The sequence below is a fragment of the Mercenaria mercenaria genome, chromosome 7 (assembly GCF_021730395.1).
Source record: "Mercenaria mercenaria strain notata chromosome 7, MADL_Memer_1, whole genome shotgun sequence".
In the NCBI taxonomy this organism is placed as follows: domain Eukaryota; kingdom Metazoa; phylum Mollusca; class Bivalvia; order Venerida; family Veneridae; genus Mercenaria; species Mercenaria mercenaria.
Window position 1 is genome coordinate 52,538,730 of NC_069367.1, and position 72,089 is coordinate 52,610,818.

General features: G+C 33.8%; 2 protein-coding genes across 2 annotated transcripts; one reads left to right on the forward strand and one right to left on the reverse strand.

The window, feature by feature from the left end:
• The first annotated feature begins 21,882 nt into the window (after positions 1–21,882).
• On the forward strand, positions 21,883–45,293 carry LOC123554158 (cadherin EGF LAG seven-pass G-type receptor 2-like). Its single transcript, XM_053547179.1, has 19 exons — positions 21,883–22,036; positions 22,353–22,418; positions 23,223–23,428; positions 25,068–25,157; positions 26,000–26,113; positions 28,327–28,428; positions 29,383–29,520; positions 30,200–30,281; positions 30,924–31,021; positions 31,933–32,106; positions 32,984–32,995; positions 35,340–35,401; positions 35,627–35,720; positions 35,891–36,037; positions 37,015–37,137; positions 37,566–37,621; positions 39,967–40,287; positions 40,568–41,042; positions 42,819–45,293. The coding sequence occupies exons 1-19, from the start codon at positions 21,973–21,975 to the stop codon at positions 42,891–42,893; spliced, it is 2,499 nt and encodes an 832-aa protein (XP_053403154.1). The 5' UTR covers positions 21,883–21,972; the 3' UTR covers positions 42,894–45,293.
• Positions 45,294–47,878: 2,585 nt separating this feature from the next.
• LOC123555828 (glutamate receptor U1-like) lies at positions 47,879–59,546 on the reverse strand. Its single transcript, XM_053547180.1, has 11 exons — positions 59,511–59,546; positions 57,105–57,212; positions 56,623–56,817; positions 55,558–55,658; positions 55,169–55,265; positions 54,135–54,357; positions 53,354–53,512; positions 50,521–50,741; positions 49,856–49,991; positions 48,831–48,963; positions 47,879–48,458 (listed from the first exon to the last, which is right to left on the reverse strand). The coding sequence occupies exons 1-11, from the start codon at positions 59,544–59,546 to the stop codon at positions 48,131–48,133; spliced, it is 1,737 nt and encodes a 578-aa protein (XP_053403155.1). The 3' UTR covers positions 47,879–48,130.
• Between the last annotated feature and the right edge of the window lie 12,543 nt (positions 59,547–72,089).

The window sequence follows — 72,089 nt, forward strand, 5'->3', positions numbered from 1 at the left end:
TTTTTACAATTGCCGAAATAGCTGGAGTACGAACATCATACGCGTCATGTTGCCGAAACGTCTTAAAAAGTGTTTGCACTTTTGTAGAACTTATTTTAAGTAAAAAGTAAAATTAAAATGTGCCCCGGACAGCATATAAGTATATAAAAACGATCGTGTTGTCTTCAGAATATTTACAAAAGCTCTTCATAATATGTAGAAAAGTTGTCTGCAAGCAGGAAAAAATGACGTGAAATTTGAAGGGATTTAGCTACACATACAAAACATTGATTTATTTTATACTGACTCAGGCATATCGTGTTTAAAGAAATATGATATTGTGATTTGATTTTGGTATTTGCCTTCATTTTTATTGATGGTTGATGAAGATATTTGCGGTTTTCTTAACTACTTTAGTACCATAGGCTATATATTCCAACAACCCAGTTCACTCATCGGTCGGCGAAAGAGTCACATGTTTAATAAGAGATGTATCGATAGCAAATATTTTCACCCTGTGAAACCTAATAGGTTATCTGTGACGGTCAATGTGTCGGGTTTTGGTAAATACGTTAACAAGCCCGACTTGGGGAAAAAGGCAAAAGTCGCCTAAAATATTTTAAACAACTCTTCACTCTAAAAATATAAGAGGGTAAACTAATCAATTAGCCAGATTTGAGAACAATCAAAACTTACAAATTGCTTTTCTGTTTGGTGTACAGATATCTTACCGATTCATCTCTATATTTTATAGCTAATAACGAAAAATTGGCGCATGTTCGTTTTGTAGTTACTCAGCGGAACGTGATTCACGGGGTTAAACGTTCTCGTCAATGTACCTAATCAACAAATGTTACTTTTGAAAAACCTGTAAATGAAATTTTAAGATGTCATGTTTTGAATCACGGCGAAATGATTGATATGAATTTCGAGGAGAATTAGGTAAAATTAATCGAAAGTTTTTGTTTTACCTTATGAAATCTTCACTTATCAAAAGAACTGTAGATGTACAGTTAATGGACGCATTGGTCGAGAAGGCTAAGGCGCTTTGATACGGATGTGAAAGCCCCTGGTTCAATTCCTGACTACTCCCATTGCGGTGTGTCCTCGGCCAAGGCACTTTTTCGCAATTGCCTCCGTCGGCCTAGCTATAAATGGGTAAATTGCTGATGGCTTTTGAACTGTTATTAAAATAGGGTCGCTCAAAAGCTCTGCTGAGCTTATATTTAATTGTTTCACAAAGCGACAGTAAATAAAATTTATATTTACCTAAACTGAAGTGTTTATCGTAATCTAACGCTTTTAACACTACCCCGATCTTACAGACGGCAGACTTATTTCCCGCATCTTACTTTTAAAAACAGTTCTTATGATAAAAACTAATTCATAAATTGGTCTGGCACCTGTAACTTACAAAATGTCGCATATAGATAGATTCTTATATATGAAATGCACTCTACGTCTAGTGAGTAAGAAATACGGGTGTTGTATTTCATATTCGTTTATATCAATTTCTGCAAGAAAGACAAAAATATTCCGGTACAATTCTCTAAGAAGCTAGATTAGAAATGATTACAGTAACTTCAAGAGCTAATTTTACAGTGAGAACAATATATATATACTAATGAAGAAAACGTATTAGAAATGTGTCTTGACCGATTAGAAATGTTTTACAAAGTGTAGATCAACACAATGGAGACCAATACCTCGCAGTTACTTGCAGTGAAATACTACACTCATTATAACTACTTTATTCAAAAGACAGATCGGTAAAGCCTTGAAACTTCCTTCCTGTGTCGTGTCCTAAACTTTATTTAAAATACGCTTTCCAGTAATGTTATAGAAATTTTGTTAAAAAAGGGAAATTATATAGACAAAATGAACATTTTTATGTGAACATGGGATATTGTATTCCGAAAATGAAGTACTCTATTCCTAAGATAAATTATTTATCTAATCGACAATGATGGGGCGAATGTTGGTACTCTGGTAATATTAGTTTGCCTTTTATGTTGGAGTTGTTTGAAATAATGTATGTATAATGACAATTGATTTAATGGTGAACTCGTTTTACACAGGCCTAGTCTTGAAATTTATTATATACAGTTCATTTGTGACATGGTACAAGAATTGGAGGTCCTGCATTGATATTCCCGCATTTTGGACAGGTTATATATCATCGTGATTGAAGACAAATGAAAGTGCTAAGTAGGTGCAGATATTTCCACACGAGACAGACATGTAGACAAAACTATGTAAGGAAACTGATAGTGATAATATTATGATGAATACAAATCCGTGATTAGTTTATTTATTCTCATCCATCGTATTAAACGTACAGTCTGAGTTCTGTAAGGTAATGGCGAACAACAAAATTATATCACCTAGTCTAAACACTTGTATACGAGCAAAGATTCCTTTGCTGATAAACGATATGATGTGTGATGATGATAAAAACTTAATTTTTTCGAAGTAATCACCATGAACTCCCAATACATGCAATCTTAAGGCCAATTTAGGTTTCAAACCAACAAATAAACAGTTAAATTTAGTGGACCAATATTTAAATGTTTTCATGAAAATAACCGAGAAAAAATAACAGAAAACCAAGTGCACACTTTCTTTTGGAACTGAGTGTATTAAACGAGTACAGTACTGGATGTTCTGTAAGGTAATGGCGACACAACAAAATTATATCACCATGACGTCTAGCACTTGTATACCGAGCAAAGATGTTTCTTTTGCTGAATAAACGATATGATGGTGTGGATGATGATAAGAAACTTAATTTTTTACGAAGGTAATCACCATAGAACAACCTAATACGATGCAAATCTTAAGGCCAATGAGGTCTTCAAACACAACAAATAAACAAAGTAAATTTAGTGGAAGACCAATTGTTTTGAATATGTTACATGCAGAACCTCTTTAAATTCATTTAGGGTTTGATTGAAATTCCTTACTTGCTTTTATATTGTTCCAAATCTCCATACCAGAGTAATCTCAGCTGATCTTAATATCAATATTTTTTGAAAGGGAGATCATTTCATATGTATGTGTTAAATTGTAAATTGCTATGTAAACAATCAACTCCTTGAAATACTTTCGAAGGAGAGCCATTTGAGTGTGAATAATTGAGTAAGAATATGGAAGTCTGTCACTCCATCAAAAAGATGTAAACATCAAGTGCCCATCCCTGCAAAAATACACGAGCAAATAAAAGAAATAGTCTTAAGGTAAAAAGATAACTTATAACTTATTCATTAAATGCGCTGATTAATATATACCTTACCATGTTGTTTGACAAATCGCATACGCCCTTTTAAGCATTTTCATACCAGCATGCGCTGATACTACTGTACATGTATATATGAATGAGGCGAAACAAAGCTCTCTCGCTCCTACGTCTTCGACGTTAGTGGATGGCGCTCCTGATACTAACAATTTCTTTTTGTAGCCAACTTTTGTCAGGAATAGTTCATATTTATTACTTATATCAATATCAGTCTTATTATGTGTAACAGGCTATAAAACAAATGTGAGCCGCGCCATGGGAAAACCAACATAGTGGCTTTGCGACCAGCATGGATCAAGACCAGCCTGCGCATCCGCGCAGTCTGGTCAGGATCCATGCTGTTCGCTTTCAAAGCCTATTGGAATTGGAGAAACTGTTAGCGAACAGCATGGATCCTGACCAGACTGCGCGGATGCGCAGGCTGGTCTGGATCCATGCTGGTCGCAAAGCCACTATGTTGGTTTTCACATGGCCCGGCTCATATGAAGTTATGAACTGTATGATATTTCGAAATTTAAAAAAAACAAAAACTTACACTTGTATGATTACAAATCTGACAAAAAGACGTCTACTTTAACGATAATGGACATTTTACTAACAACTATTTAAAACTATCAATTAAGTACGCTTTGAACTGTAGCGCAAAATTCAATTTTCATTTGTTCGTCAAATTTTGTTTTTGAAGGAACATTTACGGATCTTGTTTTGTTTAGTCAGTATACAGTCCCTATCCCATCTCTTGTTACCTACTTGCATTGTTTAGTATCGTGCTAGCATTTTAATCCTCTATAAGTACATCGATTAAGCCCTTTTAAAACCGCCCGAACCCATTAAGTACAATTAAATTACAATTACTAAAAAAGCTTTTACAAACTTGTCGATGGATGACAGTTTTTGTAACAATACCATGAGTGTAAAATTACCATAAACAAGTAGATAATTTACGGAAACATGGAAGTTGATACAGACCCAGTTATAGATCCGGCTTTTCGATCTCTTGTTCTAAACTTACATTTTGTGTTGTGCACTTAAGCCACCGTTGCCTACTTTGGACATATGTAAGCTATTTCATTTCGAATTTTTGAAGGATAATGCTAGATACAGAAAACTTCCAAAAAACTCCCCCTAGTTTTTTGACGCGCAAAACAAAAGTTTTTATATGAATATTCCAGTCCAGTCTCCGGTGAGGTTTTGACCCAACACGTTCCGCTCCTGAATCCAGTTCACTTTTTATAGAGAGATCTCTAACTGAGAATTACAATGCAAATACCGCTTTCAATACAATAGAAATAGATTATTATGCAACTATCTTAGCGAATGTCAAAACCGTGGTGCTTACGTTTCATTAGACGTCACGCAAAATCGTGTTAATCTCAAAAGCGCCCTGTTACATCGAGAACATCACCCTAAAACTTTTCATTATAATGTTAAATAAGTGTAAGTTAGGTTAATCAAATGTTAAATTCTTCTTCCGCTTGATGATGATAAAAGAAACGGTCGTTTTGAAGACGAATAATAAAGTTTTTTTTCATAAAGATTTTCATTTACAGGGAGACTACAAAAAGTACATTTTCTACACCAAATGCGTGACTTTAATTATAAGTTTCAAATGCAAAACACATACGGATGAAAAGTTTTAATATCTGGGGATTTAAAGTGAACTAGTTTTTATATCATGCCGCGCAGCAAAATTATAGCTGAGTCAAATAATTAAATGTTATTATCATCATCTCAAATTTGCACTACTTTAACGAATCAAATATCGCCATCGTCACTCTTTGGTAACAGTAGATATATCGGAATCCAGATTGTTTTCAAAATATGTTAAATGTTAGGCGTAATATCTAGGGCAACTAAAAACTCGGATATATTTTATTGTGAGAGCTGTTTATGCATAATTTGCTTGATATATTTTTCATATCTTTTGATTAGTGAAATGCTAAAAATTAATACGCCAGGTGACTCGAACTCCAACCAGTACTCAACAGTCTCTAATAGGCCTACAGAAGAAACTGTTCTCTAGTGCCCGTCTAAAAAACATAAGGTCCCGCGATTACTGAGTAACAAGTTCGATACTCAATTCCTCTGCCACAAGACCTCTATAACAATCTCCAGCTTATCTTTGCTCAAACTCAAAACTGATTGTAGCTGAACAGTTTGTCCAGTGATCTGAACACTTCGAAATACTCTAATGGGATTGTTTTAGTCACATTTGCTTCGAATTGACATAGAAAATGCTTCAAACTTTACCAGGATACGCGTGTAAATTCAAAGAAATAACAAGTATAACTATAATGTCTTGGTTGAAATATAGTATATAGAATTGTTTTATTTGATATTTGTAAAATGACTGTTCATTTACCATAGTCATGTAGCTGGGATGGTGAATGATGACATTATTTGCGAAATAGGTTTATCTCTTGAGTATATCAATTCGCTTACATATTATATTAAATGGACCATAACCGCGTTCTTGATTATAGTTATTAAATTTAATGTTGCTTTTTCCTGTATTTTAGATAGATGGCAGATAAAATATTTGTTTGCAATTTAGAAATAAACCAGACGGATTCGTGAGTGCTATTAAGGCGAATGATTGAGCTTGAAATTGTAAAATTTAAACATTAAGTAATAAATAATTAGAGAAGTAAATGAAAGGGCTTATCATTAAATGTTTCATCTGAATAAGAATGAAAATGTTAAGACGCCATAACCATGTTTGCTTGATTTTTTTTTTACTTTTCATCTTAACTTGGATTTTTCATTTTCTTTACCCCTGTAAATCGAAGTTCAGTCAAAATTCTGATTTCTTCATTGGTCATCCTAAATGTGATAGACATAATTATACAGTAAAACTTGTACTCACGACCACCTGTGAGTTAAGACCACATTCCAATTTAAACATGTTTTGATATTTTAGCTTCTGAAAAGACAAAACACCATCTGTTCCTAGTGGCCGCCATTTACTTTCTCTAGCGTGGTCTTTTTGTATAGGTTTGACTGTATTGTTGAAATGAGTCGACTGTTTGTTGTTTACTCGTAACATAACTATAGTTTTACTGAGATAGAAAGATTGTCCTGTAAGATAACAAAATAATACAGACCATTCCATTGTCAGTCATTCTCGTCAGTTGAAAATACTTTCTATTGAAGAACAATAGTCGTCAGGAGGTTTTGGCTTATAAGGCTATTACCCGGTCATAAACGAACATTCCCATCATTGGTCAGTCGTACCCGATTTAGTTTAGAATCATATGTTAGGTAATAAGCTGTAAAATATACAGAGGATAAACTTATTTTGAAAAGAGATTTAAAGTAATAATTTTTGGCTAGAGAGCAAAATGTCTTCATAGATATAGGAACTGACAGATCAGGCAATTTAAATATGATATTAAAAATAACGGAAACTTTGCTGCATAAAACGACCTACACCAGTTTTAATACTTAGTATCCATTATTTCTCATAATGGCACGTTGTTTTTTTTAAACTCTGCTCATTTTTATGGCACCGCATAGTTATTGTATTTTAACTTGTACAATACTATGAATGACGATGAGCTATCCAGATACTACTGTTGTCGACAGCAAAAGAATCATGAGTTGTTACAGAGCATGCACAATTTTCATTTGCACATCTTAAAAAATCTTTTTTGTGTTAAGAATTTTAAGTGGTTTTGAACGCACTTTGCTCATTAAACATTTTCAAATACACGGTATTCTGCATGCAAAACCTCTAAAAGACACGATATCGCATCATTTTTCATCTGCCATGCCCTAAAACCATATTTTGTTTTATTTTCGCGCATGCGTTATCTTTTAGCGCTAATCTAACACCTGGTATGTAGGGAGTTCATTTTGCATTTTATACGAATTAAGATCTTTAACTGATGTATATCAGCTTATTAATATCTATATTATCATAAGAACGTATTAGAAACAGGGTTGCCTTTAAGGCATAAACAACACAAATTGTAATGGTTCCTGTCGCAGTTTAAAAGATTTACTGTTCAAATGCTTGAAAACGTGTCACATTTTTCTTTTGATTTGTTATTGATTTCCCAGATATTTGTAATGCATAAGTGAGTAATGCATCATTAAAATAATTATGTGAACGAGTTCTCCGCGGTTACGGAAGATAGCTAGCTGCACACGTGACCGCCCGTTACGTAGTTTACATACAGCAACCACAATGTAGAAAGGCCTGATGATGGTGATGCTACCATAGAATACTAAATGAAAAAACGATATGACGGTGTGTCTTTTTTATACGGTGTTCTGTTAGGGCCGCTCGACAGTGCGACATGGTGATGGCGATATTGCGACATCACGCAAATGACAAAGCGATGAGAAATAGCGATAATCCGAAAGCACTGAAGTGCAATCTCGTTTCAGGACAGAATAGTGTTTATCCCACTGCCAACCATTTTAAGTCGTACCATCACAGTCCATTTTGTCGCTTTGTCATTATCGTTCTTTTGTTGAAACGTTGTGTCATAATCATGCCGCTGCAATGTGTATATATAATTGTAAATTCAATGTCACATACGCACTGTTTAACAGTAACTAGACGATAGCCTATGGTTTCTGTGAAAGAGTTATCTTTAAATGGTGGGGGGAAAAAGTAAATATCTGTTGAGTAGCAAGTGGTAAGTTTTGCATAAATAGTATTTGGTTCTGAATACACAAATTTCCTCAATTTTTGTTCTTTAACATGTGATTGGAGACCTCTTTGTCCTCACCTGTATAATGTAAACACTGCTACATAATTAGATGAAAATAAATGGCCCATGCAATAAAATAAGATAGACTAGTATACAAACTGCATCGTCATGTTCGGTTTAACTGCAAAGCAAATCTAGGAGCGGGCACATAATTATATTATAGGTTTACTGTGCTGTGTGCAATTAGGAAAAAAAAAACCATTTAGACAAAGATTGAGCTGCTTAATTAACAACACAGTGAATGTGAATATATGTATACAGACGAACTGCGCCTTTGCCTCGTTATGTCTTACCTTAGGCTTCTAGCCATGTTTCGGTTGGTGAGTTCCACAAGCCCTTACACTAACGATAGTCGAAAGGGATATCAACGATTACTGTTGATAGAGTTGCTGTTGCCGTTTTGAAATATACCATCCTTTAGCTTCTTTTATGAAGCTAAAAGTTAGTGCATATGAAAACGTTTGGACCTACAAAAAAGGTTCGTATCTATTGTAAGCAAGTACTAACACCGTGTTTATTGTACTATCCGGAGGTATTATGGTCAGATTTCGTGAAAGTTATTTGATACTCAGATGTTTACCAACCAATTAAAAAGGTCGTTGAAGTCTGTGTTTGAAGTGCAGGCAATGCGCACGTGACATCCCGTGTGTTAGTAAGTAGTGTCAAAATAAACATTTTTTTCAATTTCTTTGATACTTTTCAATGTACGATATAGATTTCACTTCACTTGTTAACCTTATTTTGAAACTTCATTTACGTTTAAAGCTTGCTTTAGGCTTGTATTTGTATTATCCAAAAGCGGGAAGTGTCCGTAGTTTAGTACTTCACAAATTGAATATTTGTATTGTGTTCCAGTTTTAACTAAATCTGATAGTTTTCATGACAATTGTAGAAAATTAGTAGTTATACAATCGCGGATATCATATGTAGATAATTATGTTTGAATCAAAGGATTTCTATGTCAGCTAGACGCTTTTATTCAAACATCATGTAATTTACACTGAACAAATACTGCAGGCAATGGTCCTGTCGAATGAAATTAATTGATGGTTTGTCTACGTTTTACGTGCCAGAATGTAAGCAATTTGAATCTCACCTGAAAATATTAGGCGTGTTTCGCCCCTTTGCCCCATTAAAGGTTTCAGAAAAATGAAAGGCTGGTTCAAAGGCATGAGATAATGAGTTTTAGTTTGGTAATGTACCTTGAATGTGCTGTATATTTATATTTTCACGAAATGTGACACTACACACCAGACAATGTAGATCTTACGTTTGTTTTCATTACAATACAATGCGTGAATTTGCTAGATACATGTGACTAGATAGTCCGTCCTTCCTACTTACCGTTGCTTAGTTACTTCCTTAAAATATACACAAGAGTAGGAGGCAAATCGTCGAATATTTTTAAAAGCTAAGCCAGGTAATACAAACATGTCATTTTGGGGTATAAATAGCCTCAATAGCTTTGCACACTGTAACTTTGACACAATGTTGAGCGTAACATGAAAGATAATGCTGTAACATAGGGGTTACTTTACGAAAAAAAATGAGACTGATGATGCAGATTGCGACAATGTAGCAGATAATATTGTTACAATCAAATAACAACCAACAGTAAAACATGCTGCATTGACGAAATATGTATGATTTTGTTAACAAGACAATATCATCATTTCCGTCAGTAAAGTGAAACCAGTTTTTAAAAGGCTTAACACACACTCAATTATTTATATGCCAGTTACAAGACAATTAAGTATCCGGTCGTTGACACTGGAACAGTAGAACGACATTAATACGTTTTAGATGGGGTCAAATACAACGACCTGATATTTTATTCTGTTTATTAACGTGTACAAAACAATTTAGAAGATTTACTTTCTTACCGGATAATCCGAAGATTAAAAACTAACTGCATGTCATTGACCTTTCCTAATTCTCTCAGTAATCTTTGCCAAAACACCTACACCGTTTTTAGCTCAGCTATCCCGGCGGCGTCAGCGTCCGTGTCCCAGTTGTTTGTATATCAAAGCTGGTTTCTCAACTGTTTACTGTGTCATTTGACATGCAATGCACAAGTTCTATATTCCTAATTTGCTTTTACACTAAGTTATGCATTTCTTTTAAATGGTCAAAATTGTGTATGCGACCTGGTATCTCAGTATTAAACCGCTAATAGGAATAGATCGAAACTTCATATACTTTCTCACTGCGGTGATCTGATATGCAGCGCACAAGTGTTTCTACAAAGTTCTGCGCCCCCACTTTACGGGGAGAGGGAGTGGGGGGGGGGGGGGGCGCATATAGATTTGGCCACGTCCGTCCGTCCTTCCGTCCGTCTGTCCTTCCGAGAATGTTGTGTCGCGCCCAGCTCCAAAAGTATTTGACTTAGAGTCACAAAACTTTACAGGAATGTTGATCAGCATGTGAAGTTGTGCACCTGGGGTTTCGCGTCCGGATTTATTCAGTCCTGCAGGAGTTATGGCCCCTGACTTAGTAAAAAATTGGTCATTTTAATGTTGTGTCGCGCGTAGCTCCAAAAGTATTTGACCTAGAGTCACCAAAGTTTACAGGAATGTTGGTCAGCATGTGCAGTTGTGAACCTGGGGTTTCGCGTCCGGATTCATTCAGTTGTGTAGGAGTTATGGCCCCTGACTTAGTTAAAAAGTGGTCATTTTAATGTTGTGTCGCGCGTAGCTCCAAAAGTATTTGACCTAGAGTCACCAAAACTTACAGGAATGTTGGTCAGCATGTGCAGTTGTGCACCTGGGGTTTCGCGTCCGGATTCATTCAGTATTGTAGGAGTTATGGCCCCTGACGTAGGAAAGAATTGGTCATTTTAATGTTTTGTCGCGCTTATTGTCTTCCCAAAGTTGATCTGTGTCCTTTGTCATGTAGTTGGGGCATCTTTGTCCTATGGACACATTTCTAATTCGACTATTTTTTTTTTAATGTTAGCTGGTATCTTAATTAGCACTAGTCACAAGAGGGAAAGTTCTTTGAACTTACCGACGTTTAATTAAGGTAAAATCGAAGCCTTTTGTACTCGTTACATCATTTATCAACATTGTTTAGAAGCACGGCTCTTGAAAAGCCGAACGTTGCTTATCCCCGACGGCTTTTGCTTTCTATGTTTCTGAAGGATAAAAAAAACAAGAGCATTGCATACCGAAAGATATATTCAAGCTTTTAAAGGAATTGTTTGTTTATTCTAAAATGTAAGGTGAGCATAAATATTCAATCTTGATTTCCTCAATTCACTCAGTTGGTTGGACACATGTTATCTTTATGTTCTACTATACACCGAAAAAGATGAAAGAATCAGTTAAACTCTGTGAATCAAATAATCTAACTACCTCGGCAAGCATCGGTATTTCATTTCTTATTCGAAGCTGAGCTAATTCTAATGCTTATAAGCCATATTGTAACCCTTCTATTTCCACGAATTTTCTTTCTTTTGTATAAATATAAAACGTGGTGTGTCATAAGCGATGCAATGCCATTTAGAACAACTGATTTTATCGAAACATATCTATAAATCTGTTATGTTATATACAAGAACTAAGTTCGAACTGATGCATTATGTATATGTAACGCTGGTACAAGGCGCTTTGCTTGAGACCGGACTAACTTTTATTGTGACATCTGCGTAAAAACTTAGATATTGGTGTTGACAGTAATATGAAACAATCTCTGTCTAAGATTGCCAGTAATTGCATGCTAGTCTAGAGCTAGGACATTTTCTTGCAATAAGATTAATTTAAAATAACTATTTCACGCGTCTTGCCTGTATTACGGGCAGAATGCGTGTGGAACTTGGAGAAAGAATGTCAAGCAGCTGCGAGAAATACTGTTCAAAATAGTGTGCAAATAATAATCCTGTAAAAAGATCCTTTGGACGAAAAGAATGCAACCAAGCAGAATAATAGCAGACTCGGTTTGATTGAGTCTGTTAATTCCATGAATTATACCAGACAAATCAAATCATTTAATTTCTGTCACTTTTTGTTTAAACTTTAATTCGGACTGAGTTGTCGGAACTGACATAGGTTTGCCAAGCATTAAGAGTATGTTGGCCTGCGAGTCGGTTGAGGCCACATGCACTGAGTCTCGAATCTAGTAGTCTGTTCTGAAGGCTTGCACCATCATAGAGACTTTTGTTGCCAATACTCTTGTCGTAAAATGTTTTTTAGTTTTAACATGCATCTTATGAACTGCACGTGACTTTGATTGATATTTAAAATCATTCAGTAAACAAAGCACCTGAAAATTTGCGAAACATGTGAAACACAGAAATATGTCAACAGCAAACGCTGCCGTAATTGTATAGTAATTTTTTAATTTATTGGATATGTCTTTCCGCATAAATTATTGTATAGTCATTGTCACATAATTGTGCGTTTCTCAACACCCGATATATGTAGATAAAACATGTAAATTAACATAAGAAAAACGGTGTCCATTTTTCAAAAGATCCCCGATGATTTATTATCGATTTTTGATTATCGGCTCAAAGACCCACATGTTGCTCTTTTGTAAAATTGTGAAGTAACTGTCTTATAAACCCTACATACCTTGATATTTGTAAAAGGTTATTTCTTCACGGTGTAGGGTCAAACATAAATAAAACATTTTACGAATAGTATACCGCAGGATCAAGCGGTGCGATAGACATAACATACTCGTTCAATGATGTAACGAAAACTTTATTAACTGCCGATAAAGACCTTGATCTGAATGTGAAATGCATGGATATGGAAAATAAATGGTTAAATAGAATATTTATTATTTTGTTCAAAACTTTAAATTGAGTTAATTCAGAAACTATATGAAATGAAATATTTGCTGGATAAAAATATCGTTTAAAGTGGTAAAATATTAATATGAAGGTAAACGAATAGATTTTAAATGAATGTTTAAGGAATCTTCGTCGAGTCTGTATAACCCGCGAACAAAATGGAATAATTGGACATATATGAATATCAAAAGTTTGAACAACTTAGTTTGACGGTAAAATATATTCGATTTTTGTTCTTTATAAACGTTTATTTTGTTGAAACAGGTATATATGTGGTTTAGTTGAATCATCTAACTTTTATACATGGTCTCTTTAAAGTATTTGAATTCATTAAAATTTAGAATATCCGTATCTTTTTGTGTGTCATATCAAAATCATATGACGTTTCTCAAAGAAATTGAAGCATATAAGAACTTTTAAAGTTTTTTTTAATCATTCGTATTTTGTCAGAAATGATTAATGGGTGTGTGTTGTGTGTGTGTGTGTGTGTGTGTGTGTGTGTGTTTCTGCTCATTAATATTCCGATGTTTCAGAAATTTGTTTCAGTCCATATATTTTAAAGATCAGTTTTGAGATTGTTTAGAGATTGTAGTATTTTACTGTTAAGCATTCTCTTATAAGCTGGTTTACTGTGAATTTAGACATTTTTTTCTCAGATTTTTGCAGAGTATAATGCTTAATTGAACTGGCCTATTTTTTGGTTTTTATTATAAGGATGTATAAAAACGTCCAAATAACTTAGATTAATGTGAAAAAGAACACTGTTTGAAATTTCAAAATACTAAAACCAACAAACATATACGTAAACATCCATTTTGGAAAATGTGCAAATATTATATAAAAATACGACCACGCATTGTTATCATATATCTATAGCCTGTAATACGAAAGAAGTAAGAAATATCAGACAGTAGCTCTTTAAATGAAAACCGGAAAAAGATCTAGACAACGCATATATGTCTGGTCAGACAGTATGACTACTTTAAATATGATTTAACATCATCCTGATGTAAATTGCCTATAATTAAATTTGTGTTTTGAATACATAAATATTAATATATAGTGTCCATTTGTATACGCTTATTGCAAGTGTTTTCACTTAACGAAAATCTGTATAATTATTCTAATGATTTTAGCGTTCATAATAATACGTCTTTACATTAAGACAGTGTTGTTTTAATAATGATTTTATTGGCAAACATATTTTAACTGAAGTTGAATAAGCAATAACTCTGCAATATAAATCACTATCAAACATTTCAAAAGATTCCTGTAACAGCATGGAACTCTAAATGTATACTTCACGTATTATACTATCGCAGAGGTGTTACTTCACGTATTATACTATCGCAGAGGTGTTTAAAAAGTATTAACAGAAGAGCTTCATCGTAATATACAAGTAATTAAAATGCATGCGATTATACAGTGCCAGATAAGACAAATGATATAATTTATAAGAATTATGTTGCATATTGAATGAAAATTTAGGTTTACACAACTTTAAACAGTGTGTAACACAAGTCACTTTGTACGCTCTGCAAACATCACGATTTCTTCGTACACAATTCACCAAAGTAGCAAACATATAAACACTTTGCTCTGATTTTAACGATTAGTTGAAAAGTGGCCATCAATGCTTACGTACATTCGTAACGCCATGACCAGTGTCGTTTCACAATAAACTCCCTCGCTTATAGATTGAATTTCACAGTTTTTGTTGACACTTTCCTTTTCATACATTCTCCCCCGTAAGGTTATTAAAAATTAAGTATACTAGTTGAAAAGAGGAAAAACATTTTGACCTGTTTAAGATCAAATGATAAACTTTTCAAAGGTTTTGAACCTTTTATCTTATATCATATTTATCAAGTTCGGTGTGTTTATGTGTATGGCCGGAGATTGTTATCATTAAGGCAAAAGTTAATGCTTTTAGTAAACATAGACTTCCATATTTGCATTGTTAGGATTTATTTTCATTTCAACAATTGTAGTGTACATAATAAGAAATGCTCTTTTTATAAAAGCAAGCTCTGTCAATATTAACTTCAATTCACTGAATAGCAATGATAAATTTGAATTTACCCACCAGGTATGGCTGTCATAAGTCTCTGGATATTTAGTAGTAACGTGCAGTCATAAGTCACCCGCGCAGGCTGGTCTAGATCCATGCTGTTCGCTAACGGTTTCTCTAATTGCAATAGGCTTTAAAAGCGAACAGCATGGCCGCTGGTCTGGATCCATGCTGGTCGCAAATGCACTATGTTGGTTTCCTCATGGTGCGGCTCAATTATGTTTTGAAATTTTACTCTGATTTGTTCTCAGAGTATCCCAAGCTAAGTTAAATAACGAAATCTTGTATTTACTCCACCTGTCAAATTTGTAATAAGAAAGACAGCTCTTCATTTCATTTTTATGTTATGACGAAGAGAATTAAACAATTTTAAGTCAAACTGTCAAACTTTATGGATGGACGAAGTGCTTCCCAAAATCAGTTATTCAAAGAGCATTAATTCAGAGACATCATTCAAGCAAGAAGTGCACGAAAGTGCTTTAAAACATGTATTCTTTCGTTTTGTTTCATTTGTTACAAATGTAAAGTGAAAAACGCACTATTTCTCGCGCCAGGGCTGTAAATATGGTAACATTTGCGAAGCTGACATTGTTTAATTCTGCTAGCGTTTGAAACATTTATGAATACTAACCAAATCTGTGCCCAGTCCAGTCGTAAATTCGCATACTTGTTCACTGTGGTGGTCTGGCTCGCGATGCACGGGTTCCGTGTCTCTGCCTTGCCATCTTGCAGTGTTGTGACCCTTCGACTTGTATTCATTTAATTGACAGGCTGTTAAATGGTTGAGCGTTGCTGTCCTCCGGCAGCTCTTGTTAGTTTTTACTTTGAGTCTTTTACAACAGACATTAAGCTTTTAACTATTTGTCTAGTCAGTTGAAGTAAAAAGTAACAGGGTTTAACAAGGAATGCATTTAATACGTTTTTGGTATGTAAAAAAAACATTCAGCACTTATTTGTATAATATTCAAACTAAAGGCTCTCATAATTCTGTAAAGAATGGTTTCATATATTGTAGATTTGTGATATGAAATCATGAATTAATGTAACATGATATCTATGAAAGTGAGACTATAAATGTTTTATATTGTCGTTAGTTCTTAACAAATCGCATAAAGCTACTTCCGAAGGTGGCGGGAAAATTTCAACATCGGCCGGATGCAACAAGAAATAATTTGTGCAGATTTTTTTCGTTAATAGTTTCATGCTGCATAAGTTACTAACAAAGTTAATAGATGTTATGGTAGAAGAATTATCTCCTTTTTGCTGAATGATAAATCTTTTCACAGAATCTATTTTGTTCCGTTTGAAAATACTTCTCGTTAACCTGATGTTAATTGCTTAAAATGTAACTTAAAAGCATCATGCCAGAAGTTTACTGAAACCAAATAACGCAGCCTAGAAAAACAATGGTACGAAATATGCTTTGTCCACTTTTTTTTCCTTTTCGCATGCAAAATGCATATCCTTGCACGAGTTTTTTGATAGTGCAATTTGCACAACGACGTCACGATTAATTAAGCGTATGGTTATGAATCTTGAACATTTTTTACGCAAAAAAAATATTGAAAAGTACAATCATCATATTGGCGCGCCTACTAAATCATCTGCGTTGTAACATGCAAGATAGTACTTTTATATAGACGTTCAAAATTGTAAAAACGCACTTTATAGTTACTTATGACAAATACAATGAGACGCCTTATTGTGTAATGAATATTAAATACAGATTTAACAAAAACACAATGTTAAAACAAATTGATTTTTTTAGTCTAAATTTAATTTAAGACAGCGCAAAATTTAAAATCGTTTTTGTAATTTCACAGATTGTCATGACATTTACGTTTATATCAAAAGATCGCATTCTTTGCAACATTTCTACTTTTAGTTTTAAAACAAAGGCTGAGATAATCGTTATCTCAAGATATATCAAAACGGCCTTATAGATTGTTTTCAGCTGTTGCATTTGATGCATGCAAAATTGCTATAGTGTATTTATTATATATGATAATAAATTGTAACCAATGTAAAACTAACCGTGTTTACAATTACAGCACAACGAATTATAAAAAGACGTGTTATTACACAAAACGTGTTGGCTTATAACAAGTCATCTTATCTAATCACGGAAACGGTGCTAAAACTAAAAGCGTTTTGTAATTATCAAACATTGTTGTCAAAAACAGTTCCTCTTCTCTCTAACAGTTATGGTACATTGGAATTAGATTTAAAGCGGAAGAACTATTTGTATTCTAGTCAAATACCAACATTTGTTTTGTTCTGTTTTCGTCTGTTCCGTTCTGCCAACAGAAGTAATTGTTTCAATTATGTATAATGTTCGGTTCGCACACGATGTTTCAATTGTATTGTTACATATATTTTATGGCCTTTCTTAAAGCTCTCATAAATTTCTGCAACAAAATATGTCTGCAGTTTCAGATAATTTGAGATATTTATGTTTTCTGTCTTTTATGTTTATTGACGAGCTGTCCAGAGATAACTGGTAGCTGTACCATGTTACTTTAACTGTCAGTTTCTTTTGATTTATAAATTTTGAAAATGTCAAGACCTGATTGTTTAATGTAACGAGAACTTTCAGTAAATTAGTTTTTTACGAATGCAAATGCTGGTACTCTCCTATACAAAATATGCATTAGAGAAAGCGACAGATTAAAACAGATTTGCATCTTATATTCTATCCCAGGATGATCTGGTATATAGTACTTGATGTCTGAACTAACATTCATACTGAGGAATAGCCTCAGGTGTTTCTTAACTGATATGAGCCGCACCATGAGAAAACCAACATAGTGCGTTTGCGACCACCATAGATCCGCGCAGTCTAATCAGGATCCATGCTGTTCGCTTTCAAAGCCTATTGCAATTAGAAAACCCGTTAGCGAACAGCATAGATCCTGACCAGACCGCGCGGATGCACAGGCTGGTCTGGATCCATGCTGGTCGCAAACGCACTATGTTGGTTTTCTCATGGCGCGGCTCAATGTTGAATTTTCTGAAGTTCTCCAGAAAGTTTTATTTTGTATAATCGATCATAAAAAGATATTTCTCTCCTTTGTAAACTTTAAAGAATCTTGCAAGAAATTATATGCGGGAATATTTCAGTACTTCCTGTACCATACGTCATAATTTGGCAATAAATAACAAGATCATTAGCTGTTTTAAGTGGCGATTGAAATAACTGATGCATGGAACATAAATCACACAAATTAGAAACATAATAGATCTGAATAGACCTTTGATGTGCGGAATTTCACCAACTGCAGACTTACTAAAACGCTCATTACATTTATTACCTGCTGTGAAATTAATACCCTACATGTGCTTTTAATTCATATATATCTGAAAGACAGTAAATTTATCGTTATTACCAATAATATTACATCTCAACTACTAGTTTTGATTTGTTTACATTCCTTATATTTTGTGATTCAACCCTTCTTTTATTTTTTTCTACAGCAAGAAAATCAAATGAATTTTTACAAAAAGAAAAAGCTTTTCCGTATTTATGACGCGGTATGTATCAAAGGTTAAACGCATAGTAGTAGAATTTGGTACCCTTATAATATCTCAGACTGTTTTTTATATAATGAGTTGGATTATTGAAATACCTATTGATCTATTGATATATCGGTTTTATTGATAGCATGTAACAATGCTCTGTTATTTTCCAAGAAGATCACGGAACTATTTGGTATTGTTATACACGATAAACACAACTGTTTTCACAGTTTTTGTATATATTTGAACTTATACATAAGGCCACCTGTGAATAGATATCACAATTTCCCATATTACTTTCATGCACAATCATATCTGTTATTGAAGGTAGATTGCACTTTTTAATTGCCCAAAGGGCATGGTTAAGTGTATCTAATACCATTAAGCTTCCAAGATGCAGGATGCACATTTTTGCCGACCATCAATTTACTTAGAAAAAAAATCCGGTTCCCTAGCCTATTCACGGTATATTGGCTAGAGAACCGGTTCCAGACGAATAAGTTCGATGTCTAGGGAACCGATTCCGGTTCTCTAGCCACTGCCGTTTACTTAATAAAATTGAAACTTGTAGCTCCGTTTTTCTCCGTTGTTGGATCTCTCTTTAGATAAATTAGAAACCTCCTTAACATCCCGGTTAAAGAAGAATGATGATTTCTGGGCGATTAGTTATTTCAAATTTTTAGCCGAAAATGTTTGAAGCCATGCCGAAATTTTGTTTAGCGACAGTTGTTGGTTCAGACCATGCCTGGGTCTTGGTTTAACTGAAATCATTGCGAGTTCAAACCATGCCTAAGTCTTGGTTTAGCTGAAATTGAGAGTACAGACGATGCCGAAGTCTTGATTTAGCTTAATCTTGTCTTGTACCGCGTTCTTACATCTTTTCCCCAGAAGTTCAAAGTGATTGTATTAACCACTTTATGTTAGATGATATTAAGTATATTACATATAGATACAAATCCCACTTGCAAATCGAGATTATAAAATTTCAACAAACATGTATGAAGTTGCACATAAAGATTAACAGATTTAGCAACGGCGGGTAAAGAAATTGCATTGCTTTGCTTAGGGATGAGAACATTAGTTAAACACTCAAGAGTTCTTAATTTCTCATATACATATTAACATGTATTTATTCATTTTTCAGTGTTTGATGTACACAGAGAAGAAAGAGTTTAACCAGCAGTAAACAAGTTCTTAAATATTAGAGAAAGTTAAAGGTAAGTGGCATTTTCATTGTTGATATAGCTGTTAAAGAAGTGAAAAGAGTCAGTATTTTGCTAAAAGAATCCGTGTAATTACATTATAGTCCTAACTTTGATAAGCCAAGAGGCTTTTTGTGCTCTTCAGCATGTTGGAGGAAGGGAAGCGAGAGTTTCTGTCTGTCTTTAAGGCACCAGCCTAAATATGTAAGATGTAAAAGACAAGGCACTATCACGTACGTTTAAAGTGTGTGCACATCTCAAACACATGCTCGCCGGATTATGGTTTAATTCAATATGAATAATGATGACATTCTTTAAATATATTCATAGGTTTAAAAGTAGACTAGCAGCTAGACTATGATATATCTTTTTACATTTTTATGACTGAATGTAGTGAACTGAGCCAGTCTATGTCCTATGTCCAATATCATGATAATTTCAACATCATTCCTATATGAAAATCTCTAAAATAGACTGGCTTTTGTCTCTATAAAATTGAATTCGTCAAAAAGGGAAAAATGTAGAAATATATTTGTTATCAGTCTAGTGGCTAGTCTAGTTTAAAAGTAACAAATCCGATTAAAAACATGCTGTTCTTTCTAAAACCAGAAATTAGAGTAAACAATGCTTTTTCTACCATTTGACCTAGTGGCCTAGTTTTTAACCTGAAATAATCAAGTAACAAACTTGATGTATTCCATTTTGGATGTAATAAAGACTATGCATTAGAATATGATTAGAATGTAACGGCACAGAAAAAAGTTCATGTCACATTAAGAGTAAGTGTTGAATATCATGTCATATAATGCATATAACGTCACATTAAGAACTAATTGAGAATTCAGTTTAGATATTGTCGTTAAGCGTGATGCATGTTGTTTAGAAGTTATCACGGAAGTTAGAAGTTTTCTAGAAGGTTATAGGTGCATGAAATTTGTAAAATGTAATTGTTTTGTGGCGGATAATACCATCCATAGCTGGTATCGAAACAAAAAGCTATGTGATGTGTTGTGCACGACCCAAAACAAGCGATGTCCTGTCTCCATACCACTTAGGCTTAGATGAGAATCTGAAGTGAGGTGGTTTATACACGGGAACATCATTATATGTAAATGTATGTTTTAAACAGTGGTCTAAAAGTCGAAAAACATGAAGTGGAGCGGGACATGATTAGCTCCCATATACCTGTATTCAGTAGAAATACTTAGTTGTACTAATACTAAGAACGGATGTTATTCATTTTTACTTTCGCTATAATTTGCATTTTCTTTGTGAAATTGCAAATTCGTTTTAATTTATTACCGTTAATATAAATAAACAACCCAGTTTATCATGTTATTATTAGAACATTTTGTATAAAGGCAATGTAGTGAAAAAATAAGATCCGTATCCTAGTGTTCACATGCTAAATATGTATATATTGTTATATTTTTATGAATTCTAAACTGTGCATTTAGATGTCCGTTTGATAACAAGCGCATTTATTTTGATTTAATATCATACTAAATGTTTTAAAGAGAAATACATCTTTATTAATTTTCCACTATTGAATAAACATTTTGTACAAGAGGGAATTGATGCGAAAAAAAGATCCATGTGAGAAAACTTGGAGTCTCTAAATATCTTAGTTATAAAAGCATTTAGCCAACCTCGCCAAGATTAAGTTCGCATTTGTGCATATTTTATGCATTTTAACATATTTGTTTCTTTTAGAAAATCATTGAGCCGTATGTATTATCCCATGTATCCAAATGGAAAACTTGAATTAATAGAAATGTCAAATCGTTTGGGCTAGTTTCAGATTTCAGTGTTGTATGCTCATTTGTCATAAATATTTCACGTCCCATAAACCATGCTGTTCGTGGCAGATAGCGTGTTTGAATGCTCCATTCTTAATTTGCATGCTTGATGTCATCAGATACAATATGCAGGTAACGGTGACCAATCTATCGTTATAACGTGTATCAAACTATCAGTCCCGTATCTGAGATCGTCAAATATTTCAGGTATTTAAGGGTATTTTTACGCGATTTCTACCTTTAGAGAATCGAACACATTTTGTTTTAAGTACAGGGTGTAACGCTAGTTGTCACAATAAAATGAACCACCTCAGATGTGAATCAACGTTTAAATGTGATTAAGGATTTTAAATACTTTTTTTCGGATACAAAGTTCCGAATCTTGTCGAGAGATTATACCACAGAAAAAATAGATCTTGGGGTATAGCACAAATAAACATATTGTATCTTTTAACGTGTCATGAATCATTTTAATCATTGGAAGGTTTTTGAAGAGAGACAACCAGGCTTTCACAAAAAGATTATCGTGTACGAGTTATCTGCCTAACATGTAAACGGATCTGATTTGATATCTGTAAATTTTAGGTCGTCAAGATGTGGAAAGGCCTGATGATCACCTTTTGGCTTGTATTTGAAGTCATGACCATACATGGACAAGGTAAATAGCATTCACTGTTCAAATATTACTGTAAACTGGTGGTGAAGGAACATGGAAGATACACTTCTTTCGATGGTATGCACATTCAAGTTTCAACGTGCGCACGTGAAAGCTACTGAGTGCACGAGATAAGTTTTACATGCTCACGCGAACGTGTGCTAGTAAAGGTTAATATGTGCGCATTCGAGAGTAAATATATTTTCCATGTCCCTTCCGTCCCCGTTCTACTGCCATTAAAACATTAAAAGAGTCTTCAATGTATTATAGGTATTGAACGAAAGTAAGTTTGAGTTACCAAACAAATGTTTTGTTTCAGAATTGTGTCAGACAGAGCTAGGGTATGAGTACTTCATTCAAGGTATTATGGAAAACACTTTACCAAGTGAGTGTCGTTTTGTCAGATATTTCTGTTTTGTCTTTTATTGCAAAGAGTTTGAGTTTCGTATATACCTTTGAAATACATTTATGTACATTTAATTGGAAAAAAGACTATACCAATAAATATTAATTAAAGTTTTATCATATTTTATTGCTTAATAGATATTAATGAAGAAATATTCTTACAAGAATCGTGGTTGTAAGACGAAAAACATGCCGTAATTTCAATGTTAGGCTATAGGTAAGCGTTTATTTTCGTGTCACGTGATGTGCGTTAGTATGGGGTCGATTTTAATTGTCACTATACTCAATACTGTACTGCGGTGAAACAAGGCCAATCAATCTTTGTGGCGCCCTTAAAATATTTTGAGATATAGGTCGGGAAATGAAAACAACCGTAATGACAATTGACTTTTCACAGTCAAAGTAATTAGCTACTTTATGTAGAATCTGGTGAAATTTATGTTTGTCGAGAAGACTCGAACTCACGTAGGCTAGAGGCAATGATTTTCCGATGGAGAAGTTGTATTTTATTGTACTTTGAGCGACAGGTTAGTTTAATAGATGCCGACTATATTTATGTCTAGTGCCTTGCATTAAATGGAAATGCACAGGACACTTGTGTCGCGTAAGTCAAAATGACTGGGCCTTTCAATGGGCGTGACACTGATAGACAAATATTTAACATTTTCCTTAACCTGTAATGTAGAACAGAAATAATAGCATAGACTGTCACGTCGATTTTTATTTATGTAATAAGATTCCCCTTACATTATACTCGTTAAGCATTCTACAATTTATTTTTCAGACACGGAGATCGGTCACGTGGTCATCGAGGGAAATAACAGTCAGATAGAAATAATTCAGACTGAGCACAAGTTTTATTCGTTTAACAATATTACACGAAACGTAACCTTAAAAAAGGAATTGGACACTGACCAAGGTGCGGAAGAAATTCAGCCTCTGTATCTGAACTGTAGGAAACTTGGTCGCTCCGGACAAGACTCTGGCACGGTAAGTTGTACATGTATTTATTACTAATACCTCAACTACAGATATCTTATACTGGAGCCTGCACGGGTTCCGAATCTGTGACTCCAGGTTAAAGGGTTAGTCGCCCTATGCTTAGACCGAGGCGCCAAATGAACAAAGTATTCTTGCATACTAGACGGGGATGTCCGAAGATTTCACCGGTCCTGGAAAACTCCATCTTACACCCAGGCTGTAAAATGAGTCTCGTTCTGTAAATGACGTATAACGAACTACAGATCTGAAGCTTTATTTAGCAATTTGCATTTTATTTTATAAAACAGAATAAAAATCAAATACCTCTTTGAACCTTATAGTATATTTCTCGATTCAATAAACGTTATTTTATCAGAAACACACAACGTTACTCTGAAAGTGATAAAAAACCGGAACTAAACACTATAAGTCTTTGAAACGTCATGACATCTTTCCTATTTCACGCGCTTTGTTTAAACATACGTTGCCATAAGAAACTAGAGCTCAAAGAAAGTCATTCGTTTGATTTAATTTTTACTTTAATTTCTTGAATATAGCATGCAAGAAAAAGATTCTATGTCTGACCGTAGTTCCAGATGGGGATATCCGGCTGTCATATATCTGTTTACGCGGTAATACGCCAGAGCCTCTTTACCGCCAAAACAGTCTGCAACGGCAAATAAGAAGACTCGGTGACGTGACGTTAACTATATTTGACGTCATTGCAGTCATTTGCTGTTTAATACTTCCTGTAGCAAACAGGAAGCAAAAGACAGATCCAACTTAAAACGTAAGATTTAATGTCTTTCCTCGACAGGATTTGTTAAAATTTCTGTAATTTCGTTAACTATTGTATGCTTTCTATAATATTTATTTTGACAAAAAGTACATAAATTCTACTTTTGAATTAGTAAGTTTTTGTCGTACATTGACTTTGATAATGGTGTTTAATATAATTTATGTATACTTTAATCTAGCCGCGATGTCACACGTGTCAAAAAATGCAAAAGATAAAATTACGAAGTTGTTACGTGCCGAAATTTTTAAAGAAATATGTATTTGTTGACAAAACAGCGACTACAGTCTGAAAGTACATACAATTGTCTGCAAATTGATATGCATAAGTCTTACGTTGAATATGAATTAAATTTAGCTCATGAAAATTGCAAAATCTAGCCGAGATGTCACAGCCGTGAAATTAATGTAACGTCGACGTTACGTTTGAAAACTAAATCATGTATATGTTTTACAATTGTATCTGAACACCGCAATATAATTCACTGTCTGATAAATAATTTGATTGAATAAATATTATATAATACATCTATATCAAATATTTCCTTAAATATCGAAACGACATGATTTATGAAAACTGTAGTCCAACCACCCCAAGTAATCCCTGTAACGTTTAAACGGCTAAACACGACGATAACGTCAGTTACACTAATGTACGCTAATAATGAGCGTAACGTCATATGACTTTGCTTGTTCGTATAGGTCTGCATAAATACATATGGTGCAGAAACACTTTATTGATTAAGACAATGGGTATGTTAGTTTGACTTCATATTATTGTATAATGGCTGTCTCTGAAGACTTTGATATTTTAATAGATTACGTAACAACAATTTATTCCATTATATTACAGCTGCGGATAATAGTGTATGTTTTAGTGACTGACTGGAACGACAATCCGCCGGTATTCGATTCTCAGAACTATTCTGTGTCCATTCCGGAGGTGAGAGATGGTTTTTATAAATACCTTTTAAAAATATTGTTGTATTCTGAGGAGATTTTGAAATAAATAAGCAAAAGAATCATAAAAGAGATGGCGAATTCGTTTGAAATAGATTTCGTGCATAAAAGTATATAAATGTTTATAGAGGCTAGGTTATTAAATCTATATTAAAAATATACCTGTTTTTGCAGCGGAAATATTGTGCGATTTTATGAACACAATATTATTCCGCGAAAGAACGAGTGCATAGTTCTCGTGCGTATCTACACTTACAATTATCATATAAATGATTTGAATTTGTTACAAAGTCCGAAAATATTGTCGTTAAAGAACTTTTAAATGCGACGGCATATGTGAAATTGACGTCACAAATGACGTCGCACACCAGATATGACTTTTGAACATCAGTATGAATGATTTATTGCATGAGCCCTTATATCAATCATCGGTCCATGCTTTGTACTATTGACCGATTTATTATCTAACACAATTTTTCCGGGCTTAAAGTCAAAACTTGAACATTTATTTCTGATGTCATGAAGTAAAAAACTTATTGAAAGTCAATAAGTGTACTTTACTCAAATCACAAATAAACATAAATTAGGCATATATTTACCTCATTTTTCCACTCGTGTTAATGTGTCGTTTTAAAGTATATTGGATTTGGATTTGTATAAATGGGAACTTGATCAATAAACTCCAAAATCGTTTTACAGACGTGATATAGAATCTTAACACCATCTTAATACTATCATCTAATACAGATATTTTTGTAGTCCTTTTTATTATTAAAAATAGGCATCACTTCTTTAGTAAATAATTTTGCATGGTTTAAATTTTAGGATGCTCAAGTGGGGACAACAGTAATTTCTGATATCAAAGCGACTGATAACGACAAATCGTTTGACGGAAACAGCCGACTGACTTACCGAATTACCCCAAACCAAACATTCTCCGTGAGTATTCCTTTCTGTGTATTTCTTTTATTGTCCCCAGGGATATCCATTTGGCTGTTTGTCAGTGCGTCCGTCCGTCCGAAATTGAAAACGCTTATAATTCAAAAAGTATTTAAGCCAGAATCACCAAACCTCATATAAGTGTTAATTTGCATATGGCATTTGCTCACATATAGTATTAGCTACCTTGACCCAGTAAAAGCAGAGCGTTTTCCTTTAATTTGTTTGAAAAAAAAGAAGAAAATGCTTGTCGGTGCAGATGGGAATATTCGGCGCCAAGGTAACCGTTTAGGCGGAAAAGAGGCTCTGCTATCGCGGAAACAGATACCTAAGAGCCGGATATTCCCATTTGGAACTACGGTCAGTGATAGAACCTTTTTCTTGCATATTATATTCAAGAAATTAAGTAATAAATAATGCTGCCTGTCCATGTGTCCGTCCGTCCGAAATTGAAAATGCTTAAACGTATAATTCAAAAAAGTGTTTAAGCCAGAATCACACACCACATATAATTACTAATTAAAACATGCCCTTTGCTCACATACCGTAAATTCCCCCTTGACCTAGTAGAATAGTTTTTCCCCCTTGTTTTGGTTCTTATTCATCCGACTTACTTCACCGCATATTTATAGTACTAAAAGTTGTTACAGTTAAGAATAGAAACTAGTATGCTAAACACGAATACTAAAACGCATAGTGTACTAGCCGTATTGGTGACAAATCAAACAAGAACAAAGGTGCTGTAAAGAACCCAGCAAACTCAGTAAATGATAACTGTAACAGAGGACTTGTAATTGTATTAGCAATTAGGAGTGACCTGTCGCTTTTATTTTTACATTTGGATTTTCCAGTCTGTTCCATTTATTAAATAAGGGTTTGAAAGATATTTGACTTATTCAAAACTATAAATATATTTCAAATACTGTATAGATTGAAATTGCATTGATATCTCAGTTGGTAGAATTGAGGTATCTTGCTAGTAATTTAACTTTTGCGATTAGGAGGCTGTGGGTTCGAATCCCACGCACAGGGCAATTTGTTTTATGATTGAATTTGTTTTATTTATAGTTTTCTTGTTTTTTTTATATTTCATTTTATTTCATCATTTCAATTTCATTTTTAATTTCATTCATACAATTTCAATACATTCAATACATTTCAAACACACGCGCCCAATGGAGCATCCTCACACTCGCTGGCGGCGTCGGTTTCCTTCGAATCAGTGTCATCAGCTAGTTGAATGACCAAAGTGTCAAGAGCTATATCAACAATGTTGAATAATTCACAATCAAAAAAATATTTGAAAAACCTATGTTATATGCGAAAATAGCAAAATGATACAAGTAATGCAATTCAAATACATCTTTAACATTATTATCATTTTAAACGTATGTTATCAAAATATAAAATGAAGAAAATAAAATAAAATGAAAAATAAATATTGATCTCCGTTGTAATTCGAACTCACAAAAGTTAGATTCTGGAGCCGTCACGCTTACCACGGCGTCTAATTGTCGCAGATGCAGTCATTTAAATATTTATTATAAAAAATTAAATCGAGTTATAAAAAGGTAGGGTACTAGTTTATTCCAGTAACCTTTCAAATCTATTAATAAAAGCGACAGGTCACTCCTAAATGCTAGTACTGTAGGTGAAAACAGGATCAACGATAATAACAATAAGAGAACTGTTACAAATATCGCCTAGTACTTAAAAGCCAAAACTCACAATAAAACAACAAAAGAGAAGGTGAGAGATCACATTGTATGTACGGACTTTCTTGTTAGGGTTTGTTCTTTATAATGGTCAAAGTACACTGCACTAGTAATGTATTCAATAAAAAAGAAAGAAAACATATGGATTAGGGAGTGTGGGGGATGGGGACGCGGTAGCACTCTTCAGAAGAAAGTTTGAGTATTGAATAAACACGGAAACCAGTAAAGAGCAGGTGTCTCGGAGCGGAAATAACCAGAAATACTCTAAACATTACAGCAATGGTCAAACGAAACTTTTGATAATTTTGTTTTGATATTGATTTCTGATTACAAATCTTTCTACTATCCATCAGCCAAAGTTTCTGTTAGAACTGTATTATGTTATTTGATTTTAGTTTACCATTCTCATATAAACTTTCGTACAATTTCTTGAAATTTTACATATATGACATATTATCTCATAATACAAGTTTAGAGCATATGAATCTATATTTTCAGGATTATTTCTTGTTGGAGGTCCCTACTAAACCGACCATTACTCTGAAACAGCATTTAGATTATGAGAAAGTAACCAAAATGGTTATTCTTATCGAAGCTATGGTAAGTATAGTGTAACAACCAGATACAATAGAGAGTAAGCGGTTTCATACTTGTACGTGTAGCAACTATTAAAAGTTACCTGATAAGTTTGATAAAATTAAATCGAAATGCCCGCTGCGCGTTAATGACTTAAGATTTCAAACCCGCTCCATATCTTCTAAACATCTGGAAAGATTTTGATAAAACTAGTACAAAACATGTTCATCATGCATAGCGTACAAACTAGGTCGTTACATCGAAAGTCTGTGCCACACTTGGAGGTCAAAGTTCAGTTATATAGTAGTGTGGTTCAAATTTCATGATGGATTTTGATGGATTTTCAAACAACCCCACATAAATGTGTACCATCGTAATACAACAATCCTGCAACCAAGGTCTTACGTGTGTATTAAAGGTCACAAAGTGTTATTTCTTATACACCTGGACGTTTCGTAACACAAGCATCTATTAAGAGGATATACAGGGGCCATTCTGTTCGAAGTTAGGGTCCCACTTTAGACCAAAGGTCAGCTCTTCACCATTTTATCTCCCATGTATTTAAGCGGCGTCTGGGGTTATTAATTAGCTCTACTTGCGTTTTTGCAAGCGTTTAGTTTAGTCTGTAAGTCTGTGGTGATGATATATATATGATTTTACAAAGATGGGCCTTCAGGTAAACGTCATTTCTGGGGAAATTTCTTCTATATGTGACTAAATAAGCTTTAGCTCATGCATTTTAAAACACCTGTGTGATATTTTGGTCTACATTACAGAGGCATGGTGATTAACGGAATTCCTTCAAGTTGAAACATAAGAAAATATCACATTTTTTCACCTGATAAAACAGTTTAATTTACTCGATTTCTTTGATCATAATATTTCATCTTAGTAAAAAAGTAAAAATATGCAGATAAAATAATTGTTTTACCATACGTTTACATATTTAAAATATTTCATGACACATATATACTCTAGGATTCACCTACCAAAAATCGAGGTATTCCACAGACATCGACCGCCACACTTACTGTATATATCACCGACGCTGATGATCAAAACCCGAAGTTTTCTCAGAAGACATACAGAGGTGTTATCAGTGAAGACGCTAGTCCGGTATGTTAAAGGGAGATAACTTGAAATTTTATATAAGTTAATGTAGCTTCCCTGTCTCCAGTAGTGACTTTGAGTATACATGTTAAATGCCTTTATTGGCTAAGCTTTGTAAGTAAACATTAGTTTTATTCCATAGCAGACATGCTGACTAATCTATATCTTTGAAAAAGATATACAGGAAGTCAAAATAATTTCCTGCGAGAAAAACAGTCAAACAAATAGTACAGACCATCCCGCTTCTATAAAACTTGCATATAAAGGCCAATATTTTCTCTTCCTTGCTGACTTATATAAATTTACCTGTGTTTAGAGACCAACAGAAACTAGTTTTTTTTTCATGTGCTACATAGTATGTGTGGTCTTTACAAACATTTTCAACTATGTTATATAGTGCCATACTAGAGCTTGTGTTGCTCCTAAATTATTCTAACTCTACTCTATAACGGCTTGGCTTCTTAGATTTCTATTACTTGGTAAGGGTATGTGGAAACCATGGTCAAATCTCGCTCTCAACTAGATTGGAACGCGAGACATTCAGGCCAACACTCCTTTCCCGCAGCACAATACAGAACTTATTTTCTTGTTTTCGTAAACTGTGAATATATGTGTATCAGTTACAGCTGTTTAGTCTGGGTCTATCTCATAGTTTATGTACAGTTGAAGGTACTGTTTCTTGCAGGGCACTATTGTCGATGTTACTCCACCTATCATAGCAAGGGATCCGGACACGATGAATGTCTCTGTCACTTACAGACTTCTGGGTAAGCAAGAAGCACCTTAGATTCGGTATATTCTATTTCGAACGTATTTGTAATTAGTTTTCACGAGGAAACAAGCAAAATAAGTTTTCCAGGCATTGACTGTACATAAAATTTAATTTGTTTCATTGTGAAATGTAAGAACTTGTTTTAACTTCCCAGAATTGTTTTTAATGATTTATTACAATGGACATGGTCTTCTTAGAAGCAAATATGTTTACAAATATCTGTTGTTATACGATGTGCCATTATCATTAACTATTAGTACTTTTAGATGTTGTAAGGTGTATCCTTTTAGCTATTTACAACATCGAAACAAATATGAAAGTAAGTATGATGCAGTAAGTTTGAAAAAGTACAGGAGAGTTCATTTAGACTAAACTTCATAGATGGAGAGAAGACAATCTAGAAAATATGCAAAATGTACTATTTGTTGCTGTATCCTAAACTATAGTTGCTATGGCAACAAAATTACAATTGCTGAAGGATTTATATATTTCTTCAGTCTGGAGAAGGTTTATATTGGTCACCGATGGGAATAATGATATAAAATACCTAACTGTTTATACAGACATGAAGAAAGTTACTCACGAGGTCTTGTTTTCTGTCATTAATCTCTACAGTGTAAATACAATCTTCTTACAGACCCCTACGACTTTTTCGACATCAACACGACAACAGCAACCATCAGGAACAAGCGGTTGTTTGATGTAGATGTTCCTACACTAACAGTAGTTGTAATGGTGAGCCAAATTATGCATTTATTGAAAAGATTTTTTCATTTTAAAACTATGGTTTCTCATTATAGTATAACGTTTACATAGAAAGCGTAAAACAAATCATACCTACAATTTTCACTCTTACTGTCTGTTGTTTGGAGCCATTGACAAAATCAGACCTGGATTATATCTATCAGTCAAATAGATAAAAAATACTTTTTGTCATATTGACACACATAACCGTATATAAAATGTATACGTAATCATAATGTATTATATATTACAAGTGAAGTAGTGGACTCGTAATGACATATATCATAAACTGACCAAACTACTCCGTTTATAGCTTCATCTAAACAAGTTTCCATTTTAACCCTGCTCGACGTCTAGGTTATAGTATACCAATTCAGTTCTTTCTTTATTTCATATAAGCAACTATAAATGTTGAGACCTCAATTTCAGTACTTTAGAGCATTTCCATGATATAAAACCACATATAACCATTTAGTACATCACGTTTGCTTACCACAAATAAAAAAAAATATTGAGATGTTATGTTACGAATAAGAAAATAATCTGTTCTGAAAAGCATCACTGTCTGAATATGCTCCCATGAAATGTGTCGTTTAGCAATTACGCGTATGTAGGCATTTTCTCAATGAATAAGAAAACATGGAAATTCACAATGAAATGAGTCTAGATCTTTTGTCAATACAATAAGCAATAAAACTAAGCAAAAAAATAACTGTCACATGCTTATATGACTCATTATGCCAAATTTCATCAGCAATATCATGGAACTACATTTTGGACTACTTCCACTTTGCCGGAAAATACCGAAATAGTATACGGAGAACATGTACTTTTCTGATTGTCATTATGGACCGTCTGTCGCAGATTCTGTGCAAAATGTGATACTTTTGTTGTTGTTACAGGCGTCCCAGGTTGACAACCCTAACAGAGAATGGTTTGCTATGTTAACTATTACGATATCAGAGGCGAATATCAATGCTCCAAGCTTTACCAAAAATATATACAAGGTCACGCGGACAGAGCTGGAACCAGTCAAATCAATACTTGTTTCAACAACAGCTAGGGACCCGGATTTCGTACGTATCTTTTCATAATACAGTCACTTTTGTTTCCAATACGTTTCATTTTTATTTCACGCCTGTAAATGGCACTGTCTGATGTAAAAATGTTCACCTGTTTTTGTATACAACCAGAATAGAAATTAAAATTGCACAAATTGGAACATAAATGCCGTTGCTTAATATTGTGTAATTTGAAAAACTATTAAAGAGATGGTCCAAAAGAAAACTGTTATTTACAAACGAATCATTGGAAAGAATCCATCAATTTTTTATTATGTCGTATTTCAAGTTAAATATCATAATTGAATAAAAGATTGTGTGCAATATTTAGTTAATGAAGAGAAGTCAATTAATATTAGCTTCAGTATAGATTCAAATGTTTACAAAGACGTCACACTATTGACAGGTTACAAATAAATAACGAAAAATTACGTTTCAATCTTACTATCATGAAAGGAGAACATTTTAATTTCCAAGTAAACAAGGTTTTTGTAAAAGGTTAAAGTTTATTGAAAATTAAATGTATTTATGGGAATTACCAGAAAATATTAGTAAGCTTTGAAAGATTGGCTTTACAGCAAATTTAATCAGATTCATACATATATTAGTAATAGTTGTTATGGGATAAAATTGGATTACTGTATGGAATGGGTCGTTTAAAAAGATTAATGCGATAAACAACAATGTATTATACAAAGACGTTTTCCATCTTTTTAAAAAAATACCGTTATATATTGAATTATGCCAAAATACATGTTTTTCATGTGGTTCAAGTATATGTTCAGTAGAACTCCTTCCATACAGTGATATCTAAAAATGAAATTGCATGCAGTAGAGGCTTTTTATGTGGTGTTTAGGTTTATATAGACTTACGTTGTTTGTTTGTTTTCAGAAGACTATCACGGTACTGGTAGCTTGGTATATTTCTCGTGTCCCTGCATTAACTTCCGGCTTCTATTCTTTTATTCTAACAGCATCTTTTACTGCTTTTTCAACGTGATTTATTATATTTCAACCTCATTATAATTTTCACTTCCCTAATTGGTAAATGCCGTTTCACATACTCATACAAATATTGAGGCTGGAAGATGTATTTTGTTAACACAAATAAATAACGATCAAATGCGTAACTTCATAGCATGTATACAGGCATTAAATAAGTCACGGTGTCCCGTTATGACAAGTTTGCTATCCTGTCGCAACAGGCGGGTGCGAGTGAAGCCACGACAGTATGGTTGCACGATGGTGATATCATGACTTAGCGATAACAAGATTGTGATAAATCTAAAGCGTCTTCGTCATCGTTCTTTTGCACTAATTCCATCGTGCTATCATACTGTCGTGGTATCGCGTAACTGATCAGAATATGTACCATCGTGTCTTTTGTCGTCGATCGTGATGACACGATGGTGATTGAGCGATGACACGATGACGAAGAAGCGAACTAATATCGCGTCTTTGTCGTTGTGCTGCCGTAACCTAGATGCGATAGCGAAAGCATAGTATCATTTACGAGAAGCCGTGCCTTGTCAATATAAAATTGATATGTAAAAATATGCTGAATAAATGCGTGCAACCTGATTCATTTCATTGTTGCTGCATTTCAATACAGTTGCGTGTTTGGTAATTTAAAAGTTATATTAAGGAGTGTATTGTCATACTATGATTAATCAATTATTAACACAATTTAGCCGCACCATGAGAAAACCAACATACTGCATTTGCGACCAGCATGGATCCAGACAAGCCTGCGCATCCGCGCAGTCTGTTCAGGATCCATATTGTTCGCTAACGGTTTCTCTAATTGCAATAGGGTTTGAAAGCAAACAGTATGGATCCTGAAAGACTGCATGGATGCGCAGGCTGGTCCGGATCCATGCTGGTCGCAAATGCACTATGTTGGTTTTCTCATGGTGCGGCTCAGATATACAACTTGAATGACCTGTTAGAAACTATTTTGAGATTTGTTCTGTATTTGTTATGATGTTAAAGTTAATGTTATGGGTGTGTACTAATTCTTTGAACATTAAAAATAATGTTTAACAACTTAACCTTTCTTACCTGCGATATAGATTTCCTTTCTGTCGACTTTGTTCTCCTCGTTTTGTTTTGCATGATCATGTTATTCAAAGGTAGTGTAAAGTCGTTATGTAACCATAATATTATGTATGTATTTATACTACTTAAACTTAAAAATTTACAAATAATTATAAGTTATTTCTTACTTAGAACTGTAAGAAGTTTTTTGAAAATCTTGAAAGTCAGCTGTCAGTTTATATACTCATCAGGACCAGTTTAAAGTTGTGCGAACATTTGAATGAATTCAGCGGAGTTGGACAGAAGGTTTTATAGTAACATGACAGACTCTTTGTTCAGACTGGTTATTTTTTGTTTCTGTTTTTGATCGTCAGAGTTTTCGGTTATTTGCACACGTGAAAAAGCTTGTTTATTTAATCTAGTTCAAATTGCGAAAGATTTGAGACTTGATGCTATTTTTTGCAATAATTATAATAAGAGATGTATCTCTATAGTGAAAATAATAATAATAATTTCGGAAACCATATTGAGTTAATATTGAGAATCTGTTGAGCCTTCGATAACCTGCGAGGTAATACTTCATGCAAGCTAACATGCTGAAAATCAGTGTTTTCAAAATATTTCATTTGTAGAAAAGTTTACTTATAATATAGTATACATAGTATAAATGCTTTTAACAATGGTATCTTTCTCCTATACGTTACACATTATTATGCAGAAGTATGAATAAAAATGGAATGAAAAGTGTGAGTGTGTGGACAGGGGATGGGACTCCGTGGCTGAGTGGTTAAGGTCGCTTCATTCGAATCACTTGCCCGTCGCCGATGTTGGCCCATGCCTCGCTTAGCAGTTGAATTCTTCATGTGAGAAAGCCATCTAAGAGAAAGCCGGTGGCTCTACCCCGGTGACCGCCCATATTGAAGTAATGTATTGAGGAACACCCAGGGTCTTCCTCCACTATCAAAAGCTTGAAATTAGCCGTATGACTTATAGTTGTATTGATGTGACGTAAAACCCAATAAAAAAGAGAATAAAAATGATTAACAATAAAATTAACCCTTATCCAGGCGTGTAACGATTGGAGAAATGCACCATTTTGTAACTAGCTCAACTACAGTTTAATATGTAACATGACGCGGATTTTGGCATTTTTACAGAACTATTATTTTAACTCCAGTTTAATGTAAACACTTCTATATGTTTTATTTCAGGGCACAGTTTTGGAATATGCAATTACTGACCCCGTTGAATTCTTCAGCATTGATCAGTATAGGTATGAATATATAGAGAAATACAGAGAAATAATCATAATGTTTGGTCCACCTATTTCCTAACGATACACAATATAATTTGCATCACATACTATCCTAGAGAACTCAAAGGGTCGTAATAGGAAGTTTTAAAACTGTTAAATTATCTGAACTTTATTAGAATCTATGGTTGAAGTTTTTGTTTAGGCAAAATTGGAAATACAAAAAGTTTTGGCTTTTCTTACCAGTTGCTTGTCATGGAATTTTCGGGATACTTTTGTTCCTATAGAAGAAACAGCACCCACTGACCATTATGAAGATTTTTCTAAATATATCATGAATGCAAAATAAATTTCCCTTTTTTTTTGCATTATAATTGTCATTATTAAGGATATCTTTTTAAAATTGAAATTCAATACGTTCCAGCTGCCACTTTGTATTTTTTACAATTTCAGCGTCAGGATTTCTTTTAGCCTAGTAAAGAAACGATGTGCGGTTATAAAAGAATATAGATATGTAAACATTTAGAAGTTTTTAAAGTTCGGGTCAATGGTCTTATCATTTCTGTTTTCAGCGGAAATATAATACTAGAGAAATCCTTGGATTACGAAGAGATAGACGAGCATATCATTTCAGTTACAGCTTCAGACGGAGTCCATGTGAGTCTACTTTTGACTTGTATACATTGTGTCACATTCTGGGAAAGAGAAGTCAAAGTTGTATAAACAGAGCAGCCCGGAATAACATATTTCTGTTAAAAATCAGGGAAGATTGTAACGGCTAGCGCATGTTCATTGAAAACTTTCAGATGATCTGAAAGGAGAGTAGAACTATTCCTATACGATATTAGTATTAGAGACATTTGAAACAGTATACATGGAGTACTACAAAATCACCGTGCCGAAAAGTTGTTTTTAATGGTTCAAGGAGAAGTCATTGAACATGAATTAAGGTGTTATCTTGATATAACTTTTTAAATAATAAAAAACGAATAACAAAAACACGGGAGTCAGAAGGACAGCTTGCAGGGTCTTACAGAATTGTTGCAGAAGAGGTCAAGGAGAGGGGTGGGGGATGGGGGTGGTGCTTCGAGTCATTATAATACTGTATAATTGATCGAACGGGTTTTTATTTATCAACTTGAAATGTACTGTAATCAGTAAGCTATAAAGGACTTTAAACAAGAGAATTTCATGAATAACTAATTAGTGTACGATAATTCGATTTATGCAAATTAGGAGTATATACATGCAGGTTCACGGTCGTTGATAATGAACAAGCGACAACTGAAATATCTGGAAAGTATTAGTGCAACTAGGACTTGATAACGCTGCTTTATTTCTTTCTGATTGAGAGTAATTAAGAAATGCGCGTTCATGTTAATTTTCATTGTGGCTACTGTTAACCCTTTTTTTCTATAAAAAATCAATTAATGATAACCAGGAATTAATTTTATGTGGATTTCTAATTAAAAACCATGACGGTTGTTATTAAGGCACATATAAGTAAGTTTTCATGAATTTATTTAGGTAATTTGTTCTTCATACAAGTCCATCCAGCAGTTAATGTAAGAGAGCTTTTGTCAGTTTTGGAAGTTAAAACAAAAAGAAAAAAAGAAGTTTGTGTTTATTTCCAGACCGCCCAAGCGACTGTTGAAATCACAGTTCTAGATGTAAACGACAATAATCCTAGACTGAATGTCCCTGGTGTGACCTTCAATGCTGAAAGGATAAAGGGATATATGATAACAACAGTGTCGGTACGTTTCTTCCTTATTTACTGTTTACAATTGAACGTTGAAACGACTTCACTCAGAAGTCGCTGATATTCATAAGAAGAGGGTAGACAAACAGTCACTCTGCCTGTTCTGCAATGACCTTCTGTATCTGTAATGTATGAAATAGCATTGCGCGACTAGTTGTTAACATATAGCTGAAAGCAGAGAAACAGCAATTTGACAAAGTAAACCCTTTATGCGATAAAACAAAAAATCATAAAGGTACATGCATGTGTGTTTGCTATAAAAAATGACTATAGGTGTTCATTAGACTATAATACGATGATTTATCTGTTCATGTTGTAATTAAAACATTTAAAGCTTTTTCGGTGACACATGTCAACATGCAAGTAAGCAGGAGGTATAATACATACATTAGATTAACACGTCATGTTGATTTCTATTTTCAGGCAGATGACGACGATATAAGAAACGTTCTCCGTTTTGAATTAAGAAGTAACACGAAGTGAGTACCTTATTTTCTCAAATTGTTATGCTTTTACAACAATTTTTCAACTGCAGGCACTTCACTGTCAACCATCTTTCTTCTCACATAATAGGGGGTGGCCCCAATTCGTTTAGAGACCGGAAGGTATGAAAAATTGGATATAAATGTAAGAATATGTCCTATTTGTAAATCAGGAATAGAAGATGAAAGGCACGTATTGCTTCACTGTTCTGTGTATAATGATATTTGCCAGACCTTGTTTAACAAAGCTACTGATGGTTGTCCACTGTTTAACACATATAGTGATACTGAAAAGTTATGCTTCCTATTATCAAATGAAAATATTGTTAAATATACTGCCAAATCCTTCTCAGATATACTTAGAATGAGAAGAGATTGTTTATACCACTAAACAAAATTTTATTTGTTTTTAATATATATATATATGTAAAGATACACAAATGGTATAAAGATGTAAACTTTATACTAAATTATGTCATATGGTCTATAGTTGTATTTTCGGGTTAAAAAGCACTATTTTATGGCATTGAAGTACTTTATTGTGGTCAAAAGTAATTTTAGACATATCTGTAGATAATGTTCTTAGTATTCTTATCTGGTAATAAACTTTTTTTTTTTTTGTAACACCTGTAAAATATGTTTGCTAATCAAACTACAGATGATCTGATCATATGTAGATTCTTTATCTTAAGACCATTTTTTAACTGTCGTGCATTAGTACCATTATACAAAATCAGTGTCTTATTTTCATTTTCTTATGGCAGTTATTAGTATACGGATTAGCAAATACATTTTACTTTTTACCTGTATAAATGTAAATATAGGTATTAGAGTCATAAGAGGCATTTCTATTAAGTAACTCTGCTAACTTGTTAGCTCGACTTTTCGAAGAAAAAGTAGAGCTATTGTACTCGCCCCGGTGTCGCCGTTGGTTAAAGTGTTTTGATAAAGTCAAATATTTCTGTTACTATCAAAGCTATTGTCTTGAAACTTAAAATAGTTATTTACTATCAAAGTCTACACCAGGAGAAACAATCCCCTTATCTCTGATTGAATTTTGACAGAATTATGCCCCTTTTTAACTTAGAATTTTTGGTTAAAATTTTTTGATAGTCAAATATCTCTGTTACTATCAAAGCTATTGACTTGAAACTTAAAATACTTGTTGACCATCAAAGTCTACACCAGGAGAAACAACCACCATAACTCTGATTTGAATTTTGACATAAGTATGCCCCTTTTTAACTTAGAATTTCTGTGTTAAATTTTTTTATAAAGTCAAATATCTCTGTTACTATTAAAGTTTTTGACTTGAAACTCAAAATGTTTTTTTACTATCAAAATCTACACAAGGAGACACAATTCACATAACTCTGGTTTGAATTTTGACAGAATTATGCCCCTTTTAACTTAGAATGTTTGGTTAAGGTTTTTGACAAAGTCAATTATCTCCGTTACTATCAAAGGTTTTGACTTTAAACTTAAAATATTTGTTTACCATCAAAGTCTACACCAGGAGAAACAATCCCCATAACTCTGATTTGAATTTTGACAGAATTATGTCCCTTCTTACCTTAGATTTTTGTGTTAAATTTTTGATAAAGTCAAATATCTCTGTTACTATTAAAGCTTTTGACTTGAAACTCCAAATAGTTATTTACTATCAAAGTCTACACCAGGAGACACAATTCCCATAACTCTGATCTGAATTTTTACAGAGTTATGTCCTTTTTACTGGCAAAGCTCTAATTCAGAGACACGCACTGAGAAAAGTCGAACGCGCTGTCTTATGGACAGCTCTTGTTCATTCATCCGCCCACACACTTAGACACACATGCAGCATTCATTCATCCACTCATGCACCCATCAATCTGCTGTTTCACTCACCCACTCACCCACCCACTCTCACTCACTCATTCCTGTCCACCCTCTCATTTGTTAACTCATCCGTACTTAGTCAGTTGACAGGAAGCACCTCTTATGACCTATACAACATACTAATTGTTGTATTTGTATAATATATACATGTATGTAATAATCTCATATGAGTCATTATCTATAGTCTCCTGTAACTCTTAGAGAGTGGCCATTTACATTGTATGATTTTTAATGTTTATATGTTTTTTTACAATTTATGTAAATGGATGAGACTGAAATAAAATAATAATATATACATAATACACAACACATGTACAATAATATAGAGATTACAGCGCTCCGTTTTTAACCAGAATTGAAATGCGGAGGCAATATTTGTTTTATGAAATCGACTGCATGGCGAATTTTATTATTCATTCTGTTTTATTTTTTATAAATAAACTATGAATCCTATTTATTTTCAGTTTGTTTAAAATAAACTACAATGGAGAGATAACAGTTTTGGCAGAACCAGAACAATTGACTTTGGACCGATATTCTATCCTCGTTTCGGTACTGGACGACGGTACACCACCTCGTGAATCCTCAAAACAAATTGACGTCATATTTCCACCACTTGGTTATACGCCAACATCAAAGACAACCGCTGCACCTACGAAAACAACGGAAGGCGTCGCAGCAGCGTCTGTTGCACCTGATGATAACATGCTGGCAGTCATTCTTGGCGCCGTCGCCGGGGTCTTGCTGGTTGTTATACTGATACTTGTTGTATATATTGTATGGAAGTAAGTATTAACATGATTTCATTGATTATGTCCTTAGACACTACAAGAATCTTCACAGAATTCTTTTATGAATTCTGAAAAAAATCTGCATTGTTTTTCTTTAAAATATCTTTTGAAAGTTACCAATACACATATTAAGAACGTTTGTACTAAATGTGTAATAAACATGGTACGAATTCATCACATAAAACTTATCTTGTTCTTTCACCAACAATGTTTTAGGTATAAATTGTGGTTCAGTTTGATAAATCTTTTACGGTAATTTTTTCTTTGCTTGTAGAAATAAGAGAACAAAGGAGGAGCTGGATAGGGCAAGGGCACCTAGGAGTCATGCGGCGCAAGGTCTCACTTACAGACAAGCTGAAGTACCGGATGACCTTCCGAAAATGGACTTGAGTTACGCAGACGACACAGATGGAATTTCTGACTTTGGAGCAACTACCGTACAGGAAAATCCATTGAGAAAAACTGGTGTAAATCAGGGATATTTGCAAAGTAGTGGATCCGAAATGGATCGGGACATTAGTGAAATAGAAGTGGAGACTGCCGTTGTTCCGTATGATGACGATTTCGGTTATCCTTCGAATCACGGACAATTCCGAACATTTCACGGAGATGATACGACAAGTAACGAATCAAATCACAGTGACAGCACAGGTGGCAGTCAACGAGTTCTAGTAAATGGCAATAAGAAAGATGGAAATAAAATGACCAGTTGGGATAGTGATGATAAAATACACCCACAAGGTGCAGAGGTAAATATTATCAGTTTTTATTTTATTTTTTTTTAAAATCTCGCTCCTTGTAAACATGCTGACATTTGTATTTTTATTTAAACACAGTTAACCTTAACATGCAGTATGTTTGAATCTTCATTTTAGTCATTGTTCACAAATTCACGCAACTACGCTGGTTGCCAGAGTCACGTGTCCTAGATGCCATGCGTGCCTCTCAGGGCTTTTCTTTTTAGACTGAAATACGGAATATAAACAATTATTAAACCTCATGTTAAACACCTAATGCAAAGTCCCTATCTCTCAAAATGTACTAATTTTAATGTCTCTCACGCCGATCCGCGTCTGGTAATAATTTCGTTAATTCCTACTATGCGCAGAGGTGTCCTTTGCGCATCGCACTCAATGGTTGCTAGGGTATAATGAAATAACACATATCAGTGAGCGTGTTAATAATATTGTCAATCCTCAAATTGTATTAACGCCTATCGGCTCGGGTGTTGATACATTTTTCAGGTCGACAATATCAATATAACACCCTCACTGCCAGGTGCTATATTTATAATGAGTATTTTAACAGAATTATCTTACACTTTTGTCATTCATTAGGAAACTTTGACATTTCTCAGATATTTCACCGCTGTTAAATTCGATCTTGTTTATACATGAGAAGAATGATTACAATAACCTTGGTTGTCGATACTAAAGTCTGTGGTAGCTACTCTTTGTCGAAATGTGTTGTGATTGTACAATCAGTTTTACGTATAATTTCAAAAAGAGTAACTATGAATAAAAGTATTACACATAGTTTTGACAAATAGTACAGATAGAATTTAGACAGTTAAATGTACTTTCTAAGGCAAGATTCTAGCTAAACAAATGATATTGTACAGCACAATTTAAATACAGTACAAGTTGCATTATTCGACCACCTAAGAAAAGATCAAAGAACGATCTCTTATTTAATAACTGGAATTGATCTCTTACAGTACAACATAATTTGTGCTTTTACAAACTCCAAAAAGGAACTAAAAATGTCTCGTAACGGAAGTTGTCTCTTAATGCAGCTTTTATTATATGAGCCGTGCCATGAGAAAACCAACATAGTGCGTTTGCGACCAGCATGGGTCCAGACCAGCCTGCGCATGCGCGCAGTCTGGTCAGGATCCATGCTGTTCGCTTACAGTTTCTCTAATTGCAATAGGCTTTGAAAGCGAACAGCATGGATCCTGACCAGACTGCGCGGTTGCGTGGGCTGGTCTGGATCCATGCTGGTCGCAAACGCACTATGTTGGTTTTCTCATGGCACGGCTCAAATAATTTTGAACTTACACATCAACATTTAAGGTAACATACTATTAACATTATAAGAACTTATATAATAAGAGACAGTAGGTTTAAAGTTTTGAAGCTGAATTCAAATATGCATTGATCATTAGCGCATTCGTACGTTTTTATTTTGCCTTTTCATTTTTTGTTCTCTCAAAAAGCTGTTTAATACTGGAAAACAAATACGTATGCATAATGTACTTTACATGATAACACTGGACCATTGTCATTACTTTGAACAGAAAGACTGTTATTATTTAGTGGTAATATTTTTCTAGTATTCTTAGGATTTCCGTAATTCATTCCCTGTATATACTGGTAATAATAATGAGACATGTACGAGATGTCTTGAATTGTTTATAAAAACACGCTTTGTAAGCTAAGGCATAGGCAAAGAGGTTCTTGCCTTCGTTTGACATCATGATGAAATAGCCAGTCGAATCACAGTTTAGTCTCTTTTATTTTCAGAAATTGTTAGACTCAAAAAGCAGTACAGCTTCAAGAACGAAAAAGGAGCGACCAGAAATTACTGTTTATTTCTGAGAAATTAGACAACGATACATTGTTATATTGAGTGTGCATATCAAACATGAGAAATAAAGACTATTCTCTTCATGAACATATGTTATTAATACAACGTACAAATATTTATGTATAACCCACTAAAGTAGTAATTCAGTCGGATATCAAGGCTTTTACATACTGATCCATGAAACGAACGTGCCAGTTTTATATTTGCATTTTGTGTTCAGTGACGTTTAATATCTGTGTTGGTGGATGAATACCATATAGGCATTTTCTTGGGCTTATATGCACATGGGAAGAACCACATACGCAGAATATCATGGTGACTCACTCAGATAACGACAATATTGAAGAACTCGAACTCCGACAGGGGAAAGATAAGTGAATATAATGCAAATTTGTGGACATCGGGAATAAAAAATATACTAAATACTAGAATGAAAATTGTATTCAATTTATAAGATAATTTGTACATTTGAAAGTATGCGGGACAAGCACCGGCTAGATTGTTAAAGTTTCGACACATTCTTAAAATTTGAACACTCCTCAGACTATACTGTGTATCCAGTTTCATTCCGTCTTGAGAAATTTGTATTTTTACGTTGTACGTTAATTAATATTGAATTTCGTTTCATGTGTTCATTCTAGTTTATTACTGGTGTCATATCCATTATGTACATAGAACATCATTATAAATACTCAGAATTAATCACAGACATAAATATTATTTTGAATTGATTGTTTTTCAGTAGGACGCCAGACTAACATTAAAATATCCCACTTTTCAGAACATATTTGTATACGTGAAATTAATACAAGGTGATATGTTAAACAATCTGATAAGTCTACATATAACATCCTACTAGTTTTAATTACATTTTCTGCACTTTTCAAGTGTATGTAATACCTGCTCACTACCTATAATATATATACATGAGGACACATTCCGATAGTTAGAAGGAAAGAGGACCACTTTTACTAAAAAGTGAAAGAAGCACTTCGTGGGCTGAGCGCGAAACTATTGTAACTGTATATAAATAAAGAACAAGATACAATAGTTTCGCGCTCAGCCCTCGACTTTAAGACTATAACTAAACATCACTTTTATTCAAATTTCCTTTCCGATCATTTTGGATTTCAACTCAAAGACTATATATTTATAAACAGATGTTGCTTGAGACAATGGATCACACTGTTTAATAATTATTGAAGATAAAAAATGTTTCTAGAAATCGAGAACTTCAAGTAAAGTCTGGAGGCGAGCCTCTATATTTGTTATCACTGCATTTTTATTCGTTATTGTACTGCCGTTTGTTTCCATCTTTGAAGTGTGATATATTGATCGTGTTACATAGTGTATATCAAAATAGACCATGAGTAAACTGTTCATAAAAATTCCATTGTAAGCAACCATTTACATTTCACCAATGTCTTCCAGGTACTTGTTTTAAATTAGAGATATATCATGTGTACATGACATTTTCAAAGCAATGAATCTGTAATATTTTGACAAGGTCAAGTACAGGTATTTTGATGTTCTGTTTATTCTTTAAAAAAAATAGAAATAATGACTGAAGCGTATTCTTGCCCAGACAAAGTTTGGTTTTTAGTTCGACTTTTTTAACATTTTGTTAAAGTATTTGATGAAGTCAAATATCTCTGTTACTATCAAAGCTATTGACTTGAAATTTAAAATAGTTATTTACTAGAAACAACCCCATAACTCTGGTTTGAATTTTGACAGAGGTATGCCCCTTTTTAATTTAGAATAAATGTTTTGATAAAGTCAAATAATCTCTGTTACTGTCAATGCTTTTGACGTGAAACTTAAAGTAGTAGTTTACTATCAAAATCTACACAAGAAGAAATAATCCCTATAACACTGATTTGGATTTTGACAGAGTTATGCCACTTTTTAACTCAGAACTTTTTGGTTAAACTTTTTGATGAAGTCAAATATCTCTGTTACTATTAAAGCTATTGACTTGAAACTTAAAATAGTTATTTACTATCAAAGTCTTCACTAGGAAAAACAATCTCCATAACTCTGATTTGAATTTTGACAGAGTTATGCCGATTTTTAATATAGAAATGTTTGGTTAAAGCTTTTTAAAATTATTACTGGAAAAGCTCTAAATCAGAGTCAAGCACTGAGAAAAGTCGAGCGCGTTGTCATCAGACAGCTCTTGTTGCTGATATTACTACTTTTTTCAACAGCCTTATATTTACATGAATGTCATCGTTATTGTGTTTTTGACTTTGAAGGACACTTGATAATCATAAAACTCAAATTATACTTTCCTTTTGAATTGTTTTGATTTCTAAATTTACAGTGTATTTGTTTTGCATTAACATTGTTAGTAAATATGACAGTTATGTGATACAGCGAAATCGGAAAATAAAGAAATAAAAATGGAACATGTTTTGCATTTTGTTAAAGTGGGTTTCACCCTTATTTGCCCTTATTTGTAAACTTCCACCCGCACATCGCAACATATTCAGGAGTTTCATATTCTCAATATAATAATATGAGAATTTATCTTGTTCTATCTGATGAATTTCTGAGATGTAAATGAATATATATTTGATACTTCCATTGAGCTAAATTTGAAGATTTTCGCGCATATTCAGCAAAATAATAATAATTAATTTCTTCATACTGACACTGATATTTTATCAGAAAACATTTTCTCTCTAGGCTCAACGTTAGAGACAGAGGCATTTTTTTTCAGAAAGTGGTATCAGAGAGGATTGATTTTATGGCCAGGTGCTCTACATTTAATGACTCTAATGACTGATGCCAGTCTATAACATAACATGCTTTGCTAATTATTAAAACTCCATTCGATTTCCACGGACGTTCGAAAATATATCAAAAACTGCTTTAAATATATATCAAAAAACTCTTGACAGAAACGCACTATTCCATCTGAACTATCCACGAAAGGAAAGCCGCGGAGTAGTTTGCCCTTGGTATAACCTGCGAACACAGATGCTCTCCGCTACCGAAGGCACTTCTAGAATTGAAGCAACGCCCAGCCAGCATTATTCTTTTATCAGAGGAAAGAGAAAAACCACAAAGACATAAGTATGGCGAATATCAATTGCTTACCTACTGGTCTTGTAAATAATTGTTCAATATTGCTCTTGTGTGTAAATGCTTTGTCATGAATGACGACCAGTTAACCCGTCTGTTGGCAACGTTTAACGTAGTATGTAATTTGAAAAAAAAGCACTATGGCAAAATTTAGTTGACTGTTGTTACTGCCTGCAGTATGGGTTAAAGTCATAAGGTTGGCTTTGCCAACATGCGTTTTATCTCCCCTGTTTGTGACTGAAAGTCATTTATATTGGTGCCAGTGATTTGCATCTATTAATATGCCTTAAAGGAAAATAAATATTAAATGATTCGATATCAGAATTTAATTAATTTCTGTAATGCAATCCCAGAATCACGCTACTGACATGCTGTAGATCAAATATTCATTTATCAACAGAAGAAATCTTAATGTCAATAGAATGGATATAAGTAGCAGGAAAGCAAACAGAAAATATGTGTAATGTACGAAAGACCGGTGGTGACTTCGAACTTCGTACTTCACAGTTCAAACTTCACACTTCACACTTCGTATATATAATTCTTAATACACATACAAATAATAGGAAAGTCTGAAGTGTGAAATGTGAAGTTTGAAGTGTGAAGTAGGAAATGTGAAGTCTGAAGTTTGAAGTATGAAGTCTGAAGTGTGAAGTATGAAGTGTGAAGTATGAAATTTGAAGTGTGAAGTTTGAAGTGTGAAGTCTGAAGTTTGAAGTGTGAAGTCTTTTTCGGGCGTTTTTTTTCTATTTTTAAAACAACCTGGGATTACCGAGATTGGACATAATGAAGTATAATGATTATGGCTGAGTTACTTCTGAAACCAGGGGCGTAATTTGAATGAAGATATTAAAACGATTTTCCTTTATAAGTCCGTTTAAAAGTACTGTCCCTACATGGGATAATTTTGAATCCAGTGGCATAATTTGAATACCTTTAATACTAGAAGACCGCTAGGTAATGCCAAACACCATATATCTAATTGCTATGCCTTTCTGTTTCACACATGAAGATTTTTAAACATATTTTTCCTTTCGTTTACTATGGCAACCACATTTCTGCATTGAATGAAATTGTTTTAGCAATTTGTATGTGCGTCACCCATGTATCATTCACGTGAGATTGTTTAAAAAAAATTATCCCAACAGTTTTTCTCAAGAAGATTTTGAACGGACGGACGACAGGCAGTTAATTCCCCTTTTTCGAATATCAACAAGTGATATAATCTAAACTCGAAAAGTCGTTTATTTTCCTAGAACATTCAAAATGTACACAATCAATAATACTTAAAACTCAAATAAGAAATGGCATACAGTTCGTTTTTGTAAACATTATGTTTGTAAACATTAAATATTGCGTTTTGTAAGCTAAATTCAGGGTTCCATATTTTAGTGTGTCTTGTATAAGGAAAACGTGAGCTCAAGCTAAAACAAAACATAATCAAAAAGTAGAAAAGTCATTTTTTTTATGTAGAGAAATTTTGGTTTGAAAACGTGTAAACACGTTTGACCTAGTAATCGAACTGCACACATCTATGCCAATACACAATAAGCACATGACATCAAGTCACGTGTCTACGAAGTGCGAAGCGTGCAGTGAAGTCTTAAGTATGAAGTGTGAAGTCTGAAGTTTGAAGTGTGAAGTATGAGTTTGAAGTGTGAAGTATGATGTGTGAAGTTTGAAGTGTGAAGTTTGAAGTGTGAAGTGTGAAGTCACTACCGGTCTTTCGTAGTAATGTAATACTAAATAAGCATTACTGACACTGACGACAATCTAAATACAAACAGGAATATCAGCTAGAAGGTTCTTTGGATGTAAAGATCGCAACCAATTAAGATAATAACTAGTAGAATTTGGATGTCTTGCATCAAATTTGCATAAAAACAAGTCGATTTATAAGGAAAAGATTCTCTCTTTTCGTTAACATCCACCAAAATGGATTTCAGAATAAAGAAGTTTCAGTTTTTTGTTTTTGCTTGAATAAAAGTATTTGATAAGAAAGCTGTATAAACATTTAAGACGACTCGTGGCAAATTAATATCTGAAAACGGCAACACAAAGATGGAATAAAGAGCAATGCTTACATAGGAAGTAATCAATTAAAAAAATCAGTCACCATTTGCATCTTGGCCATTCTTGTTGCACATATTACATTGTATCATAAATGTGTCTGTCGATTTTTATGATCTGAAGTCGTTGTTTTCCTTGAATCTGTCGGTCTGTCGCCTTGCTTGTCCAACACGGCACTACTTGAATAATTTCTTCTTTTTTGCCTGTACGAACTGTACTTATACCAACAATATTCAACAAGAAAAGCAATCGACCCAAGGAAAATACCAATTAAACACACGTAAAATGCACTCTGAACATCCATAAGTGATATTGGTTTAGCTTCTGGTATTGAATTTCCCGCGCAGAAATTGGATTTAGGCCACCACTTCCGCTTCCATATTTGGTACAATCCTCCTTCGTGTATTTTTATCATTCTAGAAGTGTAGAAATATAGAAGTAGAACATCTATTTTTTAAAATCAATTTGTGTACATTGTATAATATCGAAACTTGATTGTTAAAAAAGAATAAGCTTAGAATAGTTACTTCAAAATAACGTGCATTGGTTTCTATAAGGAATGTCGGAGCTATAAATTTTAACAAACGAGGAACCAGTATACTGTAATATTAGTTTAAATATACAATTTACACTGAAATTATTTTTGCTGTTAGCAAAATTAGATCTAAAATAAGGACCAAAGAACGTCGCCACTTGTACAGTGCTCACTGAAATTTGAGTACGGCAAAATAAGGCCCAAGTCTGATTTTGATAAACTTTTGTCTTTTCAAATAAATCAAATGCCTTACTGTTCAGAAAAGACTGCAGTGTGAGGCGAGTTGTTGGTGAAGCCAAACACATATATCAGTGGCATAAATTCTTCCTTGATTGACACAAGACTGCATTCCTTTGCCATTGCTATCTCTATGCTTGTCTTATCACCTGTTCATGCACACAAAAGAAATAAATTGTTTGGAGAGAATATGGAATATATCTCACTGTGAAGTAAGACAATATATATGTTTTTTACGAGCGCGTCGTGAGATATAAACCATGTTCAGTTAAAACAAACAAATATGCGTTAACAATGAAATACGCATTTGTAATTTATTTCGATCTTAGCAATGAAAACAGATGCGTTTAAACGAAAACAAAACAGATGAGGTGTAACGTTATAAGGACGCACAGGACATAAAAATCCATATCATTTTTACATTTGCAGCATAACGTTAATGAAATTCTCGAGACCACTTAAATGGGGAAACATGCTGTAAAGTTCATTCGTTATTGCGCAAAGGACTGAAATCAATACACGAGTTATATACAATGACTGATAAGAATAATATCTCACTCAGTTAGCATAAAATAATTATACGCATTTACTCAAGTCAAATCTTAAGTATTAATGAAATTGAGAAACTTCTTCTTAAGGCACTGTAAATATTACATGGTCTCAAGTATCAACACTTGTGATTTTAAAAGATTATTTACAGATATAAATTATCAAAAGTTATTTCGCACTATTCAAATTAAATCAATATTTCCATTTTTGTTCATGTTCTAAGGATTTGTTTAGAACTGCGGGTAGAAAACCAAATTCAGTCAACGGAAAATGTTATGTAATGAGTCGCACTGTTTGACATTAACAGTGTGAATCACTCATAAGATATACAGCTGCACGGCCAATATTAATTATGCTTTAGATTTCCGGCCAATATTAATTAATGCTAAAGAAAACTTGACTTGGGTATGCAAAAATATACGACAAATAACTATTTAATAAAATTTTGTAACGTATCAGTCTGCACTTCCGCTGAAACCTTATTGAACATACCTATCCATGCATACTTTTCATCGTTTTTTACTCGATTTATATGGTAAGGTGGGCTTTGATGCAAAATCGTAGGATCAGCTTTGCTGAACTCTAGGAATGCTTTTCCCGTGGCTCTGAATGTAGGATTGCTTGAGCTCTATAAACAAAAGTGAATTATAGATTGGCAGTAAATAAAACATTTTATCTAAATACATTATTTCGTGACAGAATACTAGATATTGTTGCAAAGTAAAAATGTCGAAGTCTGACAGGAAACACACATACACATTGGAATACTTTACTCACTGAGGTATAACATATCGAGGTACAAGTGTGACTGATCGTGTGTGCGTGTGTGTCTGCACAATAGAAATATAACTAGGCAAAGTACATGTTCATCCACATCAGACACAGACGAGATACATCCGCACCACAATGTTCATACCGAAACACACTCTCAGCGTTAACTAAGCTCAAACGCTTATTATAATTCATACCTGATTTCAGAACATGTACTTTAATTTAGATTTTGTTGATTCCTCACAGGTAATACTGGTGTAACAATGATAAAACATTGTTAAGAATAAACAGCTATTGATCTATTGATACTTGATGCCAAATTAATACATTTGTTAAATCATTAGTTTGAATCATGTTGCCAAATACTGTCACAGTAAATATGCTACCGGAAATGCCATTTCCCAAGAAGTGCCTCCAACAGTACCCCACTTGTATGTGTTCTTTAGTTGAAGCATTTCAGCAAGTGTGTTGAACGGTGGCTTTTCCTTGGTCACTGTTAGAAAGGCAATGAGGTTTCCACAGTATGTTCCGACAATTATGATACATGTTAACCACCAACAACTAATCAAAGTTCGCCCAGCTGTTGACTGTGGTAAGTGTACTCCACCTATAAGAGATATGTTTAGCTTTTCAACATCCCTTATGTTTAAATCTTATTATATCTTAGAATTGTATTGAAAACGTTTGCAAACTTTGGCTTGCAGGCAGCATAAGAGAGCGCTATATGAAATTGAACACGTATATGATAATCGTAATGAAACTACAATTTCAAAATGCATGCAGTTATGACCGTAAATGAAGTTAGAGCACATGAATATAGTTATCGGCATACCGAATTGCTCATCAAATATCATTTGATATAGTTCCGCACCTGAGATAACACTACAAGTATTAAGATATCCCTTGTAAAGAGAAAACTGTAGATCTATGTGAGAACTGAACAGGCGAGGCGATTGATTCTTGCATAGATATCAATCTAATACTATAAAAGGTTTTAACTCTACAGGCCTTAAGGAAACATTTTTGATTTAACACCATACCAAAAGCGTCAAGAAAGTTCTTCAATTAATATTGATCTTAAGCGTTGTTAAATTTGTCGGTGTGTGGGCATTACGGAAATAGCTGCTGCAGCTCATCACTGTCAAAACTTTAACAGTTTGCTTTATCATATCCTTATTTCCTGACCTCTCATATTCAAAATTTCTCATCCTAGTTGCATATCAATTGATCATACAAAAAGTAAAGATTTAATACTTAAGCAATTTCTGAACAAGTGCACATTGGATACATCGCAATCTGACTAAAGTACTTGATCTTCTAAACGAAGATCTGAGAACGACCCATTCCAAGTCGTCTTCTGTATATTTTGGATTTCCAATATTGCTATTTTTATTTTCGCAAATCTATTTTTATTTGAACCAATCAGACAATTTGTTCGAATGTCAAAGAGTAAGAAAAATTTGCAGTCAATCCAGGGCTCGAACCCGGGACCTCTCGCTTACAGAGCCCTACCGACTGAGCTAACCGGCTATCTTGACATCTTTCGACATAAAAATTGTAAATATCAAAAACCAACGCTTTTTAAAGCTTGCAGAATGTTGTAAGTTAGCTTTTGATTGGCTAGCGGAAGGGTCGTCAGATCGAGGCTATCAATAGCTCGTTGTCAGATCCTATGCGTAGCGTAATAGGAGATGTACTTTAGTCAGATTGGATACATCGGTAAGATCTGATAATTTCAAACAAAGTACAGTACTCTTATTCATTGACATGTTCTAATAGTTTCAAACAAACAATTTCAACAAATAATGAGTTTATTTAAAATCCACACGTGCTAAGTAATAACTCCTGAGCAAATCACGATTCAATCATCATTTCTTTGATAAGTTTGAAATTACAGCTCTCAAACTTTACCATGTTCTGAAATATACTAAAAGAAAATTTTCGAGATTAAGAATGTGCCAAGCATCCGTCTCCTTGATGTCTGGTTATTTCCGTGATAACACTTTAAATGTAATTCTTGAACTTAACCTTTGAACTGATAAAAAGTTTTAATATGCTAAATATAATAGGTGTGAAATACATCATTAAGCTTTCATCAAAAATGCGAAAGCACTGATCTACTATTACCCCCTCCCCCCACGACCACGACCACGCAAAAGGCGGAGATATACTGCTTTTGCATTGTCCGTCCGTCCGTCTGAAATTTAAAATACTTATAATTCATAAATTATTTAAGCTAGAATCACCAAACATCATATAATTATAATTTAGCACATGCCCTTTTATAACTATAGTATTTTCTTCCATAACCCAATTAGAGAGCAGGGTTCCCCTTGATTCCTTTGAAAATAGAGCCTATAACTCAACATATATTTCAGCTAGAATCGCCGAGTCTCACAAAATTATATATAAGCACATGACCTTGACCCTGTCAGAATAGAGATTCTCCCCCCACCCCACCCCCTGTTGATTTGGTAAAAAAAGAATTGAAAATGCTTGCATTTAAAGAGTTATTTTAATTAAATCATCAAACCTCACATAATGAATAATTAGCACATAACCTTTGCTCACATTTAGTTTTTATCCCCCCCTTGACCCTTGAAATATGGTTTTTACTGTATTTAAGTAACCTATAGATGGATCTTCACGCAATTTTACATTGCTATAGTGCAAGGATGCGTGCACAGTTTCGTAGCGTTCAGTGTACCAACCAGTCTGAGTGTTATTGCCCTTTAATAATTTTACAGTCCATAAATTTTCACATTACCATGAAATGATGGATCTTAATGAAATTTAACACAAATATAGACCACTTTACGATGTAGGTGCATGCATATCTTTCATTATGATTTCTACAGTAGCTGCAGAGCTATTGCTCTCTAACTGTTTTTAAATTTGTAAGTTCACACAACACAAAGTAATCCGTTGATGAATCTTCATGAAACTTATTACAAATATAGATCAGGGCAGAGGTTTTCAACTTGATTTTGTTATGATAGGAACCAATATGTTTGTATGGTCCTTTTGAACAGAACTTGTGTATTTCTAGATATAAAATACCTTTCAAAATATAGTCCCCTAATTCACACAACAGCTTATTTGGCTGGAAATATAGTTTCACTGGTTATGCTTGTTAGTATTTGTTTCTTTACTGCATTTTTGAAATATAATTGCTGGTACAGAAAAAAGTGGAAAAACCGCTACCTGACGGAAACCTACCTTGACACAGTAACGCTCCAAACACATACCAGAATGAACTATGCAATTCATGCAAGCCCCCTTGGATCATTCTGTCCTCCTTATGTTGAGGGGTGTCATAGAATGGATTATATTTCTCTAACAGAAATACTAAAACAGTAGCTGCCAGTAAGGAAATTCCTACAAGTATATAATATATAGAAATATAAATAATACTATATATTAGTTGACTATCATCTTAGTTAACAAGTGGATAAAATGTAGTTTGCAAGTTGTAGTTTTGTGTTGTTTGGATAGGCATAATATAATTTAGTGAAAATATCATTTCAATATAGAAATGGACGATAAACAAACATTTGTTATCTATTTGAGCTATACATAAATTAAGTCCAAGCCGACATACAGCAAATTAACTGCGTTACACTGGATCACTGGCACCACGTATACTACAAGAACAATGGCTAAGACGGGAACATGTAGTAATCCCTTCTAACTTAAATAGCGCATTTGGGTAAGTGGGTACTCTGTGTATCGAACAAGTGGTAATCTAAGTTCGCAGTGTACAAAAGTCTGCCTAAGCCACGAATGATAAGTGATTTTTCTGGGTCATTGTGTTATCCTAATTTTGGTCCGTTTAAACATTATCAATAATCATTATTACAAGAACAGCACATTTGCTCTGGTAACTGCCGAGTTATTGCTATCATCTGCATTAAATTTATTATTTAGTGTTTGGCCTGACACCTCGGTTAAAGTATCCTGCATACAGGTGAAATAATAGATTTCTTTTCATTTAACTTACTGTAGTCCTGTCTACATTTTCCAAACATATACAAACGGATTATACCTATTGCAACTAAGACTTCCACTTTAAATGGATCTAACAGTGTCCTCCATTTTGTCGCATTGATGTCGGGCTTTTTTACCAGAACTGTTGTATACTCATAGTAATATGAATAACTAAAGTCCATAACGGGACTTCTCTCTGCTTGGCTTGCTATTGGTGCAGCAACTATATCCACTTCCTGTACGAAAAGGATGATAATTGTTTTAACTGTCCTCTGACAGTTCTTACATATTCTTACAGTATTTGATTACAGTAGTATCTTTTAGCATATGTGCAAGAAAATAGTTCATTCATCGTCAAGTTCATAAATAATAAAATCTGTAAGAAGATCCTTTGGAAGCATAGAATGCAACCAAGCAAAATAATAGTAGACTCGGCGGATTTCCTAAACTAAAACTGAGAAGAAAAAACAAACGTTTCTGGCGAACGAAAATAAAATTTTGAGGAGATGGACTGAGGTTTGTTTGTCCATAGCTAAAGCCAACATCAATCTATAAGATGTGTTGTGAGCAATTCACAAACATTTCCATCTTTCAAAATTGATTATCGTTCATCGAGATGGTTAACATAAATATGTTCAGGTGGGATATTAGGTTTTCAGAAAGATTATTTACTGAATTTTTATAAGGTTATTCCGTTTCTTTTAATTATATCTTTAAAGTAAATAAGAGGAGTCTTTAACATTTTTTACAGAAGTTCAAAATGACGATAGTCCTTATGTCCATAAAATTATACAGGTAACTAGGGAAAATTAAATGTTGCACTCAATTTCAATATTTGATCCAAGTTTACAGGTTTGGGTGACTCTCTTTGCCCAAAAGTTTTATTGCATTTTATACAGAGAGAAGAGCTTCCTTTTTTGTGTATCTGTATTTATGTCAATATATGCACTGACATGAGTTTTTACGCCATAAACAATAGGAATATTGTCCTACAACGATGATAACTTGAAAGTTTTTAATATTCTAAGTAAGTCAATTAACAGAGACCTCTCTTTGTAGTTGTCCAACGAGACCATTAAATGTCAGCTCCTCTTCGTTCGTTATTGTTCCCCAGTTCCCATCATCTGGCTCCGTTAGAGTATAACTGTTAAGAAATGTTTTTGTTTGTTTTAAAGCCCTAGTAATTATTTCGCCTTTCTCTAGCATCCTTGATAGAACCTTTATGATAATTTGCTGCCAGCAAAGACAATTATATCTAACTGTTTTATATTCAGATATTTATTAAGAACTTCATCTTCCATGCGTATTAAATAACACTAATTATCAGATACTTTTGTAGAAAAATATAACACATATTTTAATTAACGTTTTGTATTCCATATTATGTACAGTTCAAACCACGTATAGGAATATTTTATATGCTTTAAAAAACTTACGTAAAATTGAGTTTGTGGGCTAACTCTTCCAACAGGTCTATACAGAATCCTTCGTAAATATAGCTGTTATTGACCTTCTTCTTGAAGACAAATGGCGCGTACTGTAAAATATTATATCTATGATAAAGTGTTTTACCTGACCTCGAACGGACATGTTGCATTTCAAAGGATATAAAGTCTATGCATTTTATTCTTGAAAAAAAATCGAAATAATTTGATTGAACCAGTATGTCATTTGTCAGTGTAAACGAAAATAAATTGTAAAAAGATTGGAAACATCGAACGCAACAAAACTACATAATAGATTACTCGGTTTAACTGAATTTATTTGTAAGAGAAAATGAAATGTAAAACTACCCTCACGACTCAGTGCATTTAGTTAAGCCGAATTCTTTTACAGTTAGTAAAAACGAATATACTTGGTTGAAACATATTTTATTTATAAGTCATTACATGAATAATATACAACAACTGAGATAAGGGAGTTGGACAGAAAGCTAATTAGCTTACGGTTGTCGTTTCCCTGATATATTTCATGACCCAATAACATTAGTACGGGGAGACATTTTTGAGAGTTAATAAACCTGAGAAAGATCGTTTGGAATCATAGAAAGCAAAAAAAGAAACAAATTTAAATGAGTCTGTCCGTAAGAGTTAAAGCGTACATAAGTTCAATAAAACACCACTAATTATAACTGTATATAAAATTAAATGAACTTTCTTTTCTGAAAAAAAAAGAGTTATTTAATCGGAGAAAAATGATTTTAGAAGACCATTTTGGGAAGATGGAGGTTTAGGTGTCATAAGTTTTGATCGTCTATAATCCAAGCTTATTTTACCTATAGGTATAGAAAAGGCATATTCATTACTACAGATATATTTTTGAACAGCGCCTATTATAGAGATTTAAAGGTCAAATCCAGTAACGTCTTACTGAAATTTGGAACATTTTCAAAGACGAATTTGTTTGATATTACACAATTAAAACAAACTTTGTGGAAGTTTACACCTGTTTGTACATAGTGTTCTTGTTATGTGCTTACATAGCTTAATGTATTTGCTTACTTCGAGAGTTGATATTAGAAACCTTCTCTGGTTGTATCCGTGTTTAGCATTTGGAAATATATCTGAATTGACGACTATATCGCCGTTGATATCAGCATAGCCGACGGAAGAAAACTGTCTGCCATTCTTTGTCCATAACAGGGTGTCAATATGATAGGCGTTACACTTGCTGGTAGGATCCCAGGACTGGACATTCTTTGAGTGTATAACGTACAATATGTATGACATATTAAATAAATATTCTAATATAAGAACTACTAACAAAAATAGCAAGTTGAAACTTTTATCGATTGGTTAACTTTTGAAAAATTGAAAACAATAACGAGGCAAGGTTTATGATGCCCAGAGTTCATATTCATCAGTTAATCTATATTTATTAGATACTAATTATCAAAATCTATAAGCAGACAACAAATGTAGAATTCAAGTAAATAGTTTTCGGTGACTATGATGTGACCTTTTGGAAGTCAGAATTTACTTACCTTCTGATACATGTCAAGAAAATCCCTTTTGAATGCTTCGTGACTATTGATAGAAAGATATTCCTTTTGTGTGTCTAATACAGTTTTCTTGATTATGTCAAAGACATCCTTAAATAACAAATATTTTACAATTAAGACTAAGGAAGTGGAATTAATGCTGCACAAATAAATTATTCAGTAAAAACTATTCGGTAATGACATTTATTCAGTTTTAATAATGGTACCATGTACAGGACCGTTCGGATTAACGCATTATATGATATCGAATGTATTTTCATTTTCATAATATAGTTTTTACTAGCTTGGTATATTTTGATAAAACAACGGAGGAGTCGACTACAAAGACAAATTTTGTGAATCCTGTAGAAATTTCGCAAGTTGTCAATTTCAACTTTCTTTACAGCAAAGTAGCAAAATTCTTGTCTTTGCATATAAACAATAGAATGAGACAAACGTACAATTAACATCTGTAATGATGAACATTATGTACGAATAAATAAACTTAAGAAACAGCAGTTGCAGAATAGGCATCTGTACGAAATATTATAGCTTCTCTCAAGTATTTGGCAATTAGTAGTTATTAACAGCATATAAAAAACACTATACTACGAAGGCCCTGCAATTATCCTATACATGTATATAACAAACAGAATACCTATTTCAATATAAGATAATGTGATATTCTTTTTTTTTCTGTTTTCATTGTTTACACAAACGAACTTTTTACTATCTCCCAAATTCAATTTTCAAAGATTTTGAATGTTACCTAAAACGAGAAAGTTCTTTGCGCCATCTACCATTTATTAGGTCCAAGTATTTTTCCATGTAACTTGAGTTTTGTCATACGCGTAAAAAAGACAATAAATTGCAATAAAATTGTTCCGTCACTGTTTTTTTTTTCAATAAAGATATATCGTTAACAATAGGTAAATGTCTGATAAAAATACAAAAATCAAGGATATCAGTATTGGATATTATTTTTGCATTTACTCCGTGACTTGGGATTAGAGCTGTTACAATGATCAAAATAATAGAACTTGTATTGCTTTGAATTTTATCCAAGTTAAGTGCCCTTTCGGTGCATGAAACTGACAACATAAAGATTCCAAGTTGTTCTCCATGGATAAACTAGTTTAGTGTCTGTTTTTTCACTTCTAAAATGTCTTTTACAAATACGATAATAATCTATTGAGAATTCATAAGTTCTACAGTTAAATCGGAACAACGGTACAATCAAATACATATAAAATTGCCTTTCTGTTATAATTCTGAGTAGCATGTAAAAAGTAGTAAAATTATAGTAATGCCCCCATATGCTTGACCAGATAGAGGTTTAACAGCAACACTCACTCATGTCACATGTTTCGGTATTCTTAGTCTAAAATGTTTTTTGTATAGCATGTTAAGCAAAGTTATTTACACTGTTTTAGGCATCTGCATAATCCCTATACGTTAGTCTTCAGTTTTCATTCACACTATACAATAATCTTTAAATAACAGGAACTTTCATTTTAAAGAAGCAAAAGTACTGAATATCAAATGACCTTTAGTTCCCATTTAGAAACATTTTTCCTCTTATTCCTTTTATTTTATATGCTTATTCAGTCCATGGAATACATTTCAATAACTGACTGTTACAAAACACACATCAATATTTGTTTTTGCTATCCATGTCTATTTAAACATAATATAGTACACATCGTACGCTTCAAACGTTTCCATTCATAAATGTCACGCCTGTGTAATTGAATAAGTGAGTAAAACGCGCGATGTACTAAATAATAACACAATCATTCAACACGCCTGTGTAATTAAATAAGTGAGTAAAACGCGCGATGTACTAAATAATAACACAATCACTCAACCAATGAATCGCTTGATCTGTCATGGTTGTATAGATACCATATTAATCCATTGATTTAATTTCATTGATTCGATTGATAGTAATTTTTCAAAACTGATTTAGTACAAAATACTATACTTCTCAATATAGACTTATTTATCTTTCATTAAATTCGTAGTCCTATTGCAATACAAATATCGAATACATAATTAAGGAGATTGTCATCTAGCTATATTGCATAGACTCCGTTGTCCAGCTGCTACATGTCAACATAGTAAACAGTTCTTTTATTGCAAACACTTTCAATCAAATACAAATCTGTTTAATATTCACACTATTTTTACTGCGAATGTCCAAAGAAAACGTATATGAAAATGCCATCCCAACGCGGGGAGGTCGCAATTCGAAACAATATGTCGGACTCTACCAGCCTTATAACTCTTATCCTTCCTGCATCTTCTACTGTTACTCCCCCTCTGTCTTCTTATGGTCACATATGCAACTGGAACAACTCACCCAAACACGAATTTTTTCCTGGCATCACCTGATGGGTACAGACTTACAATCATACAGGGTGAGGGTTGGTCTTTTTGCCTCATCTCAAATGTCATTTAAAGGTCTAGCATGTTTCACAACCTTTGAACTTATTATTTGGTTATCAATGCTTCTTCTGAGAGCTGGTGACATTCATCAAAACCCAGGACCCAGTTCAACCACGACATCTTCCACTGACAACTCTCTTTCGGATTCTTACATTTTCGAGGATTTCCAAAACTCACTGTCATTTGTCCATTATAACGTTCAAAGCTTCTTTCATAAAAGGGATATTCTCCAGGCTGAACTACAACATTTCGACGTTCTTTCTTTTTCTGAAACTTGGCTAAGTGATCAAATTGATTCTTCTTCTCTCACATTTGAAAACTTTGCACCACCATTCCGGAAGGATCGTAATGGCGATAACCATGGAGGTGTAATCGTGTACGTCAGAAGTTCATTTCCCGCAATTAGGCGCACTGACTTAGAAGTAGACGGCATTGAGTGCATTTGGCTAGAGATTCACATTAAACACAGAAAAATTCTATTTGGTACCTTCTACCGACCACCTAACTCGTCTCCTATAGTTCTTACTCAAATAGAAAATTCTATTGGGCTTGCTTATGATACTTCTGTATCTGACATTATCATCACAGGTGACTTCAATCTAGACATCCACAAACCCTCAACATCTTCCAAAATACAAGACATAATGATACAATACAACATGAAGCAAGTAATCACAGAATCTACACACTACACAGAACACTCTAATTCTTTAATTGACCTTTTTATACTATCTCCTACCTGTCCGATCAAAATTTCTGGGGTTGGCGAACCCTTTCTTGACCAAAACATAAGATTCCACTGTCCTATCTTCTGCTGTCTGGATGTTACAAAGCCAAAACCAGCGACGTTTAAACGGAGAGTCTGGAAATATGATCAAGGGGACTACGAAGGTCTACGTCAAGAAGCTTTAATATTTGATTGGCAGTCGCTCTTTGATCATGATATCGACACATACACAAAAAATATTACAAACCAAATACTGTCTATGTCTAACAAATATATTCCAAACAAAATTGTAACAATACGACAATCAGAACCACCATGGATACACAACGACATACGCAAATATATCAGAAAAAGAAAACGCGCATATGACAAAGCTAAAATATCACAAAACCCTCGACACTGGCAAGCATACAAACAGCTTAGAAACAAAACAATTGACATGCTCAGACAAGCCAAACACCACTTATCTCTAAAGATTTCAGATAAACTAAAACAGCCAGATCTTAAAACAACAGACTATTGGAGAATACTTAAACAATTCATTGCACCCACTAATAAATCAAGCATCGATACATTACATGATAATGGAAACATAGTCACAGACAACACAGACAAAGCCAACCTTCTGAACAATTTCTTTCAAACCCAAACACAACTCAACGATCAGAATGAAACACTTCCACCACTACATGTAAACCCAGATGAAAATGTCCTCACTAACATTCAAATCACAGAAGACGAAGTAGAGATTACACTTAAATCACTTAATACAGGCAAAGCATCAGGTCCAGACAACATAAACAGTAGAATACTCAAAGAACTCTCCCACGAAATAGCAAGTCCTTTATGCTCTCTTTTCAACAGATCTCTTCACACAGGAAAGGTACCAACTCTTTGGAAATTAGCAAATGTCTGCGCTATTCATAAGAAAAACGATCCTCATATAGTCTCTAATTACAGACCTATATCATTACTAAGCACTATCAGTAAAACTCTTGAAAAAATCATTCATAAACACACATACAACTTCTTCAGGTCGAACAATATTATCTCTTCACTTCAGTCAGGCTTTGTTCCCAACGACTCAACTTCCAATCAACTTGTTTCTATCTACAATTCTTTCTGTCAAGCCCTAGACGAGGGCAAAGAGGTCAGGGCTGTATTTTGTGACATTTCGAAAGCATTCGACCGAGTTTGGCACCGTGGTCTCCTTCATAAACTGGAATCAAAAGGAATTTCAGGTCAGCTTCTTCTCTGGTTCAAGGACTATCTATCTGGTAGAAGGCAGAGGGTCGTTCTTTGTGGTTCCTATTCTGAAACTGTACTTATATCTGCTGGTGTTCCACAAGGTTCCATCCTTGGTCCTCTTCTTTTTATTCTCTATATCAACGACATCGTTACGGACATCGGTTCTACTATTCGTCTCTTTGCTGATGACACAAGCCTCTACATAACTGTTGATGATCCTATACAATCAGCAATTACACTCAACGCCGATCTCAATACTATCACAAACTGGGCCGAAAAGTGGCTAGTTGACTTCAATCCAAACAAAACAACCTCTTTGCTCATTTCACGAAAACACAACAAACCATATCACCCTCCTCTATCAATGAATGGCACAGTTATAGCAGAAGTAAACACTCACAAGCATCTAGGGGTCACATTTTCTCACGATGGAACTTGGCATGAGCACATTGAGACAATCAAAACAAAAGCATGGCAACGTATCAATATTATGCGCACACTCAAATTTACTCTTGACAGAAAATCATTAGAAACTATCTATACATCTTTCATTCGCCCTCTCCTAGAGTACTCTGACGTCGTTTGGGACAATCTTTCTCTCCATGATCAATATGAGTTAGAAAAAATACAACATGAGGCGTGTAGAATTATCTGTGGGGCAACCAAACTAGTTTCTATCGATAATCTCTATAGGGAAACCTGCTTTGAAACTCTCAAACAAAGAAGAGAACAACACAAACTCACACTCTTTTATAAAATGACAAACAACCTATCTCCTCCATATCTTAATTCTCTCGTACCTGATAATGTGGGCGATACGACTACATACAACCTAAGGAACGCCAACAACACAAGGGATATCCACTGTCATACACAACTCTACGCAAATTCATTCCTGCCATCGGTTGTAAATGCCTGGAATCAGCTTCCTATTGAACACCGAAACTGTACTACACTCAACTCTTTCAAAAGCAAACTCAGTGCGAACAAACCCATGGTTCCCTCTCATTACTACATTGGCAATCGTAAGCACCAAATTCTACACACTCGTCTCAGAACTCATTGCAGCACCTTAAAGGAACATCTATTTTCAAAAAACATAATCACCAGTCCTCTATGTGAATGTGGCCAAACCGAAAGTACTCACCATTACTTCTTTGATTGTCATTTCTATCGCAAACAACGCACTGTTCTCTTAAATCACATTCTAAACCTTACCACACCTTCTCTGTCTACACTTTTATTTGGAGACCCAAACCTCTCGGATGATTCAAATAGTGAAATCTTCGCACATGTCCATAATTACATCAGAACAACCAAGCGTTTTGATACATAGCATTCCTCTTTATATATATTATATAATACAATAAATTATTAATTATTGGATATTATGTATCATCTTGCTCACTTTTTCCATGCTGATAATTTTAGAACCAACCGCACTTCCAGCTCGTGTACGTGACCATATCTCTATATTTCTTTACCTCTATCTCCGCCACGCTCTCATTTCTACCCTTTTTACTTCCTTCACATGTCTCTTAGTCATAAACCAATGTAAAATATACTTACTGTTTCTAAGCACGTTTAAATATATGCAGTTACTATATTACCATTTTAAAACAAACAATATGAGATAAATAGTTGACTAGCTTTGGTAATGTATTATTGATATGCATGTTTCATTTGCACGTTTTCCATAGTTTATAAATACTTTATTTTCTAAGTTACCAGCTATCCCTGCTATTTATAAGGAAAGAGTTTCTAAATAAGCTTAGCTTCCTACTCAATCCTTGATTTGTGTAAATATATGTTTGCTGTATACCTGCTTGAAAATAAATATTGTTTAAACCAAAAGTACTGAACTCATATGTTTAATAGTACAATTAATAAGTTCAATTTCAAATGTTGATGGAACAATTTGAAGTTACATACCTCAATGTCATTGCCTCTAAACTCCGGGACAGCAACTACTGCAATGTTATCAATGTCGTTTGCGCATTTCTGTAGTACTCTTGATGCCCCTCGATTATGTCCATATAGAACAATTAACCATTTTGAAAACTTTTTCATCAACGTTTTGTTCTTATTTACCGAATCGAATTCATTTGCCTATAAAATAGCAACTGCATGTTATTATGCCATAAGCAAGCACATTCGCTTCGGAATACACCGTTTGATAACTAGTCTATGTATGTACAAACGGCAAAATTTAACCACATAATTATTAGCGTGATGATTTAACGATTTGCAAAATGAAATCGTACATACTTCAAATGAATAGAAAAAACTATAGACTATAGACCGGCCATACAGCAAAACATAGTGTGTCCACTTGTGTAAAAAATCGTTAACTTCATTTATGTTAATGCTCAATAACCATCTATATCATTTGATATTTCATTTCCGAACTTGAATATGTCGTCTTCCACAAAAAACAAAGACAAATATCAAACAGGGAATGCCACGTACCAAAATCCCAGCCTCCCCAAAACGAAACCTACAGCACGCAGACGTGCACACCACAAACACACGCACACATACACATACACGCGCACACGGCGACCGTCCTTACCATATTCAGAATATTTCCTGTGCACTTAAAGGGACACACAGTGATTATATTTATCCCTTTGTTGTCTGCAATGCTGGTAAGATATATATTCAGTAAAACACTCTTCAGGTCTTCAACATGGTCAATATTGAAAAGGGAAAACAGAACACCGTCCAAAGACAAACCATCAACAAGTGTCGTAGTTTCCTCTTCTATGCCAAGAAAGAAAGTATAAATTACACAACTTTGACCAACTATGACTACTTAGTCTTATCATATAACTGCTGTTAATGTATGTCAAGAATGCATTATACTAATACATTTTATGTACCTCGATTTCAATAGAACAAAATTGTAGCTTTGCTCCAGAATTAAGTATTTTGAAAAGAGCAACAAGTCTGTTATATAAAATAATTTAAAAAAAAATTTGAATGAATATGAAATAAGGTGTTTCGTAAGTTTTTGCTAGCAAATATTGAATAGGTATAATCCTACTGAAAGATGGAAATTTGATTAAAAGGTGAAATATTGCGGAGATATATATTTTTTTAAATATAAAAATAACCCCTCTATAGGACATAATCATATTGTTAAAAGAAACGAGTCACGCTACTTACTATTGTCGACAGAAGCAGCTTAAACTATTCATTATAATTATTATATTAAAGTATTCAGTTATGTATCTCGTTCTGAAGAATGATTAATTCTTTTGGATTGAGTATCCATTGATTTTACAATACAGCAGCTAAATCATGTAATATTCATAAACCATCTGTTTTGGAAAGCGCTACAAGTTTTGACGTTCTGCATGTTTTCATATTGATAGAAACTTTTTATAATAATAATAAAAAAGTGGCTATTAATTTATAATGGCCAGGGCTAGCACTGAATAATAATAATAATAATAATAATAATTTAATTGATAATAATTATGCTACTGCTGCTGCTGATGATGATGAACGTGCAAGAATCAATAATAATTTCAGATCTACAGCTACTTTGTATAATGTAGCAATATATCTGAGGTAAATTTTTATCAAGATCTTGATTTCATTAGAAACTTAGAAACGCCCGATGAGCGGAAAACAAAGGTTTACAATGAACATTTAGAATAGAGTAATCTAAAAAAATATTCACTTCACGATACACAAAAAAAAGTTTTAGAACAGAATTATAAATTTGTTAAAATCGGATAAGATTGTTCATTTTTTGTAATAAGAAATTTTTGTCTTTTTAAAAAGTGCATGCCTTTAAAGGAACAACAGTTCTGCAAGATAAAGAATAATTTCATGAGAATATCGGCTTACATTTAGCTAATATTTATGTTGAACACCTTCTTGACAATAAGTTTGATATTGCCAGAAGTATCCAAAGGCTTATCTATTTTAATGCGTACCTGTCATTGTTTCGTAGAAAACGACAACATATTTCCACTTTAGAGATTTAACTATTGAACAGACTGCTCGAATTACTGGCTTCTTCAGCAGTAAATCATCCCTGAAAACATGGCATGCTTTATTCAATCATATTAATATATAACCTAGGTAATATAACCTTTATTTCATGTCAGTCACGTTCGATAGGTCCATTGCTAATTAATTAAAGTATTCTCAGTTTCACTGACGTAAAAATGTCGAATGTCTCTTTTATTATCGGATCAAACCTTAAACGGGGTCTAGTTATGAGCAAAACAAACGGTTAAAACCTCTTTTAGAAGTTTATCCACTACATGTAACATATAACAAAAAGCTTTTCCGTAACAGTTGTTTTCTCAACAAATCACGTTGATACCAAAAATGATACAATCTGTTACCAGACAGAAATATGTCACGAGTTACCTATCAACAGTCGTCCCGTTAGTAGTTGGTACACAATAAACATCACTACGGGAGTCATCAAAGTCCACCGTACAGGGAACGGTCGTTTTAGATCCTTCTGTCTTAGTTCCATCTATCTAAAACAACCGATTAGAACTTTTCATTGCTAAAAAAATCATCTAATTGTCAGAAATCTGTCAGTGACTGAAGGATCTCTAGCATTATATCAATCAGTTTCAAAATAACTTTAAGAGATATGAAATTTGTTAGTATTCACCTTTTTGTTACCAAAGTTGGTTAGATCAAAACATTATAAACTATTGTACTATAAAACATTGTACCTACAAAATGTTAAAATCATTCGTATTTCAAACATTATTTCAAGTTTTAATTGCGAAAATCTTAAACTGGTTGTTGGCTGATTTTTGCCATCAAGGATTTCCTTATAATGATAGCTTTGTTATGATTGTTTTCTTGATAAAACGTCTATATTGTCTATTTCACTACTTGCAATCAACAGAGAAAAAAGTGACGCAGGAAGAACCAAGTTTAAAACACTTATGCTTTGTAATGAGCTTCTGTTAAAATATTAGAAAGCAGTGTTGAAGTATCATCGAGGTTTCGGCTTCATATACATTCATAACTATAAGTTTAGAATAAAACATGTAGTCGTATATCTGAACGCATACCGCTATACTGTGCAAAACTGGTTATGCTGCAACTTGCAGACGGGCAGTAAAATAACAAATAAAATACGACAAAAACCTTCCAGCGGCTATAATCGCTCACTTATGAACTCTGTTGATAGAGAATATAAGTTTACTGTCTGTTTATAAATTTAAATTTATTAGGTGAGGCAAAGAAAATATTAAAGTCAAGGCTTTAGCCGAGACTTTTATATTTTCGAAGACGAACATAAAGACAGAAACCTTATTTTCTATTTATCCTACCTTCTGATTTAAAATGGTCTTTTATTACATTTTACAACTAACTAGGTATGTGTCTGTCTTATATTTAAAATTGCGCTCCCCTCCCCCCAAATTACACACATACTGAAATAGCTCTTTAGGAGAAAAACAAAGGCTAAACTTGTGCTTTTATCCGACTTCTTTGTACTGCTGAACATATATGACTAATTTTAATTTGCTGCCAAGTGAAGTTTTATCCGTAATTCAGTTGCAAGTCGGATACCCATTCTCACTAAGCAATCATTAGACGTGATTCAATTTATACAACTTCAAGTCATAACGCCGCTTGACAGAAAAAAATGTAACCGTTTCCTCGATGATCTCATTCGATAACATTCCATTCCAGATGCAATATTCCTTGATTCGAGTGCAGAAAGCTAAAATCTTGGACAAACCCTATGGATGAGTCATCTTTCGTTTCTCCGAGGATTCCCTTTGTATAAATGCAACTTATGGTAGGCACGCTATACATTAGTGACATGCTCTCACGTACCTAATAAAAGCTTATGAAAATAATTGTATAAATGTATCTTTAGCAGATGTTCTAAAAAACAAGAAGGCGTCGTTTTGAAAATAAATTCAAAAAAGAAGTCCAGCAAAAGTTTATTTAGTCACTGATCTAATAAAGCAAAATTTATTATTCCCCTAGATTTTGTCCTTTTATTTCGCAGAAAGGTAGGATAAAAAACATTTTTACCATATGACAAGGATCATCTTAGACAGTACTTGAAGTGAACATCTATCAATTACATCCACCGCCACGCGGGTATGAAAGAAGAGAAGCATATTTCAAACAAGTCGGCTACCGGTGCAATTTTTCAGGTCTTTGGTATGACGCGGTCGGGGATCGAACCCACGACTTCCCGCACTCGAAGCGGACGCTTTATTACTAGGCTATCTAGGCGGTTGAAAATAAGTACAGTATAAATAAGTAATGCAACAGAATTGGATTCTGTTAAACGAATGGCAGCTAAATTATGTGACATTTATTCGTTATCGGAGCTCTAGTTCATATGTTAAAGAAATGTACTTGATGAGAATTTTCAATTATTTAATCTTATCATAACAGAACATCTAAGTAAAAAGCTTTTAATTGTGAACAAATCAATATAGAATGTATAAGATATACTTTTTGATGGTATCTAGGTCTCCCTCCCATTTTTATCAACTTCTTCTTGTGTGTTCTCAGCATTTGTGGCATCTTTACAATGGAAGTGTCATAGTTAAGCAATGTAATAACATCCACACTTGCACTGGCATCCAACTTGTGAACTGAAAATAAGATTTGTTTAGCATAACTCTGTTTTAACAGTGCGCATGACAGTGTTACAGACAAACTATCAAAGGCAAATATATACAAATATGTAAAACTGACATTTGTTTGTCAGATTTGAACACATGCCATTGTTGCCATTTACTATAAGAAGATATACATGTACTTATACTAATAGTAAACACGGATGATATGACAAAAATTTGCAATCATATCTTATTTGGCGGAAATTGTATATCTTGAAGTCGATTTATAAGTGTTCAACACATCAAATTTTAAAACACCGTCCACTTTACTTTTATTCTGCAAACTCATTTGTACCTACCTGAACTGAATATATTGTACACTTCTTTCGTATTAGTAATATGTTTGACAATCTTAAACGTATGTGAATGGCTCAAAAATGTTTCTGTCACGACGTTCTCTGTTCCATTGGCTATAATTCCTATGAAGAACAAATATACAATATAACTTAAATAGAAAAAAATGTTGTTAAATAAAATGTGAAAGAGGATAAGACATTCTTCTTGACATTTGCCATTCACTGACAATATTCTACTTTAAACATTCTAAGAGTATGCTGAAATATATATTCTTAGGGTACTTTAGTGGAATAATGGCGGTCTCAGGGGAAATGATTACTGTATTATATAGATATTGGTATAGCACTCTAGGCTGTGTTATCTATAACAGGTATACGTATATTCAAAACTTGCCTCATTTTATCTAATTAATGTATTATTGTAGCTTTGTTATTATAGTAAATATTGTATCACTACATTTTGTTATTTCCTAGTTCTAGTTCAGTACTTGCAACACAGAAAACCTTTCGTTATTTTAACGAGTCTGCTGGGTAATTCACCTTGATTAGTTTAATTGACTCAATCGTAATTATATTATTATTACTGTCATAATCTGTCTTATCTATTTCTTTGAATTATTAATGTTGATGTGTTTTTTTTTAAATTAAGTTTTGTGTTACGTTTGGGATTTAATGTATATCAACGGTGAAAATGTACATTATATATAACAGGCTTTAAGCACTACTGCATTATGAAACCTATTTCTTAATAATGTGCACGTACACTTGCGTGACCATATACACTACATGGCTTGCCGGTTAACAAAAAATACTATGGCCAGTATTTTGACTATTGAATGTTTTATTAAACTACATCAAAATTTATTTTTCACTGTTGAATTCTCAAAGGTTTGATGACTCATTAACCTAGTAAACCCCGGTGATATAGCACAAACTATGGGAAGCTATAGACCGGCAATTGTAAAAAGAGCCATGTAATAATGGATCTTTTTCTAGACGTCTACTGACAATGTTTGTACAGTTAACCAATTACTTTGAGCTCACTATACAAATACATCTGTTCCATTTTCAGCTGCCTATATGCATGGCATCTGGGTGTACTTTTTGGTCGTCTGCTTAAATGTCATCAGTCATTTCGATCTGATAAAATGATATTTCTTTTCGTTCTGTTTCCAGTGCAGTTAATAGTTATCGTGGTATTTTTGCAAAGCATACAAGTTAAAATGGCTTATCAGACATTTTTAGTGATTATTGTAGGGAAGTAAGTGTTCAGTGTTGTTATATTTTCTGATTTCTTGGGATCATGGAGTCCATTCAATAGTTGCGTAATAGAGTTCCGCTTAAGCCAGTGCTTGGGCGTGAGAAGCGTCGCACATTTCATTACCTATGTACAGATAAATCAGTTTACGTGAGTTGCTAGTTTATAAACTGAAAAAGCGTTTATACTTATATCATTTCGTATTGTCTACTTAATAAATGTTTCCGTTCTTTTCCTTTCTGTTCGTATGGTATCCTGTAAAGGTGGTTTAGTCACGTGTTATGATATAAAGACATTATTAGTTCCCCGAGTGTGATAAAACTAGTATAGAAGGAAAACTTTTAAAACAGGAGTCAGGACTCAGGTCCGCATCGAAATGGCGGGAACGCTTGATATCAGCCCAGATAGTTTGCGCCAGAAAGATGATTTACATTGCTTCCTACCGATGGCAAATCAAGCAAAGGGGAGCGGTGGTCTAGTGGTTAAGGTGTCGGCCGCTCAACCCGAGAGTCGTGGGTTCGAGCCCCACTGGGGTTACGACCATGACTTTTCATATGTCACCAGTACTGGTTTTTCCAGGAAGTGGACTCGAGAGTGATTCAAATAAGCTTTAAGCTTTCATCGAGCTAAAATAGATAAGTATAAACTAAAAAAAAACAAAAAAATGACAAAAAGGACTACAATAGTTTCTAGGTTTATTTGAGGTATGTCTAAACGATAACAAACTTTGTTTTACCTAGGGTTGGTTCAGTATTATAATGAAATAATGATGTTAAATTTACTGACCTATTGTTATAAAGCTGTCGCTGACGGCTAAAATCCTACACGTTGCAATCAGCATTAGTAATCCTATTGTAAAAAGCATTTCTACAACAATATTAAAGCACAGTGTAGGTTAATTCAAAGAATTTCGTTGATCTAAATTTTAATTCGAAAGTATTGAATTTGTTAATCCCGTTGTGCCACTACACCAGAAAATATCGATATTTCTGATATTCATTTATCGTATTTCACAAGGTAAATGAATAACATACGTCCTCCATCAATTTCAGTTAAGCAATGCGCTGCTCTCTGCTGCAAGTCACATTAAAGATCCAATATTCTTTGATCAACACAATGTAATAAGCAGTCTAAGAACACCGTAAAAACACACAGAATATAGTCCATAATGTTAGAATAAAGCAACATTACAGACACAAATAAAATAAATAAATAAAAAATGCTCTTATGTAGAACATTGGAGTATGAACAAGACAGCATTAAATGAATTGTAATTCTAATTGCGTCGGAATAACGCTCACCAATCTGAGCATTTATCGTAACGGAACATGCAACACCTGACTTCCATACATAGCAGACTCGGTTTGATTCAATCTGTTCATGAGAGGGTATGAAATGTACAACATCTCTCACGACCCATAGCACCTCTTTTACACATTATATAGAGCTCCGTCCCAAAGGACTATGTTAGAATTAGCCTTTAGTTTAGTTTAACAAGATTCGAGTCAATGTGCCACTTATTAAGTTAAATTTCGAGTTAATGTAGACACTAATTAGGCTAAATTTCGAGTCAATGTAGCCCCCAATCTTAATTCTGCAACAGAAACCATTGCTAAATGAATACTACCAGGAATGCGCTGTAGCCGCAGTTTATTAAATACATCTTTCATTTGTTCCTCTCAAGCAAACCTTGTTTTTAAAGCTATTATTCCAGGTCCCGTATGTGTCACACCATTTTTCTCCGTCATTGAAATAATAGGGGCCTACCAGCCTCAAAATGTTTATCAAATGAAATATTATTTTGAAATAAATAAAATCAAACATAAAAAATAATACACAAGCAGATTATTAGCATACAACAGTCATAGTGAGGTAGCGAAAAGACAAGGTTGAGAAACTTACTTATAAACGTCCCTTGACTTAACCTTTTTTTTTTGGTTGGGTTTAACGTCGCACCGACGCAAGTTTAGGTCATATGGCGACTTTCCAGCTTTGATGGTGGAGAAAGACCCTAGGTGCCCCTCCGTGCATTATTTCATCACGAGCGGGCACCTGGGTAGAACCACCGACCTTCCGTAAGCCAGCTGGATGGCTTCCTCACATGAAGAATTCAACGCCCCGAGTGAGCCTCGAACCCACATCGATGAGGGGCAAGTGATTTAAAGTCAGCGACCTTAACCACTCGGCCACGGAGGCCCCTTTAACTTAACCAATTAAATGAGATTACTGTGTTTGCAAACTTTTACAGATAATGAGATTACTGTGTTTGCAAAATTTTACAGATAAACTAATAATATACAATAGTAGGGTATCATCTTATTTATTTTTTGACATAAAAGTTCGAAATCAATGTCGCCTTTTTCAAATCCATTACTT

Excerpts from the sequence above, each read along its gene's own strand:
- LOC123554158 (XM_053547179.1), top strand. The coding sequence starts at position 21,973 with ATGTGGAAAGGCCTGATGATCACCTTTTGGCTTGTATTTGAAGTCATG. Across the intron at positions 37,622-39,966 it reads GAATTAAGAAGTAACACGAA|TTTGTTTAAAATAAACTACA; the intron begins GTGAGTACCTTA and ends ATTTATTTTCAG. Across the intron at positions 40,288-40,567 it reads GTTGTATATATTGTATGGAA|AAATAAGAGAACAAAGGAGG; the intron begins GTAAGTATTAAC and ends CTTTGCTTGTAG.
- LOC123555828 (XM_053547180.1), bottom strand. The coding sequence starts at position 59,546 with ATGAGGCAAAAAGACCAACCCTCACCCTGTATGATT. Across the intron at positions 55,659-56,622 it reads TTCTAATATCAACTCTCGAA|TACGCGCCATTTGTCTTCAA; the intron begins GTAAGCAAATAC and ends AATATTTTACAG. Across the intron at positions 48,459-48,830 it reads ACTGCAGTCTTTTCTGAACA|AATGATAAAAATACACGAAG; the intron begins GTAAGGCATTTG and ends CTACACTTCTAG.